This window comes from Eimeria maxima, genomic scaffold, assembly GCF_000499605.1.
Source record: "Eimeria maxima Weybridge genomic scaffold, Emw_scaff137, whole genome shotgun sequence".
Taxonomy (NCBI): domain Eukaryota; phylum Apicomplexa; class Conoidasida; order Eucoccidiorida; family Eimeriidae; genus Eimeria; species Eimeria maxima.
In genome coordinates, this window is record NW_013564348.1 from 1 (window position 1) to 55,396 (window position 55,396).

At 52.2% G+C, this 55,396-nt stretch overlaps 6 protein-coding genes across 6 annotated transcripts; 3 read left to right on the top strand and 3 right to left on the bottom strand.

Annotated features, from left to right (window-relative positions):
• Positions 1 to 1,788: 1,788 nt before the first annotated feature.
• Positions 1,789 to 3,231, top strand: EMWEY_00016710 (hypothetical protein, conserved; the record flags this gene model as incomplete). The annotated part of the gene is made up of 3 exons (XM_013479779.1): positions 1,789 to 2,481; positions 2,698 to 2,814; positions 3,184 to 3,231. The coding sequence occupies 3 exons, from the start codon at positions 1,789 to 1,791 to the stop codon at positions 3,229 to 3,231; spliced, it is 858 nt and encodes a 285-aa protein (XP_013335233.1).
• Positions 3,232 to 6,554: 3,323 nt separating this feature from the next.
• EMWEY_00016720 (rhoptry protein, putative) lies at positions 6,555 to 12,805 on the top strand (the record flags this gene model as incomplete). Its single annotated transcript, XM_013479780.1, has 11 exons — positions 6,555 to 6,914; positions 7,450 to 7,618; positions 8,073 to 8,216; positions 8,595 to 8,852; positions 9,061 to 9,464; positions 10,418 to 10,486; positions 10,668 to 10,712; positions 11,007 to 11,114; positions 11,273 to 11,353; positions 11,800 to 11,812; positions 11,982 to 12,805. 11 exons carry the CDS (start codon positions 6,555 to 6,557, stop codon positions 12,803 to 12,805), a joined length of 2,475 nt encoding a protein of 824 aa, XP_013335234.1.
• A 960-nt stretch (positions 12,806 to 13,765) lies between these two features.
• Positions 13,766 to 16,825, bottom strand: EMWEY_00016730 (hypothetical protein; the record flags this gene model as incomplete). The annotated part of the gene is made up of 5 exons (XM_013479781.1): positions 13,766 to 14,974; positions 15,536 to 15,643; positions 15,913 to 16,019; positions 16,371 to 16,484; positions 16,804 to 16,825. The coding sequence occupies 5 exons, from the start codon at positions 16,823 to 16,825 to the stop codon at positions 13,766 to 13,768; spliced, it is 1,560 nt and encodes a 519-aa protein (XP_013335235.1).
• Positions 16,826 to 16,880: 55 nt separating this feature from the next.
• EMWEY_00016740 (exonuclease, putative) lies at positions 16,881 to 19,646 on the bottom strand (the record flags this gene model as incomplete). The annotated part of the gene is made up of 8 exons (XM_013479782.1): positions 16,881 to 16,911; positions 17,142 to 17,191; positions 17,516 to 17,689; positions 18,149 to 18,253; positions 18,472 to 18,519; positions 18,876 to 18,951; positions 19,131 to 19,172; positions 19,630 to 19,646. The coding sequence occupies 8 exons, from the start codon at positions 19,644 to 19,646 to the stop codon at positions 16,881 to 16,883; spliced, it is 543 nt and encodes a 180-aa protein (XP_013335236.1).
• Positions 19,647 to 24,392: 4,746 nt separating this feature from the next.
• On the top strand, positions 24,393 to 40,400 carry EMWEY_00016750 (thrombospondin type 1 domain-containing protein, putative; the record flags this gene model as incomplete). Its single annotated transcript, XM_013479783.1, has 17 exons — positions 24,393 to 25,883; positions 26,558 to 26,801; positions 26,918 to 27,295; positions 27,597 to 27,985; positions 28,358 to 28,844; positions 29,086 to 29,250; positions 29,409 to 30,196; positions 30,503 to 32,396; positions 32,625 to 32,864; positions 33,190 to 33,426; positions 33,684 to 33,776; positions 33,905 to 35,037; positions 35,235 to 35,517; positions 35,751 to 36,334; positions 36,580 to 37,728; positions 37,818 to 38,465; positions 38,598 to 40,400. 17 exons carry the CDS (start codon positions 24,393 to 24,395, stop codon positions 40,398 to 40,400), a joined length of 12,006 nt encoding a protein of 4,001 aa, XP_013335237.1.
• Positions 40,401 to 51,382: 10,982 nt separating this feature from the next.
• EMWEY_00016760 (hypothetical protein) lies at positions 51,383 to 52,389 on the bottom strand (the record flags this gene model as incomplete). The annotated part of the gene is made up of 4 exons (XM_013479784.1): positions 51,383 to 51,397; positions 51,734 to 51,841; positions 52,016 to 52,106; positions 52,361 to 52,389. 4 exons carry the CDS (start codon positions 52,387 to 52,389, stop codon positions 51,383 to 51,385), a joined length of 243 nt encoding a protein of 80 aa, XP_013335238.1.
• Positions 52,390 to 55,396: the final 3,007 nt, after the last annotated feature.

Below are 55,396 nucleotides of genomic sequence, written 5' to 3' on the forward strand. Positions count from 1 at the left end.
ATATATATATATATATATATATATATATATACGTCATAAAGGACACATTATATATGTAGTAATATACAAAACATATTCTGCGTATATGTAGTGGCACAAGCCATATTGTCATCGGTACGCATAGCATATGGTCACAGTATCGGACAGATAGACGAGTAAGCGTGTGTGTTCGCACTGTGAAGCGTGTCTCTTCGCACTGGGGCATTCGAAAGGCACATGTATTATATACGAATAGCTTTGCATACATATGGATATGCAGGTATGTCTACTTACAGAAATATATATACATGTGAGGATACCTAGCTAGCTACCAGATGCGGTTTATGTTGGGATTGCAATATATAGCTGCCCTGGGATGCCATAAAATGTGCCCCTTGCTGGGGGGGGCGGAGAGGCTACGGGGAAGGTGAAGGCAGTCGCAGCTGGAAGCAGAAGTAACAGCAACATCAGCAACAGCCAGTCAGGACGGCAGAGGAGAACATTTAACCGCTCTGACCGGCAATTAGTGGCGAGTTTAGCTGCCGCAGAACAACAACAGGCGTCTTCGGAGTTGCTGCTGCAGCTAGATGCGAGTAACATAGCAGGGCAACCCCGCATGCAAGTACAGCCAAAGGAACCCGCTAGAAGCACACACACGGACTGCAAATAACCTGTAAACAGCAGCTAGTTTTTAAGGCGGCGGCCTGAGCGCCAGTATACACGACAGTATAAACGTCGGTTCTTACTTGTTCGGGCCAAACAACAATGCAGGAGAGCGTGCTACAATGCTTTAGAGCCAACACCCCATGCAGGGATAGCACGTCATGTCGTTTGACTGCATGCAAGAACCTAACTTCCAGTTGTTTTTAAAGTCTTTGGTGGCTCTCAGTAGCTAACATGCACGCCAGTCCCAGTATATGGACTCGTCAAAGAGGCTGTCACTCCAGCACGAGTACCCGAGAGCAGGAATCCTGCAGATTTTAGGACACATAACCGGTTGTCTCTATATGTACTGGTACGAGTAGGAGAAATATTCTGCGTGGCCGGAAGCCTGTAGCAATCGACGGAGACCCACACCACTTGCGGTGGGAGGTTCCGCAATACAAGGGCTACCTATGCACTGCAGTAACTACATCAATTAACCCTAAAGAATGTTATGAGACAGCACCACGCACGAACGGAATGTCCCAATGTGCATGCCAGCAGTAGCAGCCGCAGCAGCAGCAGCAGCAGCAGCCGCACAGGCAGCAGCAAGGGTGAGTGGCGACACAAAAACGTTTGAGATCCGTGCTTATTTAAAAACCCTTTATTAACGCATATCAACAGCACACACAGGAAAAGGAGGGGAAAGGAAACGGCACAGGCCCCACTTGAGTCCCCTTTGCTGAGTGCCCTCGTCAGGAAGCTGCTGCTGCTGCTGCTCCTGCTGCCGCTGCTGCTGGGGCGCAGCAAAGGAGATACCCTCCTGATTTTTGCTGAAAAGGAACAGAAGAAGATTCATAACTCAATTTGCTGATTTCCGCCCGACCTGCAGCAGCAGCAGCGGCAACTGCAGCAGGAATTGCAGCAGCAACCACACCAGGAAGAACCGCGCCTGTCGCACAGGGGCAGCTGGATCGCGACAAGCGGCAAGGGAAGCAGCAGCAAGCGCACCGGGTACTATTCCGCTTGTAACGCCATAAAACCATAATACAGAAACAGCGGCAGTTATAGCAGAGGAAGCAACGCCAAAGGCAGGGGCAGCGGCCGCGGCAGCAACAGCAGCAGCGACGACGCTCAGGGCTGCAATTTTAACCCCAGCACTTAAAAATGGATGAGAGCTACCGCAACCGGCACAGGCTGGCTTGGGAACAGCGGCGTGCAGCGGAGGCAGCGGAAAGGGAAGCAGCAGCCACAGCAGCAGCTGATACTTCTGCAGCAGCAGACCCAAGTGGGACTGTTGAACCCACGGCTGCACCCTCCCCAGTGGGCGGCAACTCTTCTTCGGCGGCTTTGAGTGCATCTCCTGCTGCTCGGCCTGTGCATGACGCCTCGCCTGAGCAGCAGCAGCAGCCGCACCAGCAACCGGGCACTTCATCAGCAGCAGATGTACCCCGCAGCAAAAGTGAGGAGGACGCCTTGAATGAAGCAGCAGCACGCCGCCTGCAGGAGGAGTTGAATTCAATCGACGATGTGAGGAGGCCAGATGAAGCCTACAGCGAGTGCTTGCTGGGAGAGGCAGACACAGCTTGGGTGCACCCGGGGGTGGGACCTGCTGCTGCAGTTGGGGGGCTGTCAGAAGGTTTCCGTGGGGTGGCTGCAGCAGCACGTGGTTTGCTGCATGGACACGGCGGAGGAGCAGCAGCCATGGAGTTCAGCGGAAGCCACACGCTGCTGCAGCAGCAGCAGCTGCGGCAGCAGCAGCTGCAGCAGCAGCAGCAGCAGCTGAGCCGCCGCACAGACCGAAGCCAAAGCCCAAATCCACCTTATGAAGTCATTCCAGTCGACACAGACCCTCTTGGCGTAAGCAGAAAGTGCTCCTGTGCCACTACTATTACCACTGTTGCTGCTGCTCGATTGTGCGGTGACTGCTGCTGTCGCGCATATGGTAACCGTGCTTTAGTTGTAACTGTGGCTGGGTTTGCTCTTCTGGCAGCCGCTTGTGCTGCTGAGCTGCTGTTCTGGCTTCTGTTGCTGCCTCATCTACAGATGCTGTCGTTGCCGGTCTTGCTGTTGCAGGTGGGGGATCATTCTCCACCTGCGGGTGCGGGTTCATCGGACGCTGCGGCAGCGGCAGCAGCAGCAGCGGCAGCGGCAGCAGCAGCAGCAGCAGCAGGAATTCAAGTCGACTCCGACGTAAGATGAGTAGTGTCCGGTTATATCTTGGGGCTGCGTTGCCTTCTTTGTGCTTGTTATATTCTCTTTTGTCACATGCTCTTTGCTCTCGTTTCCCTTGTTTTTTCTGTCTCTATCTGTTTGTGCTGCTGCACTTCCCTTTGCCGATGCTGCTCTCCCCGTTGCTTTTGCTGCAATCCGTGCATATCATGTGGCTGTCCGCCTGTCTCTTTCTAACGATCTCCTTTTGTATTCCGTCTGTGAGCTCAGATTTCTCACGCTCACCCGCCTCTCTGTATCTGTCTATTCCAGCCCACCCCTGTCTTTCTTCTCCATTTGCGCCGTTGCATTACTTTGTTTATGTGCTTATGCTTGTTTCCGGGACTTCAGGAGGCAGTGCTGCAGGCAGCCATAGCCCAGAGTCTCATAGACATGTAGGCGAGGGTTGCAGCAGCAGCAGCGGGAACAAGCAGCACTGCTGCAGTAGCTGCAGCAGCATCGACAGCAGCGATTTTGTGGAAACAAGACAAGGGCACGAAAAAGGCGAGAGTCGTGTCGTTTTCTCTGTGTCTCGATTGTTGAGGCGAACACGTCGAGCTGCGTCTGTAACTGTCTCTTTCGTCTGTGTGTCTCCCCGTCCTTCGTCCCGTTGCTAGCTTCTGTTGCCTGTATTAACTTGTGGGGCTTGTTTAATGCCTGTTTAGGTCCTTGTACGTCTGTATATTATTGGTCGTTCGAGATTTCAGGCGGCTCTCTGCCACACTTTGCTTTTTGCTGCTGCCTCTTGGCCCCTAGTGCTGTTGTCTCCGTTATCTGCTGGCGGTTTTCGCTGCTTGCTCCCCCCCCCATCCCCGTGCTGCTGACCATCTGTCTCCTCTAATGCTCAAGAGGCTTTCTTTCTGCTGTCTCCTCCCGGGGCAGCCCCATGGGGATGTGTCGGTACGCAGGGGAGCAGAGGCAGACTTTCTGTGCCAAGTGTATGTCTATATCTCGTCTCTTTTATATTCCTTTTAAGCATCCATCGTCATATCCCCTCATACGTTTGTCTTTCCCGGCATCTTGGCGTTTATTATATTGCTCCTTTTGCACCAGATCACCGAACTTGAACGCGTTCGCGATTAGCATATCAGCAGCCGTCTGTTCACCCCACTGTTTCTTCAGTATTGTGGATGGCGCAGCCCCCGCTGGTGTAGAGAGCGGCGCGTGCCCCTTGCAGCAGATCACTATCAGAAAAGAAGGCTTTACTAGAGCATATGCTGCTGCATTCTAGTCCCATTGAGTGTCTCGGCGCGTCACAGATAAAGATATAAAGATAAGTCTGTAGATCCATCTGCCTACATGAGTTCTTATGCTGTAACGATGGTCGGTGTTTCAAAGATGTGCGTGAATTCAAATTGCGATTTAAGTCATTGATTAATAACAATTCGAAATATGAAACTAATTAATGTGTGATTGTGCAATTTGAGCAGCTGCATCTTCAGACACCCCTAAAACCAATTTTCTGTAGAGAACTGTCATATCAGACGGCTATAGGCTACTTTTTCTTAGGTCTTGAGAAGTTAAAGAGATAACTTCTGGCTCTATTATCCTGGGTGTTTACAGCGCGTACAAGGGAATGCAACAGCCGCGTGACAGGAGTAGATTTGCTGCCGCTCGGTCGTAGCTCAGTCATTGCCGATAGTAGGGCCCATAGTGGGGTTATGGGGATCCTCGGCAGTCGCGGGCAGCTCGAGGGGCAGCTTGATGCGGGTGCAGTGGCTGGGGGCACTTTGGCCAGGGGAGCAAGGGGCTGCGGTAGTGTGTCTTTATTCACTGGCTGATGCCTCCCCATTTTGACTCGGGGTGGCGGGAGCAACAGGCGAAGGTAGACAGATAGAGGAAGGTACGAAGAGCGGATATGGAGACCAGGGGAGGCTACAGACATCAACGGGGGGAAAGGAAGGAAACGCTGGCAGGCAGTACTAGTGTACTCCATTGGCAGCATCTGCTGTTCAATTTTGTGTGCTTGAAAATAATAAGTTGATCGTATACGCCTTCTTTGACAAGAAGAATCAGGTCTAATTTTATTGGATTACTTGTCTTCCATAAGAGTAGTCATAAGGTCGATGTTATAAGAATGATGTGCGCCTTGGTGCTGTTGTTGTATTCTCTCTTACTGAAACCTCCAACGACAGTATATACACTGCAGCAGGGAAGAGTGGGGAGACAGCGTGGCAGACAAAGGCAAAGAAACAGCGACGGCTTGTAGCTTCTCCTATTCTTAGCGACGGAGCACCCCGGTGGAGAGCCCACACTGAAGCGTCGATCTAAATATAGTATAATTATAAATATTAATATAGGCAGAAATATAAATCATATTTTAAAACGTTTATTTTCAGGGTATATTCGCTTCTACAAGATATATATGTTGGAGTTGCAGGCTAGTGCAGGTATGGACATTTTCCGGACGGCTTTATGAGGACAAACTGCCATTTGAGGCAAATGTAACATGACTTGTATAATATGCAGCAAATATTATTTAAATGTGCAGCTAAAAATATGTCACGTAGATACACCTGAAGTATTATTTATAGATGTAACCTTGTGCGCAGTTTTCTCATCTGCCGTTTTCTAGAAATAATTTCTCTACAATACGGCATGTGGCTGCCAGGGTTTGAGGACAGCAGCAACTGCAGATGGAGAGACAGCTTGGTCGCAATCCCTACCTGTCCTTACATCTAGAATTTAGGTCCGGCGTCGAATGTTTAGGGTTTGTGTTTTTCTGCAGTTGTTAGGGGTTGAGCGGCAGCTTGGACCTTGTGTTTGCAGCAGGGCGGTTCACGGAATTGTGGTTTTCTGTCGGTGAGGCATATTTAGAACACCGCATAGTTCAATTAGTTGATTGGGACTTTCTAGCTGCATCTGTAACATGATGGAATTGACAATTTGTTTCTCCTCTGTTCATATGAACAGAGCACGCTGGTACTGAAAAGGCGCAACTGTGTGCATCCGCTGAGTTTGCAGTTGAGACAGATGCCACTTGGAGGATATGTAGTTCATTAAGACCTTTTAAGTGTGCTAAGCAGAATGAAGAAAACACAAAATGAAGCGGAAGGTGTTGTGAAACACAGTCGGCGGCGCCGGGCCGCTCCAGAGTGGAAGAGAGGTGAAATAGCCCATCAACGAACAAACGAATTTAAAACATTCAATTTACAAAAGTTTTTAATTGTGATTTTATATTTTGTTCGAATAAAAAGCCACAGACAAGCATCGATTGCTTCTCAAGGATGTGCCGCTGAGAGGTGCGGCTGCAGCGGTTCAGGGTGGCTTACAGTGAATGAGCATGCTGGGTTTGAAGGCTGCTGACGGGATGAACAGGCAAAAAATCGGGAACATATATCTAAAATTCAGTATTTCAGTTTAATGGGGATTAGGAATAATTTCGAGGTAAAGCTTCAGAGCCGTGCTGGACCCCGGACTCGGACCGCTCGGCACAGCAGCGACCGGTGGTCTGGCTGGGCCTAGAAAAGTCTCTTCACTGCAAGATGACTCTCGTGGCCTTCCTCCGTCGTTAAACATGCATATCTTTTCTTTTTATTTAATTCAATTGGTTGTTTCTCTTGAAAAAAGTCCACCGGCATTAGCTCGACTTGCGGATGAGCACAGGAAATCGGTAGTGCCTGCCTAGACACCGCAGCCAGAGCCCTCCCTGTGCGCAAAACGCGCTGCCTTCAAGGCTTGCGGGGGCTGTCACAGAGAGTAAAGAAGGCGAGCGTGGGGGTATGGAGTCTGTGGATTCCGGAGAAGCCCCTTCGAGGGGTGCGGCTACGCCGGGGTCGCCGCAGGGGACTGGGAGGCTCTCCAGCCCTCCGGTTCAGGAGGAAGTCCCCCTGCGGCAAGTAGTGACTACGGCTGCAGGAGAGACGGAGAGAAAGACAGTGAAGAGGGACAGAGAGAGTTGTTATGCGCTTCAGCTTCTCCAAGGGCTCGGCCGCCTCCTAGGGAGAGGCGGCCCAGGGCATGGATTGAGGGAATATATACGGCGCCTAGACCCATCGTGGACGTGCACGGAAGACAGAAAGATCCCTCTAGACGATAAAATCCTCGAGACAATGAAAAACACCTTCTGGCTAACGCGCATCGTCAGTAGACTGACCACTCCTCACACTCGATTTCTGGCATGCTGCTCTTTGGCGGCTTGCCAATGCTACTACTAGATGAACTCGCCGAATGAGAAGGAAATTCCCTCAACGTCCACACGTAGCTAGCAATAGCTCATACAGAGCATCCACAAACACATTCATAGCCAGTGCTTGTCTGCATATACGGGTTTGCTTTTGCGGGGAGGAGGTGAACCCCTGGACTTGTTGGTTGCAATGTTTATGTCGCATTTATTCAGGTATTTCTTCGTGTCCTCTCTCTGATCTATTTCTTCGCTTTCCTCATCGCATTTAACCAGGCAAGGACGGTCTAGGGGAGAGGGTTTATGTTATATGTTCTTGCGCATACGGCTTAGGGTGTGTGAACAAATGCAATACTCGTGCTCACATGTGGCTTAGTAGCTGTCGTGGCCAAACCATGACTCCTCGGCTCACTAACCGCAGCAGCTGGGGCGATCACGATAGCAGCAGAAACACAAGTCGCCTGGTATGCGTTTTGGGTTGTTGGTGTATGCAGAATGCTGGCCTCATTGGTTCTGAAGGCCTGACGCCTGCACAGGATTTGGTGGAGGAGACAAAGGCCTCCTTTGGAGATATGCGGGGCTGGGACCGTGTGAAAGCGTTCCCCTCTCTCTTTCTCTTTGTACCCCCGACAGACTTCTGGCTGAACGCGTTGGCACTGCTTGGTGAGGCATTTACCCCCAAGATGGGCAGACAATGCAGTAGCAAGCTTTGGAACTGTCGTGCGAGTTGCGTCCAGTAGACAGACACGATTCATAATCTACTATGCTAGAAGCAAACATATAAGTGAAGAGCTTAGACAAGCACGACCCTAACAGCTTTCTGAAGGGTTGGGCACAAGGGGCCTCTTCACAGCAGCCAATGCATGCGCTGCCTCTGTTGCTGTTGGCAGCTGTCGTTGCTACTGCACTTGCTGCTGCTGTTGGTGGTGGTAATGCATTTGCTGTTGCGTCTGTCTTCATGCCCCGTCTGCTGCTGCTGTTTGTGTGTTACATTTGGTGCTGTTGTTTGCTTGTGCGTCTTCTATTGCCCCACGTCTGCCCTGAATGTTGCATGTTTTTGATATTTATTTGTTACCCTACGTGTTGCTTGTACTTTTTTTGAACTTCGACTGTGTAGGAATGGTGCTTTCTGGCGGCGTATTCTTAGCCGGTGCCGCTAGCGGAAGTGTCTTGCTACTGCAGTGGATGCTGTACCTGACGCTTGTGAGTGTTGGGCAGGAGTGGTGTGGCTTCGGCTGGGATTCGCAGCTTTTAGAGACAGGTTTCTTGGGGGTTTGGATTTCTCCCTTTTGGAGCAGTTCACGTTTTCCGCGCAGCTGGCCTGTGCCCTTTGTATGCATTTGGGGCTGCCGCTGGCTGCTGCTACGTCTCTACCTGGGGACGGGGCTCAGTTTGCTGCGAGGAGACAGCGCTTGGAGGGATCTTTCTGCCTTGTCTTACTATTACCAAACGCAACCTCTACCATCGCCGCTAGCCTGGGTGTTGCACCACCAGCCCCACTCACTGCTTGTGGCTGAGGCTGTTTGCTGCCTTCTCGTATTCTGTGTTGCCGCCTTTCTAACGGTTCTGCCGAGCAGGCGCTGCCGCCTCATTGGTGGGCTGTCTTTGATGGCCTTTGGGGTCTGCAGCGCGCTGGCAGGCAACGCCGCCTTTGCTCCCTTGCTGGCCCTCGCTCCTGCTCTCCTCTGCCTTGACGATTGCTGCTTGTCCTGTCTCTTCTCTGTCAAAACCCTCGGGCGGCTGGAGAGTCTCACCTGCGGAGTAGGAGGGGACTGGGCGTGTCCCCTTTACCAGGGCTGGCCGCTGGACTTCCATGCTGGAGAGCAGCAGCAACAGCAGCAACAGTCGTTAGACGAAGAGGCTCAAGCCCTCCTGGATAAGCCTAACAACGTTGCCAGTAAGAAACCATAAACCCAAATCCCGGCCGGGTCCTAGCTGACACCGGCAATAAATGCCAACGCGCAGACTAACAGCACGCGCAGGTTAAATGACCCAGAGGATGTTTCCTTGAATGGCCTAGATTTCTTTTACTGCGACGTTGGTAAGTTGTTCAAGTTTTGGGTTTTGTGAGTGTTTGCATTGGTGCTGATTACCTGCGTCGTCAGGCGAGAACCGCTTCGACATGGTAGGAGGAGCAGGCAACAGTCCTTCTGGAGAGGGGAGGAGGTCTTGCTGCTGCTATTACTGGCCAGACTTTGTGGGGTATCTGAAGCGCTGCCGACTGCCTCGAGGTTCTGTGGACTTGGTCATCAGACACCTGAGAGACCGCTGGTGGCAAACAGCAGTGGAGGCCACTCTTGCTGCTGCAGTCCTATGCTGTGCGTGGATGCTGTCACGTGCTGAGGCATGTGCAGTGTGGGTGGTGCTGAGTCAGTTCTTTTTGGTGCTGTTGCAGTCCGCTTTCTCAGCCTTTGTCTCCTGCACCAAGGCCTCCTTCGTCTTCACAGAAATTGTCCTATCTGCAGCTACACTGTCCAGTTTCAGCAGCATCTTCGCTAACGGCCCCGAGGTCTGGAGCATCTGGCTGGCCTCCTGTCTAGCAACCGTCCTAATAATATTCTCCTACTCAACTCTCAGAAATGCAGCTCTCGTCATTAAATTGCACGTCGAGTTTCTGCTCCTCACCCTCTTCATCGTCCTGTCCATCCCCGTCGTCCAAAACCTCCTTTCCCCCCAACAAGTAGGCAGCAGCCACAGGTACAGCAAAGATAGCCAGTGGCCCTAACCAGCAAATCCGGTGTTGAGGGAGGCTTAGTGAGGAGACAGGGTGCTGATGTATATAATAGCACACACAAAAGAGGGTTTTATGAGCGAGTCATGAGCACAAATGACAGGGAGGTATGAGCGCGAATCAGCAATGGGAAATGGAGACAAAACTTAAGCACAGCAGAGGCAATGCTAACTGAGCATCTCACGGACAGGAACATCTGCAGTACCGCCTCCCGAGGCCATCTTTATGCCCGCCCTTCACAAAATCAGGCAGGCAAACAGACAGAGAGACAAACGGAGGAAAAACGACAGATAGTTGGAGGGGGAGATAGGCACTAATGTGGGTAGGAGGAGTTCGTGAAGAGGTGGTATTTTCCTTTTAAGCAACGGTGCATAAGGGCAGCGGGACAGAGATATCCCAGCAAGTAGACGCTCCCCCAGAGAAGCAGTGAACACGAAAAACATGAGAGATACACAGGCTGCACAAAGTCTCTTCCTCAGCTGATTGTGGATTTGGCCATACACCCGTTTAAATGATAAAACATCCCAAGCAAGGACATAAGAGCGACATGCCGACAAATCAAGAGAGGGTAGCGGCTGTCTCCCTGCCTAAAGTAGAGACGGAGGGATGAAAGACGAAGTAGTTGCGTGCATCACATTTTCCGTATATCGATGTACCATCAGCTCAACATTGTAACGTTAGCATGCCATTATGCGACCGGGCTGCCAGCTTGTGTGGCTCTGTCCCTGCAGATTCCTGTAGCCCACTTCGAGCCATTCCAAGTTCTGAACACGTATGGCGTTCCAGGCCAAGTCCAAAGGGTGAGGATGAGCAGAATAAAGAAAAAGAGCATGAGACCAAGCAGACAGAAGACATACAGTAGACGCACCCAGCTTCAAACACGTTCTCAACCGCAGAAGCATGCAGGTTCTGTCCTCAATGCTGCTGCATCTGCAGCTGCTGTTGCGTTTATGCTGTTCCGTTCGTTGCTGCTCGCTGCAGGCGCGGTATGAGTTGATTGTTCAGGGCACTGACGCTGCAGAAGTGGTGAGTTAGTGAAAGGTTCAAACATAAGTCCTCTCTCAAAGTCCTCTTCCTCGAATTGCTTATTACTTCGGGATCAACAAACAAAAACCTGCTGGCTTTGTTTGGTCAACAGCAAGCATTGTTATGTATTGGATGATGGTGCCAGAGGGCTCCCGTGAATGTATTCCCTGCCTCTCTTGCGCTAGAGAGCGAGGGTCTGCCCGCTATGCTTGCTGAGATGTTCGTGCTTCTCATTCTGCATGCATGCGCTGCATGCATGGCGCTATCTCTGTTTATTATGGGTGGGGGGTTCAGAATGCCGACACAGAGTGGAAAAATTATGAATTCAAGTGCAAGCCGACTTCACTCGATCGCGCGCCGTGCTTCTTAGGCCCATATCACCACCGTCTCGACTGGCAAATGGTCAGCAGCCGCCAGCACAGCACAAGGCAGCGCAGTGGCGCTCATGTCGAGGCACGAAACAGGAAGATCTATTAGTGCTCTTGCCTGCGGAGACGGCATGCTGCGTGTGTTGTAGCTATTGCGTGCTCACGACGGGTCTGCTGTCTCCTTGTTTGCAGCATCTCGCCGCATTTGAAGATCCAAAAGCTGTCGCGTCGCGACACAGATGGTTTCCCCAGTTCCTCGCGGCTCTGCTAAAAGTAAGAAGCTCACCGTAACGCTTGCCTATGTTTTCTCCGCCAACAGCAGCAGAACCAGTGGCAGCTGCAGGGGTAACAGAGGCACAGCAGCAACCGCTACCTGCTGCTGAGTCTTGCAGCAGAGCAACGCCGTGCAACAGCCTTGGGGCTAGTCTTGTTGATGCGTTTGTTTCGGTCGGTCTAATATGTGGTGTCGCCAGAAGAATCCATTCGATGTATGGTTGAGATGTGTGTACACTGTGCGCTGCAAAAGAACAATTCGGCGGTCACTGGCCTGCTTAGCCGCAACCCTTTCCACGGGGTCGAGCCACCGACGCACATCCGCGTCTTGCGAGCTGAGTATAGATTCACCCAACTTTTGGATGGAATATTCTCAAGAGGTGTGTGAGATATCTTGCTGCTGCAGCCTTAGTTAAGTCGGTTCTTCGTTGCCGCTGCTACTTCAGGCAGCAGGGAACGGTAATGGTTTTCTCTAGAGCTGTGTTGTGGTATGCGTTGTTGGGTTTTGTATTTTTGTGGTGTTCTATGTTGCTGCTGCGTCCTCGTGCACTGGTACATTGTTTGTGTGTTGTTGTAAATCTGTATGCGTGGCTGCTGCCTTCCCTGTGTTGTTGAATGATGCTCGAAGGCCCGTGGTGGGAGATAAAACGTGGATCGACAGAAGTGTTTGTACACCCTGAGGCGGTTCCAGGGGCTACGGAGCACTTGCAGCAGCTACTGGCTGCTCGCGAGCAACGACAGCGAGCAGAAGAGGCGCAGAGGCGTGCTGCAGAGGAGGCACGGCTGAGGCGGGAGGAGGCGGAGGAGCTGCAGCGGCGGCTGGAGGCTGCCCGCCGCGCTGCTGCAGAACTGAAAAAACAGCAGGAAGAGAAGGAACAGCGGGAGCGAGAGGCAGAGGCGCGGCGGCAAGAAGAAGCAGCAGCGCGCAAGAAGGCTGCCGAAGAAGAAGAACAGAAAGCAAGAGAAAAGGCAGAAAAAGAAGCAGCAGAAGCAGCCAAAGAGGCGGCCCGCAAGGCGCAAGCAGAGGCTCGAGCGCAAGCGCAAGCCCAGGCAGAGGCGCAGCGACGGGAGATGGAACGAAGACGGCATGAGGAACTCGAGAAGGAAAAAGCAGCAAACGAGGCTCGCAAAAGAGAGGAGAAGAGAAAGAAACTAATAGCCGAGCAGCAGAAGAGAGAGGAAGAAGAGGCCAAAGCACGAGAGGCACAGAGAGAGAAAGCACAAAGGAGACAACAAGAGGAGCAGGAACGACTAAAGGCAGAAGCCCAAAGACAGGCGCTCCAAGAAGCAGAAAAGAAGAAAAAGCAACAACAACTGCAACAACTCCTTGTCTCACTGACAAAACATGAACTCGGTGGCGTCCCCCTTCGGAATGCCGTCCAACTTTCAAAGACGGCCCACCACCGGAGGAGTTCTGCAAGAGCAGCGATAGTAGCCACACCTACACAATAGCGTCTCTAGCTTGTTGCAAATAGCTCCATATTAGTTTTATGTCCGCCACCCTGAATTGCAGCAGCAGCAAAATCAGCAACAAGCACACCTGAAAGAGAACGGCAATAACGATACAGTAGTTGCAACTGCAGAAAAAGCAGCAAAAGCGACAGCTGCACTTGTAGAAGCAGCGAGCATCTGCTTTTGTGGCGAGTTATCCTGCGATAACTCTTGTGACCTCCAAGGTTGCATGGTGCACCAAAGGAGTCAGTTGAGTTGCTATCCCTGCTGGTGCCGCTGATGCTGATGCTACAGTATACAATTGTGAGAAGCGAAGTGTGCTACAGCTGCGTTTGGTCCTACGTACTGCTAGCCGCCTGAGACCCTCGAGGCAGAAAGGGTCTTGAAATGGCACCTGAAAAATATTTAGTTGATTTTGTCTTTTTTTTTTGAGACGCTAACCGAATATATTCGGTTTTCATGACTCGTGTTAAAATGCCAAAAGATGATAAGTCGTTTTCATGGTTACAGCAACTTCCGGGGCAGCAACTTCAAATACTGCTTCCACTACTAACATCCCAGCCCCATGGAGCACCAGAGTTACCCGGCCAGCAGCAGCAAGCCAGGGCTATCATATCTGGAGGTCTACCAAGAGAAGAGCTTTAGATGGGTCATCATCGGAAGGGCGAGGCCTTTGCCAACACAGAGAGGTTCGAGACAGACTAGCCGAGATACAGACACAGGAAGGGTAGCGGCACAGTGCAAGCATCCCCCCAACAGATACCTCACATAAGAGCTAATGCTGCAGCTCTTATGGGTCGCGCTGCATATGGGGGAGTGTAGAGAACGCCTTAGAAACGCCTGGAGGTCTATAGGGGGCACTAGGGACTACTGCTGTAGGCAAAGCGCCTCAAGAATCAAACACGTTCAGCAAAACCCTAACACAATACCCTAAACCTTAAAGTCTCGCTGAACAGGAGCTCATGGTTTCGCAATTGTAGGTCTCAGCAGCTTGTCTCCAGGAACGAAGACAAAGCTTGAAAAGGCTGTTATCGCTTCTGTGTCGTCGGCCTTAACAAAGGCGGCAGACGACCGCCGCTTCAGCGGAGGCCCTTCAGCTGTACATACACCCCAAGATCCTGTTTCTCTGCTCACGGCAGGCAAATCACTAACAGCATTATTCAAGCAAACGCTATCGACTGGGGCTTCTACCGCTGCTTCTGCTGCTGCTGTTTCACTGGTTCCCCCTTTCTCTGCAGCAGCAGCCCCTGCCGCTGGCTGTGCAGTTGCTGTGGTGGCGGCGGCTTCTGTGGTATCTGGTATGGCTGCTGTTGATGCTGTTGCTGCAGCGGAGTTGAGGGAGGTGAACGGAGGAGAGGATCTTTCGGCAGCAGAAATGAGTTTCGTGCGATGAGCAAAGCGGGTCTTGATGACGACTTCTCTGCGTCCAACTACTGCTGGGGGGCCCTTGAGGAGCACCTTTGCCTGCAGGTCTTTGATTGTTGACGCAAACTGCAACAGGCTGCTGCTGCTTTGACGCTGCTGAGTGCTGCCCCCAGCTTCGTTTGCCGAGCCTGTGATGTCTCCACAGCGTGGCTCTCGTGCCTGTGGTGTTGCTGCTGCTTCTGGCGCTGCTTCTGATGTTGCTGCTGCTGGCGCTGCAGCCATTGTTGCTGCACTAAACGCGCCTGCAACCCCACTAAGCTTAAAGCCCTGGTCCTTCATGCTGTGCAGCAATCGTTTGGCCGTCTTGAGGTTTTCATGAGATGCTACAACTGCTGCTGTTTCTTGCTCTTTCCTGCTCCTGGAAACTGTACCAGGAGCAACGAAGGCGTCAAACGCATTAACAACATCAGCAGGAGGACCTACTGCTTGGTAGTTAGCCTCATCCCGCTGCGTGGGAGCAGCAGCAGCAGGACTAGCCGCTGCGACTGCAGCAGGAGCACGCGTAGCTATGCGGACGGTGACTCCTGTGGCTTTTGGGGTGTGCCGCTCTGTCTTGTGAGTCTCTGTCCCCTTGGCGTTTGAGGAGATAGTCTCTTGCATCTCCTTTGATGCCACTTCCCCTACCATCTTCTTTCGTGTCTCTTCAATTTTAGACGCAGCTTCAGCCCTCAGCTGCTTTGCCTCCAACCCCCAAAAGGCCTTTTCTTGGAAGTCCCGAATCAACGCACATTCCGCAGGAGAAAGCTGCACCGCAAACATGAACATACATGTGGATATATAATATGTATATTTGAACATTTGTATATGTATATACGCATATGTACAAATACTTTTGCTGTATATATTAGACGTCATGTAGAATATATATTTGGGTATATCTACGTGTATAGGTTTTGCGGTGAATTTCTTGCTTCAAATATCTTATATCTAGTATGCACCTATGCAATTCATACTTAATATGAATTGCATAAGCGTATACTAGATGTAAGATTTTATACTTGAAGCAAGAAATTCACCGCAAAACCTATACACGTAGATAACCCCAAAGATATATTGGCGTGAAGCTGGAACAGCAACTGTGCAAGCACTCAGCAATGCGTGCAACTATGAATCAATGCATGCGCAAGCGCACGCATGCATGCATCTATGGCTGAGTGGTTGATTCAGGCGGTTTTTGCTTTTCAGTGGCAACTAGCAGACTACGCGACAACTGTTGCAACGGCAACCCCCCGTTTACTTGTCGCACACGTGCCCCTGCTGCCTGATGCTGTTGCAACGGCAGCAGGTTCTGGTGTTGCTGCTCACAGCTGTGTTGCGGGGGGCGCCAGTCCTGGGGTCGAGGACGCCGTTGGCAATGGCGATGGCCCTCTCGTCTGCCTCTTCACAGGAGGCGTCAATGTCACTGCTTTGCCCCTGCAAAACCACTCACAGTGTATGCATCCACCTGTTTGCATGCATGAAGTGATGCACTCGCATATATGCACGTGTGAGCGTATACTGAACATTAGGTTGTGCACATACAGCAGATGTGTGCATACGCGCAAATGGATGTGTGCATGTGTGCACGTATGCGCGTGCACACATGCACTTGTGTGTACAGGCCTGCACGTGCTCCCGGACCGGCGAGTTCCTGGGCACGCCTAAAAACCCAAAAGAGCGGCGTTCTCCAGCCCACAGGTTACCGTGAGAAATGAAGTGTAAGACGTGGCATAACGGATGCTCGGTTTGGCAAAGACTACTCTGTGGACTTTCGCGTTCCCTTTTCTTTGAGCGCGTGCCTCAAATCGTTCTTGGAAAGTTAATCAGGCAAGCAGTAAGATGCATTAATAGTGTTCGTTTCACTTATTTAGGAGTCTTTATATCCACATCATTCCTATGTCGCCATACATATAGTCTAGCTAGCCCATGAAACCATTTCTTTAGGTGCAACACGCAGCTGGTGACCTCAGCTGTAGACGATTATACGATTCATGTATACGCATCAGGGTGAACTGGCCTATTTAACGCATTCAATACGAACAACAGTATACAAAATATATAGATGTAAATGCATGCATACTTGCGTTAGTGTTCATCGGCAGGTAGGTTGGTGGTATGCGAGAGCGGAGTGTAGTGGTGTATGGACTGCTCAATTCGTTACCTGAGTGGCATGCGAGCGGATGAGAACGACGCGCTGGGTTTGAGGGTCGAAGACCTTGTGGTTCATGAACGTACTCTCTGCCGCAAGGTGGCCCGCAACCACTTCTTCCTTGTCCTGCAGCGCAGCAGCAGCAGCAGCAGCGGGCAGATGCAGAGCGCTGTCCTTAAATTATTGTTAATATTATTTGTGGCGGAGGGTGTGGGCAAGTACGATTCCTCTCCTGCAATGCCGTGTGCCGCCAGACGCATTCAGTGGAGGCGAGCGCTGAAAGCTTTGTTGAGAAAGCGGTTCGTTTCTTCGTCCTTTCGCTTTCTACGGACTGGAATTGGGCTGCTGCAGCTGCTGCAGCGAGAGTAGTCGACAGAGAAGACGCAACACTCTATGCATGCACCATCAGACGACCAGGTTGGGGAGACGACTACAAATGGCGTACCACTGGAAACCTCGAAGACCATTTCTTGTCTCGGCATAAAAAATCTAAAACGCGCGGCAACGTTCGGAGTTGCGTTATCAAACGGCACGCTGTTCCGATTCCCATTCCCTAAAAACACCGGAGAGCAGACAGCAAGTAGCAACTCACACCAAACCACCAAGTCCAGCACTAGACATGTTGCTTCAGCCTACACCGTTGCATGCACAAGCCAGGCCGATGCACCACGATGGAGGGAGGACACCGGCGGAGGAGCAAGAAGAGATAGACAAATATAAGAAAGAGACGGACTAACGTTTATGTGCACTTTGTTGGTGTAATCGCAGCCCCCTAGGACGCACATAGCCACAAATCTCTCGTGATTAAGTCCCTTAAGGATGCGTAAAAGTTCCTGATGGCAACAAACCACAAACTCCTAACCCCACATATGAGATGCCTTGAGTGAGCAAACTAAAATGCATGAAAGAATATATATAAAAAATAAAAATCCAAACAGGGCGACTCTACACCTATGTAACACAGAAATAGTAGAAATGTGCTGTCAGTCGACAGCCCATACTTCACCTGTAAAACCTTGGCAAATTCATGTGTGTGCACTCATGCATATGTGGCAAACGCATGCGTGCATGGGCATGCATGTAGGAAGGGAAGTGGGTGCATGATTTTGAGGAGGGGGAAGGAGAGCGAGAAGTTGCTTGCTGCGTGTTCCACGTGCCATTTGTTTGGCGGTCTTGTTGAGGTGTGCCTGCAGCTCGGAGATGCAGTTGTCGTTCTCGTCTTGGAGAAAAGGAAGGCGCAACACCTCACACTTTCCCTCTTTATCCATCTTCAGCATCACTCTCTTACAGCCGTAAGCCAACAGGTCGCTGTCTTCGGATATGGCGCTGTGCTGCGAGGGAGGCAAGCCAAGAACGATCACCCGTGTGCTGGTGATACTTTTCGCGCTAATCTTGCTTTTTCTGCTGCCTGTGATCCTTCCTGTGCTGCTGTCGCTGTACAAGTGCCGCTACTGCTCTGAAGGCGGGACCCCGAATGCAACTTTTCCACGTGAATGCAACCGAATGCAACTTTTCCACGTGAATATAGGTACGAGGGTGGAGACGAGGAAACCGGCTGAGTTGGGAGAGTAGATGTAAGCACATGAAAAAAGACACATAAAGACGACGAGACAGAAACAAGCAGAGAAAAGCAATACAAAAAAGCAGAAGCGGGTAAAATGAAGAGACCGGAAAAACAGGTTACGATACGAAGAGACACGAACAAATCGAGAAAGTGGGAACACATCGAAACAGGGTATAGATAAAACGTCAAAAGAAGGAAACATAATAAAGGCAAGGGAGAGACGGACAATTTGATTCGTGCGAGACAAGTAGGCCAGCTGAGCGTCCGCCTCAAAAGGGGCAACAATGCACCGAATTCCGAGTTCTCTACAGGCAGCGATGACTTTGTCGACCTGCGGGTGTACCCGAAGAAACCCCAAAACCCTAAACCCTAGGCAGTATGCCCTGCAGGCCGGCACCCTTTCCTCCCTCTGGCTCACTGTAAGTACGCTGCATAACATGGCATCCCTTGCTTGAAGAAGCTAAGGTTTTTTCATGCTTTCGATAGTTGTTTCCGTTTACAAAACAAATATGGGTTGCTACTTCCAGCTGCAAACACCGCGCTGCTCACCATTGCAGGAGTGATTGAAATGCTTTGGGAGCATTTGGACATGAGTTCCTATAGAGCGACGAGACAGTGCACAGAGGGCGAGGACGAGAGGTGAGCACATGAAGACAAAGAGAGACACAGTTAAAGCCGGTGCATGGGGAGTACATCTGCAACCGCCCTCGTTGTCTACGGCTTATGCACGGAGAGACAGCAGAAGGGAGGTTAAGGCCTAAAGATTAGAGCGGTTGTGCCTAGACGATGGATGCTTAGTTGCAAAACACTTCAACTGGGGTTTGGAGAGAAAATGGTTTAGCTTCTAGGTGTAGTGGTGAGGAGAGGGCCATTGGGCGCCAGGGTTTAGGTCCTGCCAATATGCCAATATGGGTTTAGGGTCTCCGGCCTCGGGTTCAGGGCTTAGGGTTTACCTTGTAGTCGACAGGGAGGTTTTGTTGCTTGCGCTTCAGCAGCTCCAGAGCCTCTTGCCTGGCGGTCTCCCTGCGCCTGAGTCAGAAGCCCGCAGTAAACTCGTGACAGCACGATTGCCATGGTAATTGCTTATTGTGCTGCGCTGCAGCAAAGGAAGTGCCGCAACGTTATGCCGCAGACAAGCAACAGCAAAGGGTCTACAAGAATGGAGACAATGCAGAAAAAAATCGAGTTGCAAACAAGAGAAAACCCACTTCTGGCGCTTCTCGTCTTCCCCCGACTTCACCTCAATTCGACTGCCATCAAAAACTTGAAGAAACCGCAAAATGCGCCAAGCGGACCAGGCAAAAACACGGAAAAGCATACAAAGACAAAAGAGGTGGGGAAGCATGACCCACAAGAAAAAACAGCACAACGCCAGAAGAAACTGCATATCTATTGGCGTTCACAGAGGAAAACAGAGAGCTACAGATACCAACAGGAGTGGAAAGGATGAAAACTGAAGGTTAACAAACACCACAACCGGTCAACAGTTGGACGCATTCTAGAGGGGAAAACGTAGACCGCGAGCACTGCAACACTCCACACTGACATGGGACACAGCACTGAATCGAGGCCAAGTGCAAGACACCATAAACAGAGAGAAATGGGAGCGAACAGGAGCAGCAAGAAAAGGACGAATTCATCAACAGCCAACGAAAAAATTCCAACAAAAACAGGAGTGCAGAGACGACTCAGCCGCGAACGCCAAACCACATGGGTGAAAACATCATTGCTTGATATGCTGGCTGTCCTATGTTTATTTCGTGTCTAGGGTATAAATCTCCTTCGGGGATGAAGGAGTTTAATGCATACACGCAAACAAACGGAAAGGGAGGGGAAAGGCAAAATGAGATACTGAGACGAAGAGACGGCAGCAGATAGAGTCAACACGTAACAAGCAAGCGGAGACGGAGGGAGAAACGGAGAGAAAGTGGTAGAAATAGAAACGAGGGAAGAGAACAGAGGGAGAGGCCGGTAAATTAAAATAAAGAATGCAAAGCAAAGGAGGAGACGAAGAGAAACAAAAGAAGGCAAAACGGCAACGTTCAACTGCAAGTGTCACCACTCCTCTTACCAATCAGCGGAGTGACCCCATAAAAGCGGAGAAGCGAAACCATTGAAATAAAAAAGCGAAGAAACCTGCCGGTGACACAAAAGAAGGACAGAATAAGGGCAAGAACAACGGTGAATAGCCAAAAGAAAACGAACACACATAGTATCACGCGTTGAGGAGCCAAGCAAACTAGAAACATCCCAGGCAAACTAGAAACATCCGCAGCAAACAAAGAGTTTAGGAAGAGATGTGGAGGTATTTCCTACGTGTGTTTGCTTTATATATATAGTTGTATATATGTGCTGGAGAGCACGGGGCTAAGGGAACAAACAGGAGAGGGAAGATAACGCAGACAGAAAACGAGGCAATTCAAAGCCAAAAGCAGACAAAATGTACACCGACGAACAACCTTACTGTCTCTTACATGTCTGTGTCTCTCCCCTCTACGAGCTGCACAGCGCAAGCAGCCGCTCCTCTGTGCATCCAACACATCGCGTCCACCCCGACCACCTGTCCCCTGCAACTGCATGAAGACATCCCCAGCATCAGAAACAATGATTAATTTGTGTCGTGTTTTAATGAAGAGCTACACCGTAGGGGATGGAGGCTGATCTGGCCTAAACACTACTGGCTGAGATCTACATGCTGCTCGGGTTTAGTGTTCAAGCATAAGGGAGACTGTACTCCTCCACATGGCCAGGAAATGTTATGGGCTTGAGGAATTGCTGCGAACAGACAAAACAAAGGACACAGCGAGACAGGCAGGTAGCACCAAAGGGTACAGAGAGTGGGAGGAAACGGCAAAAGCGGAACACTGAAGGGCAAAACCAAGGGAATCAAAGACAGGTAAACAGGGAGGGTGACGTGAGGGCTAAGAAGTGAAGAAGAAGGCAAGGAGAGTGAGATAAGGGCAACCGGCCCAAATGGAATGAGATACAGGCAGAAGGGACAGTGAAAGGTTTGGGGAGCAACACTACAGCCACTGCATGCAGCAACCAAACGCACACCACCTGCGCATACAGCTTATTTGAGCAACAGGAGGTGCTAAACCAGTAAAAGGCAGGGCTCGTTGCCATTTGCAGGGGGCCACGGAGGAAGTAGCGCCTACAGTGTGTGTCTGTGTGTGTGTGTGTGTGGTGAGGAACGCAGTTGGTTTGCATGTCGCTTGAAAAATTAAGTTGCTTAAACTACTTAATCTAAGGACAGGCGTTACCAGTAAATTTGTTATGCCCATCGGCGCGTTTGGGGCAGAGAGGGGCCTCAGGATAAACGCAGCAAACTCCAGCAGCTGGCGCGTGAGGACGAAGAAATAGCTCCCATGAAAACCCCATAAAAAATTAAATAAAAGACAAATAACGCAAATAAATACACAAAACAGATACATTATTATACGCCCATCCAGCCCAATGGGGCCAAACAACAAGCGTCGTGTTCGGGTCGGTGGGGCGGAACCGTCGGCTGCCGCGGCGTGCAACCTGCTGAGAGTAAAACCATTAACACATGGGCAAAGTACATATTACTTCCTTCCGCTTGAACTATATTTAAGGTGATATGCCTGCTAACTGTCGGTCACTGCGATTGGCTCAAGTAGAGCCACTTCCAAATGGCAGGTGGTTCTCCGACGTAGCCAAGCCTTCCTAGCGTTTGAGCTCGACCCTTTGAGCGCAGTTAGGCCACATTCTTAAGCGATAACAAGATTTCAACAACGGTCCTCAAAAGTATTCAACAACTGTCTGCAGAAGACTTCTGCAGCGGTCTACAGTGTTAGTGCCTGCAGCAAAGGCAGCACGGTTGTGCTTGCATGTAGGGCTGTCAAGCCCGTTGAGTTGAAGCAAGGTGCGGTGCAGCACATGGGAGACCGTCTCCTCTTGGGCCGTCTTCCCCAGGAAGCCCGGAGACTGGGGAGGGAGTCTTCAACTGTTTTGACTTCAGGGGAGCTCGCGACAGTCCTTGGGTTAATTCGAAGACTGCCGTTACAGTCACGGCCATGGTTGGGATTGTTGTAAGGCAACTTTTCTCGAGATCGCCGTCTTCAGCAGCAGACAACCATAGTTTGAACCAGAAAGCGGAGGTGGGGATAAACCCTATTGACAATGGACTTCATCGTAGGTAGACGGGGTAGGTATTCTGACTTCCCTTGCTGAAAAAGTCCATAATGCCTGGAGTCTGTTGCATAAGGCTTATTGAGCAGCCCACAGCGGCCCGGGCTAAGACTCGCCTACCTCTGGCTTATGACGAGCTGCAAACTGGCATGCTTTTTCATATCTGGGGCGGCTAAGGCTTACAACGTGAGTGGATTTGAGTGCAACTCCTGCCAACTAGATGAAGCTAGCTGTATTCTCTTCCCCATCGTGGATGCCGTTGCCTGAAGCAACTTTGTGGACAATTTTGACCCTTCAAGGCCGCACTCTCTGCAACAACCTGTAGAACCCTAAAGCTATCCCTTAAGCTTAGACTCGCCAGCTAGCTACAGGATGTTTAAGAGGGAGAAAGACGCAGAACACTTAGCGCGACAGAAAGACGACAAGTGGCCAGCGCACGGGGCAAAACGACACCCGTCATATAGTGGCAATTTTGGCCCTATGTTGCTTGCTTCCAACATTCACGGTTGTGTAAGAAGCAGTTTATGTGCATTAAGATGCAGCCTGATTGTTGCTCAGGGTGTGCTAGAAATGTCATACCGAAGTCCAATGCCACAGCGAAGTCCACCTCGTAGCTTCACCCAGTTTGGTACAGGCGAAAGTGCAGTAACACTGGGGGACGGGGAGCGTTTAGTCCTGCTTAGCTCGGGTAACAGTTTCAGACCTCTTTCGATATTGCTCAGTATCCAAATGGCAGGATCACGGCGTAGGGCTTCCTCGGCTCAAGGTCGACGACAGTCTTGAACTCCGGCCAGAAAGACGCGGTGCATGCATGTAGGAGCAAACAAACTAAACAGGCAGAAGCTCACCAACAAGAAACTAGAGTGAGGCTTGCCTCTGCAGCTGTTAGGTGAAGAGGCGGCTGCAAGATGGAAGGGACCGGAGAGCGAGCCAGGAGGCAAGGCTGCGTTGAGTGGCTGAGGATGCACGAGGCGGTGCCCAAAATGGGCAACATAGCCGTTTGAGTATGCAAAACAGGGTGCAGAACGCATGAATGCTTTGAGATGGAGAAGAAGTGGAGTCAACCGCTCTCGCCAAAGTCAGGGAGACGGCCGAGTGCTCAGACCCGATTTGCTAGTAGTGCAAGACACCGCGGTGGATGAGGGAAGGGCCTCGGAGGTTTGGGCTTTTCTGGATTGCCTTGAAACGGCGTTTGAGTTATTTATTTTGTCTTTTACTCGCATATTTCATTTGTGTGGGTGGCCTATGCGCCCCTGCCCTACGTTCAGTTCCTCTCCTCGTGGCTGCTCGCCTGCCCGCAGCCGTCTCAGCCGCCTGCTTAAGGGTCTTGTACTTCCCTAAGGTACATATTTCCTCTTTGTTTCCTTGCCTTTCAACGTTTAAACTCTCTTCCAAACCAACACATCCGGAGAGTGCAGACATGGAAGGGGCGACTGGACGCGGGGGCCAGCACACCGCCACCGCCTGAGTCGGGTTGTGTGCCTTGGAGATTTTTCATCGTGAGAAGGCGTTTCCACTTGGTGTCTTAGACCAACAAAAGGTTTTAATTATTTTAATAACCTACGGTTTTAATTAATACTTTTTTTCCTGGGGTCTCCCTTGCAGGGCCGCCCGACTGAGTGTTGCCCCGTGTTGCTGCGGTGCTCACCTTCCAGGCGACAGCGGGCCAAGAAGGGCCAAGGAACCCTATTTTGCTTTCGTGGGTTTTCCTCTTGACAGCTGGTGGCTCTACAGCTTCCGTATTTGTTTGAACGTTGATTTGACTCCCGTGTCCTGGCTGGCGCTTCGGGCAAGCAGTTGCACGACTCAAGGTGACCCGGTCCTTCTGCGTGCTGCTCTGGTGTCACTCGCCCCAAGTAGAGTCCCCTTGTTGTTGAGTACTCAAGCAACAGCCCAACTCATCAACAATACTTTCCCCTAGTTTTCAGAGAAAAGGAGGCAAATACCAGCTGCAAGCATCATTCCTGAACCAACCCATCCGCAACCCGACGGCACCCAACCAGCTTGGTCAGTTTCAAGGCGGCCAAGGACGTCAGCTTTTCCATACAACATCGTCAGGGCTTTCAATACTCTGTAGATGGTTTTTCATGCGGTTTTTTGGGGGGCTCAGCCTCTTTAGAGCCCCCAACCAGGCCATGGCAGCCACCATCCGAGGGGCTGCTGCGCTAACGGGCCGTCTCTAAACACTGGGCAAGATCGCTCCCTCGTTTTAGCTCTTGTCAGGGGCGTTGGATACAGGGAAGCCCACACGCTCGGCTCCCTTTTTCCGCTTTTGTTTCTGCTATCTGTAGAGTATTTGGGTTATCACGTCCGATGCCATGAGGCAGAGTCGCAGAGACTGGGCGGCTGAGTCATCACGGTTGCCCGGCTGCAGCAGCTCCTATACCTTGCTCTCTGCATCTACAGGTGCATGCTCTCAAGACCTTCCTGTTGACGTACCTGGCAGCAGCGGGGGTGCGGGGGCTTGCGGAAACTGTGAAGCCAGCAATGGGGTTGCATGCCACCGCCGCGCACGCCGCAGGGCTGCTTGTCTACAGGTAGATTCAACCTGTGCAGGCTGGAGTGGCGCATGTGCGGAGTCTAGGATAGCGCATGTTGACGAATCCTCTGGGGCTTGTAACGGTTCTGCCGCTTTGGTTCGTGCTGCTGAGGCCCAGCCCAGCAGTTTTGGGGCGGCAGCACGTCGGATTTGCAGAAGCACACTTCCACCCGTTTCCTTCACGATGCCCTGCCGGAAGTGCATTTGGTTACATGCCCGTCGAGTGCTCCCTAGAGGTGCCTGGGTGCTTTCTCTGCTTGTTGGAATATGGCTAACCGTCTGCTGCTCCCGAGGATGTTTGGCATTTCGAGAGGTGGCAGCAGCAACTGATTCTGGTTCCCCCGACTGCCCTCTCATGCACTCCAGCTGCCTAATCAACTACACTGTCCCAGCCCCAGACTACTTCTACCGCAGGCGAAATCAGGCTCCAGCCTTCCCCATTTCAATTCAGGGTCCACTAGATGGACAGCAGCATCGCCCGCAGCAGGCGGCCGAGCAAGAGCAGCAGGAGGAGCAGCAGCAACAGCGAGTGAGGTTTTCTGGTGATTCAACTTCGAAGGCGCCACTAGTGGTAGCCGGTGACCAGCAAGTTGAGGATGCGAAGGTGTTGAGTCAGTCGGAGGTGTTTGATTTCGCCGTGAGGCGGTTGCAAGGCATAGGGGGTTTATTTGGGTCGCAGCGCTCCGGGTCTGGGAGCGGCAATTCGTCTGGCGGAGCTGACGTGGGAGGTGGAGGGGGGCGGCGTCGGTCTACGCAGCCCCCAGCTTTGTCTCTGGAGTTGGGGGACCCTTTGGAGGGTGGCGGAGGGCGCGGCTCGCGGCCTCTCCTGGAGAGCAATGGCTTGATCTGCGAAGACGACGAGCGCGTTGAGGACTTTGGTGTGAAATGCCGGCTAATAGCGCGATCTCTTGGGGGTCGTTTGGGTTGTGAAAAGCGGCTTATTGACATATCTCCAGACGGGAGACTGCCTGCAAACATTCCGGCCTTCAGTCGCGTCGCAGACGCCTGCCCCATGACCTGCGGTCTCTGCGAGGAATGCGCTCCCGGATGCGCCCTTTGGTTCCTCGGAAACACTCTTTGTGATGAGGTCTGCAACAACGCTGCCTGCCAATTCGACGGAGGAGACTGCTGGAGCGCGGACTGCGTTGTAGGGCCCTGGGCAGAGTGGTCGCCTTGCAGTGTCACTTGCGGGGGCCCCGGTACAGAGCGCAGACGCAGAGAGGTCAAAAGCAGAGCTAAACAAGGAGGGGCCCCTTGCCCCAAACTCGAGGTAACTCTGCCGTATCTATGGCACTCTAAATAGTTGCACACGCAAGCACACAAAGGTGATGCCCCGATAATCACCAGAATGAGGTCCAACTAACAACAGCGTGCCCACAGCATAATAACCCATGGAGACACACGGGGCTTCCTTTGAGGATATACCTGCAGCGGTACGCTGCTGTGTCCTCTACTAAAGGCGACAGCAGCGGACCTCCGCAAGCTGCTGCCGTCTCTCTAGCCAGTGCAGCTGGAGCCGCTTGTGGCATCTGCGGTGAAGCGGGTGCATGTGTAATATACGTTTGGAGTACTTCATGCAGTCCGCTACTGAAAAAAGGCTGCTGTTGCTGCTGCCCCGGGTGCATAGTGTGGCAGCCGCGGTGCTTCTGCAGCTTCCAGTCCCAACGTTGCTGGAGGGGTTCAATAGTAAACAAACGGCCCCTGAGCAGATTTTCCTTAGCGCTCCTTTGGCCATATGTCGATATAAGGAGTTGCCGCATGCTCTCCTGAGTTTTGGTTTATGCGTACTTGGTGTGTTGACGGGCTGAGCCGTTCCACCGAGTTGATCTGAAGTGTTGGGCTGATGGGCAATAGTAGATGCGTCGAGGACCTGAGTTGTGGGAGACTCGGGGCGTACGCTAAACAGGGGCATTGATGCGCACCTTGTCACTCCTGTCTGTGCAGGAGACACGTGAAGGTTGCAATGCAGAGGTGCCCTGCCCCAGCCACTGTCAGGTGGGCCCGTGGACTGATTGGTCCGCATGCTCCGAATCTTGTGGACCCGGACTCAGCGTACGGGAGAGGCCGGTGCTGAAAGAGCCAGACGTAAAAGGCAAGCTGCTGCTGTTGTCTGCCTTCACCGCAGCGTTGCAGAAATCAGGGCTGCCGCTTTTTTCTCTGTTGCTTGAGGCTGTCCCTCGGGTGTTTAGTATACAAAATGTCCACAAGCACTCCGCTAATGCGAAGAAAAGAAACCCCAGCTTCGCATCTTGAGTGCTGGTTGTCTGTGCCTGGGTTTGCCTCCCTCGTGCGATGTATGCACAGGCCAAGCTTGTCCCGAACTCCAACAAGAGCGCCGATGCTACCTGACTTCTTGCGCTTCAGACTGCCGCGTGAGCGAGTGGACGGAATGGTCTGCATGTGGGGCCTCCTGCGGCGGGGGCCAGCAGACGCGCCAGCGCAGCGTGCTGTCTCCCCCCGTAGAAGACGGGGAGCCATGCCCTGAATTGCTGGAGACGAGAGAGTGCAACACTTTCTCTTGCGACGGCGGCTGCCACCTGGGGGACTGGAGCGAATGGACAGAATGCAGCAAACCTTGTGAGGGCGGCAGCAAAACAAGAACAAGGACTGTTCTCGCGCTCGAGCCAGACGCGGACTGTCCCCCCAGTTCGCAAACAGCTCCCTGCAACCTACATGATTGCGGTAAGCAACCCCCACCTCCGTTGGAGATGTACAAGCTTAAGTTTCCACCGAACTTACCATATTCTTGCGGTGCCTCTTTGCCATCCTTCCCTACCTTGCCATCCAACACCCCCCTACTTTGGGTCTCTATTGTCTTTTCTTATAAATGGCATCCAACTGCGCTGGTCTGTCTCTTCTTTTATCCCCATCTTCCGGGTGCAGCTTGGAGTTGTCTTTCGTTTCCCGGCTGCTGCACTTGTATGTGCTGTGCCCTCTTGTCCCCAGTGGTAGGTCGCCTTTTCCTGTGGTCTCCCGTCTGCAGCCATTGACTGCCTTGCCTCTGAGTGGAGCCCGTGGACTCCGTGCAACGTGCCCTGCGGTGTGGGGACGCAGCGCCGCATGCGGGAAGTGCTAGAAGCTCCAAAGGGGGCAGGCGAGCAGTGTCCCCTTCTCGACCAGCTACGGCCGTGCGACCGCGGCCCTTGCAAGGTGGACTGCCTCCTTAGCGAGTGGTCTGCATGGAGTGAGTGCTCCCACCCCTGCGGTCTGGGCGAGCAACACAGAAGCAGGCAGGTGCTAGAGGCCCCAACAAACACGGGAAGCCCTTGCGGCACCTTGGAGGAGACGAGGCCGTGCGGGAGCCACTGCCCCCCTAAGTGTATCCTCAGCGACTGGACGGAATGGGCGTCATGCAGCGCCCTGTGCCAGCAGGTGAGCAGAGCTGTTCGTCTGTACAGCCAGCAAACTGGCGCGTCCAGGCAGTGCCTGACCGCCTCGCGGCTTGCTTATGCAGGCCTACGGCACCGCTGCTATCTGCACCTTAGATCGCGCGTTGCACCGCACCATAGCACAGTCGTCCAGTCAGGAAACCATAAATATATCTCGGTCCACTCCACCTGCTGCAAGCAAAAAGGGTGGTGGCCGAATGCAACTTCAGGAAAGCACGGAGCCACTCGAAACAAAAGGGAAATAGAAAGAGGCAAAATACCTCATAGGGTATTTGCTGATATCCTGTTGAGAAATCAGTAGCAGCGAAAGACTGCAGTAACCCTTAATAAATGTATTTCTGCTCTCTCCTTGCAGGTTGGGGTGACAAACCCCACAACTACGCGGAGCCGCGTTGTGCTTCTAGAGGCTGTGGACTGCCCAAACCCTTCGAGTCTGTCGGAGTCTTTACTTTGTTCCACTCTGGGTTTCCGTTGCGACGTGGACTGCCAGGTGGGGCCTTGGTCTCAGTGGTCTGCATGCAGCAGGCCCTGCGGGGGAGGAAGCCGTCGGCGCACTCGCGAGATTACGCGGGTTCCCCAGGGGAACGGAAAGGCTTGCAGAGACCTTGTTGAGGAAGCGCCCTGCGCCACAACACCCTGCGAGGCCATGGTAGGGCAGGCGGTGCCGGACTGTGTCTGGGGAGAGTGGTCTGAGTACGGGCCTTGCGATGCCACCTGCGGGCCCGGCCGCAGGCTTTCCTCTCGCGTCGTCCTCGCCTTCCCTAAAGACGCCAGTGGCAGAGTCTTGCAGCACCTCTGTCCAGAATCCGAGCGGTTTGAAGCATGTCAGGGACCTCCATGCCGTAGGCTCCGACACGCGAGCTCTCACGAACATTTATATCCCAAAACAAAAACCCTGATTAGGCGGCAGCAAGTGGTGTTCCCTTAGTGTCCAAAATTTTTGACCCCAAAAGGGGGAAGCAAGACAACCTTGGCTTAGCGTGCTGTCCCCTCGCTGCCTTTCACTGTTTTTCGTCTCTAGCTGTCGACCGTTCCCGATGCAAACGGCCTCTATTGTCCTTTTTGTGCCTCATGCGGCTTCAGCTGTAGATTGCCAGGTGACTGCCTGGGGGGCCTGGAGCAGCTGCACTACCACCTGCGGGGGCGGTCAGCAGCAGCGCCAGAGGTCAGTGGTGCGACAGCCGGCCAACGGCGGCCGCGAGTGTCCCGTGCTCACGGAAACCCAAGTATGCGGGTCGTATCCGTGTCGTAAGCTGCCTGGCCCTTGAGTCCCTGCAGGCAGTCTCTCGCGGCAGCCCGCAATCGTGAAGCAGTAGTAACAGTAGCGAGAGAAAGAGGGCTTAGCTCAGGACTAGAAATGCTACCCGCCGCGTGTTTGTGAAGTTTTGGGTTCGTGTGGGATGCAGCGAAGGACTGTGAGATGTCCCCTTGGAGTGAATGGTCAACATGCTCCGCTATCTGTGGGGAGGGGAAGACCTTCCGCTCACGGCGCATCACCTCAGCCGCCTCTGTGGATCCTCCAGGACTGGTCTGCGGTGCAACTCGAGAGGACGCCGCCTGCTTTTCCCCTGCAGGTCCCTGTCCCTCGGACTGCGAGCTGGGGGAGTGGAGCGAATGGAGCGACTGCTCTGCTCTCTGTGGTGGTGGCACCCGACAGCGCTTTCGCCGAGTGGAGGCCTTTGAGGTGGGAGGGGGCAGACCTTGCACTGGCAGTAAGGAAGACACAGAGGCCTGCAACCTGCAGCCCTGCGAGCCCTCCTGCCCCGTGAGCGAATGGAGTGAATGGACAGAGTGTTCTTCCCCTTGTCTCCCTCCGGATGGCAGCGAGACGACCCGGCGCCGCTATAGAGAGATCTTGAGGGAGCCACCGCCCCATGCAAGGGGCATATGTCCCCCAGTTGAAGAAGTCCAACGCGGCTGCAACGCAGATATCCCCTGCCCTGTAAACTGCGCGTACACACCGTGGAGTAGTTGGGGAGATTGCGAGGGAGAGTGCGACGTGGGCAAGCAGCGGAGAATCCGACGCATCCTATCGGAAGCGAAGTTTGGGGGCGAACCTTGCATGGAGACAGAACAAACAGCAGACTGCTCTGTGGATAAACCGTGCATCAGAGACTGTCTCCTCAGCAGCTGGTCCGAATGGGGTACCTGTAGCGCCACTTGTGGAGGCGGCTACAAGCAGAGACACAGAGAGGTACGGCCTCCGGGGCGATTCCACCGGTGCTTTCTCTAAATGCGAGGGATACCGCGGGAGTCTAACAACTCAGAGAAGACGACGGCGTGCCGAAGTTGTCACTGCTGAAACCGCCACTGTGCCTGTGCTGTGTGCATGGGAGACCCCCTTTGGTCTTTGCACCCACATCCCCTATCTCTGCTATCTATGCATGTGTTACCAAGCTGCTTCCTGTCCTGAATGTCTCGACTCCATATATATATATATAGGTACGTATGTGTGAATGTTTTGCTCTGCTGTGTTACGTTGTGTTATGCTGTGGTGGAGGTTGTGGAGGCGCCAATAAACGGCGGCGATCCTTGCGATTCGCTTGAGGAATTTGAGCCCTGCGCCGAGTTCAGCTGCTTTGGCTCGGACTGCAAGGTATCTGAGTGGGGCGAATGGGGAGCCTGTACCAAGGAGTGCGGCGGAGGCGTCCACACTCGGGAGAGACAGGTGCTGCTGCCGCGAACGGGGAATGGAGCTGACTGCCCAGAGCTGCAGCAGCGCAGGGGCTGTGGCCTCCACCGCTGTCCTGGCGTTCCGTGTGAAGACAGCCCAGACGTGCCTTTGTTGACCGGGGTGGAGTGCAAGGTGCTGCTGGCGATGGGCTGCCACCGACGGCTGCAGGAACTGGCGGAGGAGAACAATCAACCGTTTCCCGACGACCTGCCGCCCGAAGTCCGCGTCAGCGACGCCTGCCCCAAGACATGCGGGGTCTGCGCTGAGTGCGCCCCTGGCTGCCAGTTGAGAGACCTTGGAAACAGGCACTGCGACGAACCCTGTAACAATGAGGCCTGCCAGATGGACTTGGGTGACTGCGGCGGGGATTGCGCCCTCGGGCGGCTGCCCCCAGGAATACGACTGGAGCCCGCAACCTCTATGATGACCGAAGGCCAAACCCTCATAGCGAGCTGTGCAGACCCAGACATGCGCCTGTCTCCTTTCTCTTCCATGAGGCAGCTAGCCATCACATGCGTGGGCAAAGGCGAGTTCACTCTCGAACCTCCTGACCTCCCTCTGAAAAAGGACGAGGAAGAAGCCTTGGTGCTTCCCTCGTGCGCTCCAGACCCCTGTCCCTTCATTGTTGTCAGTGGATTTACTGGAGACGCTGCTGTTTTCAATGGCATCTTCCTAAGAGGGGACCCCCACGGCAGTCTGCCCCGTTTCCTACAAGACACTCTTGGCCCATCTGCTCACTTTCTGTGGGCACAGGAAACTCCCCCGACAGTAAACAAACCAATCAAACGCCTTATTTGGCGCATCACTCAGGCGGACCCCAACGCCGCTGCCCCAAACTCAGGACTAACAGCAGCAGCAACCGGGGGGGACTGTGTTGCAGAGGCGGCTGGAGGTGATGCGGCTGTTGGGTGCACAGACAGCTGGGAGGTGGGCGTCGCTGGGACACAAAACGGCAGCAAACCCCTTCAAGCCACCTTTAAATGCATTGATGAGGAGACGCGCTCACAGCTGGAAGCGCAGCAGCTGGGACCAGATGAATCTGAAGAAGAGGAGGCAGTGCCGCAGGGTCCCCCTGTGACTGTAGTTGCCGGAGTGGAGATGGTGTGCGAAGACCAACAGGAGGTGCAGGAAAAGTCCGGCAAATCCTGTGAGGCCCTGAAGAAGATGCTCAAGTGCGACTTCTTACTGGCAGATGCGGGAGTGGACCTCCCCTCCTTTTTACCACCAGACGCCACCCTTGCACTCGCCTGCCCTCAGACGTGTGGGCTCTGCAAGCAGTGCTCTAGAGGCTGTCCCTTATGGTTCCTCGGGAATAGGTACTGCGACCAAGCCTGTAACGTTGCCGCCTGTCAGTTCGACAAAGGCGACTGTGGAAGCGCTGGCAAGGTTGGCGCAGCTCCGCAGCAAGAAGCAGAGGATACCTACGAAGACGACGAAGAAGAATTCGTTGCTATGAGCCCTCACGAATTAGACAAGCAGCAACAGCATAAGCAATACGAGGAAGAAGAGGAGGACGATCCCGCAACAGCCTGCGAAGACGACCCTCAGGTCAAGGCTATGGGATTCACCTGCAAGGTTCTTTACGCGGTCGCGGAAGGGACACCTGAGGGCTGCAACAGTCGCCTGCAGGATTTGCGCCCAGACGAAGCCCTTCCACCTGGAGTGCCACCTATCACAAGGGTTAAAGATGCCTGTCCCAAGACCTGTAGAGCTTGCAACGGTATGGGCGGGGGGAGCAGTAGCGAACAGTACTGGATAAGTAGTCCATATGAACCTAGAGTGGATACAGCGCAACGCACTCATAGGCACTAGAAGGGGACATCTTGGCTTGGGAAGGCCGACAAAACGTAACAATACAATGTGAGTACACTGAGTGGGACAGTTAGGCAAAGTCCACCTTCTTATTGGTTCCTGAGCTGCGCGTTGCAACTGTGGGGTGCCTGCATAGATCCTGACAGACTCCGCCGCCCTGGTTCGCGGACAACCGATTCGGCGTCGTGCCAAGACGATCCTCTGGTGGCTGAGATGGGCTATAGCTGTAAGCTTCTGCTGGCTGTTGCTGAAGAGGACGGGGAAGGGTGCGAAGCAAGGCTAGTAGACCTCAAGCCAGACCAAACACTGCCGCCTGGGATCCCCCACCAAACGAGGGTTAAGGATGCTTGCCCCAAGACGTGCAATGCATGCGACGGTACGTTGGCATCGGAAAACGTGAGGTAAACCGATACCTCCATCCTCGACACATGGACACAATGCTTTTTGAACTTTTCACGCGGCTCTCTGGCTGCTCTGCGGGTGCTCCTTCCATTCCTGGTGAATGCTGGGGCGGGTGGGGGGTTGGTCTGTCGCTGCGTTGACGCGGCATCCCAGTTTGAGGCTTGGGTTGCACACCCTATGCAGTGCACAGGAAACTGAGTGTCTCAAAGCCGAGTCCTTGGCAGTTTTAGGGGAAGACACTCCCTACCCTTCAAGGCGGCTTACTGCGGTCGGCATTCCGTGCATGCCGCTGTCCGCAGACCCCACGAGGCTACAGCGGCCTTCAACCCCCCCTGGAGCTGCGTGTACGGACTTTGAGTTTGTGGGGGAGGCAGGCTCCTCATGCAAGTTGCTGTTGACACTTGCTCAGTCCCAGGGACTTGGGGGATGTTCAGCTCCCCTTTCGGCTTTGCTAGAGGAGAAGCATTGGCCCCAGGGAACCCCATCTGACATTACACTTGGTGATGCGTGCCCTCACACATGTGACTACTGTGAAGGTGAGTAGGTCGATGCATAATAAGAAAGCTCCACGGCAGCTACAGCCACACAGTAAGTATGACGCCTGCAGAAGCTGCAGTCGTCAGGTACACAGGACATCCTTAGAAAAGGGCAATGTGCTGCCTAATGGGAAAATCCCAAGAGGGTGAAGGCAAAGCCCTGGAATATACAGGTGTGCTGGGAATTGCGCCACTTCAAGGTCATGGATTATCTACCCTTCGAGTCCTCTTGCCATTTGCGTGTGCTTGCCCTGCAGAGTCAGTGCTGACGCGACTTCGCCCGCCACTAGAGGAGGAACCTAGCTGCCTCGGAGGCTGCTGTGACAACAAAATGGTGGAGCAAGAAACAGGTGGGCCAGTTCGCTCCAGCACAGGGGGACCCAACTCCGGAAATATAGCATCCTAGCACCAATCCCCTTTTCAGCTGTATCGGGCCACTTGAATCTTAAGCCGCTTCGCTCCTCCACTTTTCCTTCAGGCTACACCTGTCGGCAAATTAAGGACTTTTTAAACGGCGACTGCTCGGTGGAGCTGGAGTCTCTCTCTAGCACACCTCTGCCTCCCGACGTTCCCAAAGGCGCTACGCTCCGAGACGCCTGTCCGTACACCTGCGGAGCTTGTCCAGCTCAGAAGTGCGTAGATAATCCAATGGTCGAACAAATGGGATATTCATGCGAGATGCTGATTGCGGCTGCAGAAGGCAGAGGAGGCTGTGAGGCCCTGCTATCCTCCCTCAGCGGAGAACCGCTGCCAGCAGGAGTCCCTCCCACCACGCGAGTCCGTGACGCATGCCTCAAGTCCTGTAATGCGTGTCCTCCTCTCGTTGCTGGCGCCGAAGGGCCGGAAGCAGCAACCGCTACAGGCGGTGTAGCAACACCATCAGACTGCTTCGACGACGGGCGCCTCCCCCAACTGGGGTATTCCTGCGCAATGCTGCTTGACTTCGCAAGCAAGGGCTGTGAAACGACTCTGGGAGAGCTGCTGCCCCAGTCTCTCTCTCTTCCCCGCCATCTGCATCGCCACGACATGATCAAAGACTTCTGCCCCAAGACCTGCGGGCTCTGCGGAAGCTCACTTGGGGGAGGAGGGACGGTAGACGCAGCCGGACGGCGCCGAAGCTGCCGCAACAACCCCATGGTAGAGAGGGCGGGCCTCAGCTGCGCCCTTCTGGTGAAGGCGTCCCCTCTTGGCTGCAACGCTAAGCTGTCAGATCTCAGCGATGATCCACTGCCCCCAGGGGTTCCCCCAAGCGCCACCGTGCGGGACGCGTGCATGCTTGACTGCGGAGGCTGCATAGATGTCCCCACCTGTTTCGATGGCTTCCAGAATGGAGACGAGGAAGGCATTGATTGCGGAGGCCGCTGCAGGCCTTGCGCCCCCTGTGATCCATCTCCACTTAAAGCCCTTGGAGAAGGCGTCATTCAGGAGGGCAGAGGTACTGCCCACGGGGCCACTCGCCGACTTTCGTGCCGCGCTGAATTCGTGCGTGTAGCAGGCAGAAACGGAGAAGAGGTCATCTGCCAAGATGGAACGTTCAGCAAGCCGAAACTCCGCTGCGAACCCAGAACAGTCACCGTTCAGTATATCAAGGCTTACATACGAAACGCAGGGGTAACACGACTGCGTCTGGCCCTGGGCTGACCAGTATAGCGTGCCCAAACTGCAGGCAGGACACTAGGAGGCGCAGCACAACTCTGCACCACACCAGATATCTTCTAGTAGCAAGCTTGTGTCTTGCTTGCTTCCTCATAAGCACTGCCCCACGCTGCTGCTGCTGTTGTCTACTCCGGCTGTTGAATGTGGTTCAGGATCTGCAGTACCGGGCGGTTCCTGCTCTGTTTGCTGCACTTTCCGCTGCCCTGAGGGTGCAACCGCCAGATGAGTTGAGGCTATTGGCGGTAGGGCTCGACCGAAGAAATGACGGCTTGAGGGCCTCGGGAGTTTGCGAGGACGACCCCCGTGTAGCCGAAATGGGGTATAGCTGCGCCATGATGGAAGCGTTCTGTGACTCCAAGCTTCACGATCTGGCAGCTGCTCAAAAAAAGCAGCTGCCTGACTGGCTTCCGAAGGAAGCCAGGGTTAAGGACGCATGTAGGAAAACTTGTGGGGTTTGTGGTAGGTCTACTATTCACCCTAAACTCTTTAGCCATGCTAAATACTTGTTTTCTGCTGGACGCCAGCAGGGACTGCCACCATCGGGATTATTTTTTGACAGATCCTTGTTGTGTGTTTGCGACTGTTGTCGTCTGCCGTTCCTGGAGCTTTTCTCAGACTGGTTTAAAGTGAAGCGATCTTCTTACGGTTGTCTGTGCGTGCCTCCGCAGATAACCGTCGGCGGCTCCAGGCTGTCTTAGGGTCTCCGTTGTCGTCCTGTCCATTGCTCATCGACGCCGGGGTCCTCTGGACTAGAACAGCGGTGCCATTTTCAAGCTTGCTTACAGATGATCTCCCGGAAAGATTTTTATCGGCCTTGAAGCAGCAGTTCATAGAGAGAGGAGTGACATTGATAGATCCTACCGACAAATCCCTCGTCTCAGCTGCCATGGCCCTCACCTCACGCCCCTTCACCTTCGCAGTAGAAGGCACTGAACAACGACGGTTACCGATAGCCCTCTGGGAAAGCGGCTTTGGGTCGTATTCGCCAGCTTCTCACTCTAAAGCTATCTTCGCCGCTGCTGGACTGCCAATACCGTCGTCTCAGGCAGTTGATTTGCCCCGCATCCTCGACCGGGATGGAAGAAGACCAGGGCCTCCTTCTTATGCCTCAGTGGACTATTCATTTGGGGAAGCTCCACCCGTGCATATGCCTCTTCCACCCGGAGTAAGCACTTTGCGCGGAGCTTGTTTTGACCCTCTGAGCTACCGATCCGACGCCAACAGCTGCTGCAGCCTCCAAGAAGAGCTGCAGGTACGGTACGAAAGAAATTTTGCCCCCATATAGGCAACGCATGGTCCACCCTCACCCCAACATTCGTCTGCAAAAGCTCCTTAACCCTGTATTCGAGCGGCAGTAAAGCTTGCAAGGCGTCCGCCTCAGTAATGCTTGGCCTTCAGTGTTCTAGCGGCAAGTCGGTACTCTGCAGCGCCGGATGCGTCTGCGAATACAATACGTTGCAATGTTGAATGCTTCCCTTCATTTGGAAATGCTTGCAGGTCTTTGTCGATGGACCTTGTGGAGCTCTGCTGTACGGTCGCCGGCTGACACAGGAGACAGTTGCGGCATTCTGTGAGAAGCCCGTGGAGGGTCGGTACTGCTGGGCGTCCTTCCTCTCTCGTGTGGACAGTCACAAAGGTCGGAATGGGGCTGCATGCGACCTCGTGCAAGCTGTTGAAGCCGTGGTAGAAGCATGGTGTTACAAGGACAACACGAGCAACGCCTCCAGGTACTGCTTTGCTCAAGTGGAAGAGGCACTGGAGGCTGCTGACCTTCGTTCCCTTGGCTCAAAGACGTCAAGCCAACTAGATGATATCTGCGGGGAAACAAGCTGTTTCAGGAGCAATCTGAGGTATCTTGACAACATGACCTTCCTTCAAACTTCGTGGCAGCTCCTACACGCACCGACAGATGAAGGGAGGCAAGTGGACGTCTCTGCATCTCCGGCAGAACCCTCCAGGTCTTTCGATAGAGTTACGGAAGCTGCGGCTGCTGCGGCTCGAAGGCTTGAAGGAAGGCCAAACGTGGGTACCACCTCTAGTAAGGGATTCTATCAACACACTCGCCGGGTTCTTGACGCCCGCGAGAGGGCGCAGTACCACATGCAAGCGGCGGTCTCCGCGGCAGCCGTTTTCAGTGGCTTGCAAGCACAAACCGACACAAGCATCAGGACTCCGCCTGAGAGACGGCAGTACAGTCTAGGGACGGCGCCTAGAAGGCGCCTAGGCACCTTATCCCGATTCCAAGGCCCTCTGACGGAAACTCTTGAAGAAGGCCTGAATCTCGTGTGCACAAAGGTTGAGAACGACTACTGCCAGCAGACCCTCGTCCTGCTCGCCCAAGAAAGCCCAATAAGAACTCCATCTCTTCTTTTGGAACCATGCGCTAGCCGCTGTTTTGTTCCGTTAACTGGGGCTGTTGGGGCAATAGTGGAAGCCTACGGGGAGAGATACAGAGATCCTTGGCATTCTTTGCTGGGCTCCGTGATGAGAGCCTACGGGCGGTTCTATTGCGTCACTAACGAAAGGGGAGACTTCTGTGGGAGGCACTTCTTTGACAGGTACCGAGCAGCAAACCCACACAAAGTGGCTGCGCAAGGACTGGAGGTGCCTCTCCCAGATTGTCAGTGCCCCCACTCTTTCCTCCAAGTAAGACTCAACCAGACGCATGTACAGACTGCATACCTCCACTTTGCTGCTGAGGCCAGCTTCAAAGCGTTTCCTTCATGTGTACACAGGATGGGCAGTGCGACCCCGAATGCTTTAACGAAGCCTGCGGATGGGACGGCCGGGATTGCCTGCCTTCATCAATGTTTCCTCAACTACACGCTGCTGTTTCCTCCCTCGTAGACCCTACATGTAGCCTTTACCACCCGGACTTTGAGTGTGGTGGCAAGTGCTTCAAGCAGTACGAGACAGCTAGGGGTGTTGGGGGAAGCGGCTGTTGCTTGGGGATGGGCCTGGATATCTTAGGGGCCGTAGCAGCGGCTGAGGCAGCCCATCCACTTGGCGAGGTCCCTTGGAAGGTCAGGCGCACGGTGGCATTTGCAGAGCAAATATGCGGAGCTGCAGCAGACAGGACTTGCAGTCTCGGTGAGCCGAGGCCGCAGTTGCATTTAGAGCTGCGCGTGGTTGGGCTCAACTCCCAGGTCACCCTTACAGACGCCGGGAAAGTAGATGAGATCTTCAAGGCCCTTGGCACAGCCCTCACCAGGAAGGTGGGGCTAGTAGAAAGGGATATTGCACGTCATTTTGCCAGGGCAGACCCGCGAGGCGTCACTATAGAGTTTATCCTTGACGCAGGGAGGGATCACGCAGCCCGAGTTGCTCAGCTCCTGCGACAACCAGTAAGCGCAGCACTCTCTGCAGCTGTCTCCCTTGAGAACGTGAGCTCTCCAGACTCTACAAACCACTGAAAGCCTCTCTCTCTCTCTCTCTCTCTCACACACACACACACACACACACACACACACACACACACACACTGAACGCTGTTTGCTTGTGTGCCAACGCCCTAGAGTTTAGTGAAGGAAGTAGAGTCGGCTGCGCTTCGCCAATTGGGCCGTATATCCCTCGCTCCTTACCTAGATCTCGAAAATGGCATACTAGGAGTGGAATTCGTGCCGGACTCACTGGAAGAGGAGCAAATAACTTCGCCTGCCGCAGGGCTCGGCCCCCAGCCTCCAAGAAGAGGTGATGAAGGCCTTCACGAGCTCCCATTGCAGCTCCCCCCCGAGCCCTGCACTGAGGCATCCTTTGCATCACTGGGCCCGCGATATACGGAAATAAAGAGAACGGGGTTGTCAGGTAAAGGCGACCCAGAAGTGGTGGTGGTTGCTTGTGGTTTGGGGTACTTACCAACTCGAGGTCGAGGGGCAGATTTGGGTCGGGCTGTTTGCGACAATGGAAAGTGGGTGCTTGAGGACGGTCTTGACTGCCGCCGGACATGTATGGACCGCCCTGTCTCCTACTTATACCCACAAGGAGCTTATATTGTTTCCGGACCAGGCTGGAGTCTCCATGGCCGAGCAGCACCGCGTACTTTGCAGGCGGAAGCAGAACAAATTCCCTCTATGGTATACCACGGAACAACGACAGCCAGCACTGCCACTCATGGCGCTTCCCACGGCTCTGCTGTATTCGTCCGTTGCGCTGAGGGGTTTGCCGCTGGTAGGGGTCAAGAGGGCTCGTGGTTAAAGTGTATTGACGGTGAATGGAAGATGCAAAGACCGACGTTCACATGCCATCGGCTCTGTCCTGAGTTTGAACAACTGGGAAACGCCTACGTGGTTACAGGAGAGGGACAACACCAGGGAGACGAACGCGAAGTGTCGTGCAGCCGAGGCTACTACCCGCAGAGGCGTGTTCACCGCCTTGTTTGCTCTGAGGGTAGCTGGTCGGCCCTCCCCTTCAGATGCTCACGAGCGATGACCCCAGATCTCCGGGAAGGGGTAGGCGGATTCCAGAAAATTTTGCAGCAAATGTTCAGTCGCGAAGGCATTCTTGGCTTTATTGCTTTCTCTATTCTCGTCCTTGCAGCTACTCTTATTGTAATCCTTTGCTGGCTCTTCTGCTGCCGCGGCCGTGCCCACCGTCGGCAGCGCGAGAGGGCAGAGGCTTTGCAGGCTTTGAAGCTGGCGGGCGTGCCCATGAGCGAGTTGGCTGCAGTCGCAAAGGCCAGACTGTGCATGCCAACCGGATCTTCCTGTGCTTCTTCTGTGAATGCAAGCAACTTCAGCTCGCCCCTTCGTTCCAATAAAAGACGCAGGAGCGGCAAAACCAGTAGAAGTGACTGCAGTGCAACTAACTGCCAAGAAATGGTTGACCTGAGCCGTCGAATACCTGCCCGGCCTCCAGGAGATGCTGTCGTGCCACCCCCGAGTGAGGCGCCCCCAACAGGGCGCAGCAGCCAGAGAGACCCAGATGAATCGACTCCTGTCCCCGAGTGGCTCGCAGAGGAATGTGTCTTGCCTGCACAAGCCGTCCGCAGGGCAACAGATCCCAGATGCTATTCAGCTGCCCCAGCCACCACGAGCAGCCTAAGCAGTACCCCTGGCTCAACCATACCATGCACCAACCCTTGCAGCCATAGAGTAGCCCATGCGACTCATCGTGGGGCTCGTTTGTCAGAAAATGCACATGAGGCATCTTCAGAAGACACCGACGCTGAGGTCGAGCTGATGCACAGTTGTGAAGAGGAAGCAGCAGTCGCATCGCTTCGAGGAGGTGCTGCGGAGAAAGAATCCCATGGGAATGGTGCGACAAGCATCCAGGGCCCAGCTGCCACTCCAAGTTTGCCCTGTAGCACAGGAGCCAAGTGAGCCTTCGAGGTAAATTGAAGTGGTAATACGGGCGCAGCAAGGCCTTCAGCATTTTGTTTCGGAAGTAATCAGGCATTATGTCTACTAGCACTGCTATAGAGGCGCTCATAGATACTTGCACCAATTGCTAATGTTTGGCAGGAGCAAATTAGGGAATGCCACAGGAAGGGTGGAAACAGGTGGGCTTTCCAGTGCAAGCTTGTGCCGAGCTACGCGTGTCAATGCATCAAAGAAATAGAGAGCTGAGTCCGCTTGGTGCACGTAATCTAACTTTACAGCTGTAAAAGAACTGCCGTGAATACAAATGGCAAAAAAAAACATTTGAGCTGTCCAATATATGCATCTCTTGATGCAGCGCACGGGTCCTATAGGAGCACTGATCGTAAGCGGAGTGCCACCATTATCACAATCAGGCAGCGTGTTTAAATCCCCCATTTATGCCTCCAAAGTGGAAGAGCCAAGCTGAAATGTGCACACAGTAGTAGCCCGAGCACACACCAGTGGAGGGCGCAAGTGGCGCGACAGTGTCAAACCCGAACCACCTTTTGGGAGAACCATCCTAAAGTCTAAAACATTCCAAGTTGAATGCAGGTCTAAGCAAGAAAATGCACAGCTTGTTTGGTTCAAAATCAACTAAATTCTGTGCTGTAGTAAATGGTGCTGGGCACCGATTTTCAACGAACATGCCAATGCTGTTAGGCGGATGTATATTGGGCTCAGCCTGGGCTTCACTGTATAAAACCACTTAGAGCCAACCGCAATGCGATCCGGAATAGCGGCAGTCTGTTCAAACGGAGCTGACCTCAAGATGACTGCTTCTCCGCACCTCAAAGGACGAGGTACAGAATCAGCTTGCAGTTGATCAGTTCTCCTTCATGTGAAACTACAACCCAGCGTTCGTCTAGGCTTTTGAATCGGCAGTCAACTTGAGAACAGAGGGTTTGAAGTTAAACATGATCTGGTACCATCGACCACCCTCTTGTGGCTTCTCCTCAGGCAATGCAGTCACGCGGAGCAGGCGAGGGGGCTGGTTTGTCCTTAGGGTATACCAGGGAATCACTGAACTTGCAGAACCCGTGGTGGGAGGGGCCTGCCCAGCCATCACAAATGCGGGAATCTGCGTTGCAGTTTCTTGGCCTTGTTCGGGAGTTGCGTCTTCATTGGATCTCACCGATAAAGAGACACACGAAGCAAATTCGCAAAAATTGCATACCACAAGCATGGAGAGGAGTAGCATCGCACATAAGAGAGATCTAGTGACCTGCAAGCTTCCCCGAAATCCTGACCTGCCACTGGGTGGCCAGAGCAAGACAGTTGTTTTGCATGCTTCGCTGCCACGCGCTCGTGAAACGGGGAGGGCCATGATGGCCAGCCAAAGATGCCGGCCTGGGATGTATGAGTCCAAATTGAGTCCTTTTGACAAAATGAGCAGACAAAAATCCAACAATGGTGTGAAGCGTGTGTTTGTTTTTCCTGTATCACCTGTAATAGCCACTGTATGGGTGGTCTTGCAGCACGACTGGTGGACCTCAACAGGAAGCATGGTAGGTACGAACTGGCATCTCTTGCCTTTTAGGATCCCAATAAAAGAAAAGCTCCAAACTAGTGATATGGCTTCTGTTAAGTTTTCCTACCCATAGGCAGCACAGTCTCAGAGAATCTAGACAGCTACACGCGGAAGCGCCCGCACAACACGCCAAGGGTACGAAGTCGAAGGTCCACGGTCGGCTGCAGTTCACAGACGTACAAGCATACGCTATAGGGAAGTTGCCATCGAATTAAGTCCCTACATATTACTGGATATTACCAAGAATTTATGGAACTACAATACTGAATGGAGGCATCAATGTACATTTCATAGCTCCTGTACCTGTCGTGCAAGTGTTGCAATCTCTGGGTTACAGACAAGAAGTTGTCCCACATTTTTATACTCGTTTCAACATACGTTTTTCTGCAGAGACACATTAAGGCTTCGACTTTCTAAAGAGTATGTATCCAAAGCGCAGACAGTTTGCTGTCCGGTCCACCCAGCCAGTCCTGCCACAGGCACTGCCGTCATCATCTCTAGGCATCACTGATGAATAACGGAATTTGCCCGAAGAGGAATCTTGCTACCATTAGTACAGTGTAGCAATTTTGACTGCAAAAGAGATTACTAATTAAAACCAAAACTCCAACGGAAGGTCAAATTGCCTAAGGGGGTTGTACCCTTCTGCAGGTGCTCCCGGGACATGCTAAGAAATCACACCCTCGTTCGTTATGATGTTCCCCTACAAAAGGATCTTGTTTGGATGAGCTTATCACCGTGTTTCATGATGCAATGAAATATATCCATGTCACGGACATTTCGTACATACACCGATGGAGAGCCTACTGCTCACCAAACAGGCACACCTTGTGCACGGTGGGTATGTGTATCTCAGCTTCCATGCATGTTGAGTGCCGACACCTAGGGAAGTTTCTATCAGTAACTTACGGTTTGTGCTTGCTTCGAAGAGATGCTCCATGTGGCTCTCATATGAGCTTGCCTTGCAGCAGCGTTTGCAGCAAAGATTGCCGAAAACCAAAACCAGTAAAGGCCACGGCTCTCCATCTGAGCCAGGCTTTTGGGCTGTTATGGCCAGGCCCTTTGGATACTGGATAGGCTAGTTCTGGGTTACTCGTTTTTGGGTTTTTACATGCCTTTTAACTAGTGCAGCTGCTGCCAATCACCGCAACCAACTATATTCGTTTTTTTGACACTTTTGTTATGTCAGTGCCAGGCGGCCATTAGGCCCGTCTTCTAATCTCCGGCATGCTGAGAGAGCGTCTTTCTAAATTCTGTGTCGTTTGCCTAGGCTCATACGAAGAAACGCTTGTCGAATGCACGGTGCTTGAGTGTATGCAATTATTTATGATAGCTAGGGGACGCTTGGCTGCGTTCTCTTCAGCCGTTGTCTGAACGCAAAAATCTTCCCTCGTAAGTTAACTTTTCTTGAGGGACAGAGATAAGGGTGATTCGCAGGGTGAAGTTCCAGTCGTGCGAGGCTTGACCTTTTAACTTCCAAACGTCAGCGCGAGCTTACAGGATAGGGACCAAGTCCGAATATGCCCACTGTAGCCTGCTGCGGTGATGCAGAGTCTCAGGAGCAGTTGTTTTACAAAAAAAACGGACATATATGTGCTTTTATGAGCCAATTCTACTTACGTAACGGTTGGAGGGCGCTATGAGAAAACCACCAAAAATGTAAATTAAAGAGGGCTTTGGGGCACCGCGGTTCCCCGGAACCTCAGGGGCCTTTCTCTCACAAGCGGCTGTCAACGAATCCCTAGACAGTACCACTGAAACTGCCAACACATTTCTCTACGCACCTCATTCATATGATAACAACCAAATGCGAAATAAATACCAATGATGAGTTCAAAAAAGCGTAGTAGCGTAGTTCTGAGCCCCAGCATATGATGCGGTGGGACGAAATAGAAATAGTGGAAGAAACTGTGAGCAGCAGTATGTCCTGTTGATGATCAAAAAACATTGGCTACTCCTGCCCCTGCTCCTCATGAACTCAAATACATCTGGAAGTGGATTGCGAAGCAAAATTCTCCCTTTAATCGTATGTTTGTCTCCTTAGCTCCTCAGGGGAAGATCTATCCGGCACAGCCGTTGTTGCCCCTTGCAGACTATCTTTACAGTGCCTGGCAATTCACGTGCGCACAAACGGTTCGAAAGAATAGGCTTCAACCTTAGAAAGACCACTCTTACATTTTAAGTAGAGCGCATCCTTTCTTTTAAATCAGCTTCGAACCATTGTTGGAAGGCAAGGCCCAGGTACGCAGAGCCACAAGTTTTTTGCTGCTTGACACCACCAAAGCCATGAAACCGGTGAGAGTTCGTGTGTGCACCGTGAGTTATAGTTGAAATATTTGATTGCAGATAGATTCCAACAGTTTCATGTGGAATATACATACTGTGAAAAAATACTGAAACCTAAGGCCTACGAACTAGACCGTTCGCACTATGCCCAATACTGTCTACACTAAATACTTAACCGTAAAGCCCAATCCGTAAATCCTACACCCTAAATATAGTGGACCCTGGATCCTAAGCCGGAGCGCTCTAATTCCTTTGCCTTGTGCCTTATTTGTGTAAAGTTAACCCCAGAGGGAAATACGTTGCGAGGTCATTTTAGGCCGCTTGGGCTATATTAGCTAAAACAAGCGGTATGCATTTGCAAGGTCTTTGTTCTCCTCCGCTTGTGCAATGTGCAAGCAGAGTGGATATGTGCCTGAAGAAACTGCTACAAGACCAAATGACGCACATACTATAAATTGAACGGATGCGCGATGAGCTGAAAACCTCCAAAAGTGTCACGAAGATGTGTCCGCTCTGCTTGTCAATGGTTGCCAGTTGTTATGAAAGCACAACTGTTTGGAGAAAAGTAGGGAGCAGCTCATTGAAAACCACCAACACATAACAGGAAGGCCTGAAAAGGCTTTGATAGATTAAGCTTTCACGGTCGTGTCAAGCTTGTACCGGTGTTTGAAAAAACTGAATGTACATTGATGAGCTTGATGCGGTCCCATTCTCTCCAGCGTCTTGCTTGACTGTATTGGGGAGTTTACAACGTTAGCCCGTAGGTTGTATTCGTTGTTGTTAACATACGTGGAAGCCAAGTAGGTAAAAGCCTTTACAAACGAAGTAAAGCTTTCAATGGTTGAACCAGAATCTGGTCCGCAGAACGGTCTCACAGAACAGAATGAATCACTGAGACACAGACGGAAACGTGTGATATTTCCAAGGAAACTACTTTTTTCAACGAGCACCAGGTTGAAGGTAAACCAAATGCACTATGCAACTAGAGGGCGCTTGCAATGAAACGTTCTTTTCAAAAACAGTCTAATATCGGAGTGCATGCAAATACAAACCATCCTCGCCAGAAAAGCAAGAAGTCACCTTTTCTGCATAGCGGGGAACCCTGCTCGCAGCCCCAAAGCAACGACTCAGTTTCTGCAGGCGCTGATCTGTAACGGGTTTGCCAGGGTTTTAAAAACCCACTATAGCGCTTGTTTATTCTATATAAGTGCGTCTTCCTGATTTGTCCAGCAGGACAGGGCCTATCTCGTTTATAAGGTATATTGGTAACCTAATTTCTAAAACATAGCAGAGCTCTGCGCGATAAGTACCTCGACGTATCAAGACAGATATATTTTGCAGCGGTAGAGTGGCATGCAGCCGGACAAAGCAATTGAATCGATCACCCCGTGGTCCTATTCTATCAATGGGGATACCATCAACATTAGACGTTTAGCGTAGGTTTCTCACTACTCCTCCATTACCTATTCGTTTTACATGAAAAACGATAAGAATCCCAACACACCGACAGAACACCATCAGAGCACAAAATGAGCATTCTCCAGAAAGGCTCCAAAAATCCAGAATCCAGTTGTCCCGGGACCAGATAAAGCTGTTGGCTCGTTTCACTATGAGCGTTTTCAGTGTTACCCACTACCAACATACCAGCCTTAGGCACCCTAACAACCGACAGAGAATGCCTGCAAAACTACGTAAGCACTTGGCAATTTGTTGGGGATACAATTCGAACAGCAGGGATGCTATAAGGCCGGGAACCGTTGGCCGACAAAATCTTGATCGAACTGGCTTGATCCAAATTTTGCTGGCCAACGGTTGGGTCAAACTACAATAGGAGTACTTCTGAACACCGCATTATAATAATTATGAGGATATCCCTCAAATTACCCATCGTCCACTTAATGAATACGTGCTGACAATCGCTTTCAATAATCCGCAAGCGTGTGCTCGAGTTCAGACGCTCAACTAGCGTATACGTTACATACATGCTACTCCTGTTCAGTAGAATGAAGTTTGGTGGGTTATCCTTCCACTTGCAATTTGCACCGCTGCTGCATAGTCAGAACTGCAATTTCAGTTAACCAATACCTCCAGAGCTTGATAGATCATACGGAGTGATCACGCTACCGGCCCTGCACTTCTGCATTGAAGACAAACGAACTAAATTCGACCGTTACTGCAACACCTGTGGTATTCGCCGAGTCAAAACCCAAAATATGTTCTAGAAAACTCGCGTATTCCTCGGCGCACAAACAAAGCCGCAAAACAGCTGCAAACGTATTCGTGTACTGCACACAAGCTACCGCCTACCTCTCTCTCAACTGCGAAACCATCCGAATGCAGCCAAGAACCACAAATGCTCCAATGCAAAGGGTGAAACCAATGCTCTCCAATTACGCGGAGAAGCGGTAGAGCAACACACGCAAACTATCGCCAATCAAGCCACATCGGCAGCTTGCCGCTTCACGCACTTCACAATACTGTTCCATTGCTCACCGCCTGCACGGATCCACGCGGTCGCCCCAACGCATACCCATGCCCAATCAACTCCTCCCCTCAAATACACATCACCGACCGCCTATGGGTTTTACGCCCTCCACATATGTAGCCACTCCCACATTACCTAACACATGCCAAAGCGAGCTAAAGATGCGCACTTCCTGGTACGAAGTAATGGAATGGATTGCTGTGGGGGACGCGTGCTGGCTATGCACAGCCGCGTCTTTCTGCTAGTCCACAGAACCTAGAGCCTACTCCTTCATCAACTGCAGAATCATCGGACAGCAGCCAACACCGACAAATGCTCCAATGCCAAACGCTACACAAATGTCGTCCCATTGTGCTGAGGTGTGAAGCGCCACACGCAAACTATCTCCAATCCACCCAAACCGACTGCCTGCCGCGCCTGCAATTTACACTAATGTTCCCAATGCTCACTGCCTGCGCGGATTCACGCGTTCTCTCCAACTGATACCATGCCCAAACGCCTCCTCCCCTCAAATACACATCAACGACCGCCTATGGGTATTACGCTCTCCACATATGTAGCCATCCCCACATTACCTAACACATGCCAAAGCGAACCAAAGATGCGCACTTCCTGGTACGAAGTAATGGAATGGATTCCTGTGCCGGATGCGTGCTGGCTAAGCAATGAGTCCGTGTCTTTCACCTAGTCCACAGAACCTACAGTCTACTCCTTTCTCAACTGCGAAACCATCCGAAAGGAACCAAGAACCACAAATGCTCCAATGCAAAGCGTGAAGCCAATGCTCTCCAATTACGCTGAGATGCCGTGAAGCACCACACGGAAACTGTCTCCAATGAAGCCACATCGGCAGCTTGCCGCTTCACGCACTTCACAATAATGTTCCCAATGCTCACCGCCTGCACAGATCCACGCGGTCGCTCCAACGCATACCCATGCCCAATCAACTCCTCCCCTCAAATACACATCAACGACCGCCTATGGGTTTTACGCTCTCCAGATATGTAGCCACTCCCACATTACCTAACACATGCCAAAGCGAGCTAAAGATGCGCACTGCCTGGTACTAAGGAACCAATGGGTTGCGTTTGTGCATGAGTTAGCTACGCACAGCCTCCTTGTCTTTCATCTAGTCCACATAACCTACCGCCTACTCCTCAACTGCGAAAACATTCGAAAGGAAACAAGAACCACAAATGCTCCAAAGCAAAGCGTGAAACCAATGCTCTCCAATTACGCTGAGATGCGGTGAAGCGCGACACGCAAACTATCTCCAATCCACCCAAACCGACTGCCTGCCGCGCCTGCAATTTACACTAATGTCCCCAATGCTCACCGCCTGCATGGATGCATGCATTGATTGCAACCCATACCCATGCCCAATCAACTCCTCCCCTCAAATACCCATCAACGGCCGCATATATTTTATACGCTCTCCACATATCCAACAACTTCCACATCACCTAAGGCATGCCAAAGCGAACTAAAGATGCGCACTGCCTGAAAACCATTGGTTGCGTTTGTGCATGCGTTGGCTACACACAGCCTCCTTGTCTTTCATCTAGTCCACATAACCTACCGCCTACTCCATTCTCAACTGAGAAACCATCCAAAGGGAACCAAAGCGTGAAACCAATACTCTCCAAATGTGCTGAGACGCGATGAAGCAACACACGCAGACTATCTATAATCCACAGAAACCGACTGCCTGCTGCGCCTGCAATTCACAATAATGTTTCCAATGCTCACCGCCTGCATGGAGCCATGTATTGGCTCTCACTCATACCCATGCCAACCGGCCTCCTTCCCTTCAATGCCCAACAGCGCCCGCCTGTACTGTCTGGGTTCTCTGCATATCTACCCGCTCCCATGTCGCCTAACATACAAGGACGGAAAATGCAGGTGCGTACGTGCTTGTACAACGTACGAGATTGCGTTTGGGAACGTGTTGACTATACACAGCCTCCTTGTCTTTCATCAAGTTCACAAACCCTACGGCCTAGTCCTTGCGTAACTACTCATCCATCCGATAGGAATAAATGCCCAGAAATGCTCCAATGCAAAGCGTGAAGCCAATGCCGTACCTTCACGCCGGGTTTCACTGAAGCACCACCCAAAACTTTGCCTCCCATCCAGCAAATGAATTTCTTTCCTCTTTTGGGTTTCACACGAATTTTCCCAACGCTCACAGCCTGCACTCAGATGCATTTGCTCTATCCCATAAGCACGCCAATTCGCCTCCTCCCCTCCAATACCCATCAGCACCCGAGTATAGTGTTTACGCTCGCCAGATTTCCCGCCACTCTGTAATCACGTAACATATGTCAACGCGAACCAAGGATGCGCACTTCCTGATACTAAGAAAGTAATGAGCTGCGTTTTTCCAAGTGTTGGCTATGCACTGCCTCTTTGATTTTCATCTGGTCAACAGAATCTAGTTCCGACGCCTTGCAAAAATGCGCACCAATTGGACAGCAACCAACATCCACAAATACTACTAGAGTGCGAAGATGCAATGTGTTCTCATCACTCCGAGACTTGGTGAAGCATCACACGCAATCTATGTCAACCGTAGATATATCAATTGCTTCCCCCATTTGTATTTCACATTGACATTCCCAATGCTCACTGCCTGCGGGGGCAGGCGTTGGCTCCATCTCACACCAACGCCGATTCGCTCCCTTCCCTCCCATACCCGTCAAGGATCGCTTAGAGTGTCTGAGCTCACCACATACCCAGTCACCCCTACATCACCTACCACATGCCAGCGCAAACCAAATATGCGCACTCTCTGATACTGAGAAAATAATGAGTTGCGTGCTTGCGCAAAGTGTTGGCCATGGGCGGCCTCCTTGACTTTCACATAGTCCACAGATCCTACTGCCTAGTCCTGCCAAAACTGTGGAACCTCCGGTAGCAACCAGCACCCAGAAATGGTCCAACGGAAAGCAATAAACCAATGCTGTCCCTTTATGCTGAGACGCCGTGAAGCACCACACGCAAATGATCTCCAATCCGGTCAAACTGATTTCTTCCCGCCCCTTCAATCCACACTAATTGTCTCAGTGCTCACATCCTGCGCGGAGGTGCGTTTGCTCCACCTCATAAAAATGGCAATTCACCTCCGCCGTTCCAATACACTCAACGACCGCTTAGCGACTCCGCGCTCAGCGCATACCCATCCACACCCACATCACCTAACACTTGCCAACGCGACCCAAAGATGCGGCATACCTGATATTAAGAAAGTGATGATTTGCGTTTGGGCACGTGTCGACTATGCACGGTCTCAATGCCTCTCATCTTATGCATAAACCATACTGCCTAGACTTCTCATAACTGCTCATCCATCCGACAGCAGCCAACGCCCACAAGTGTTCCAGAGCAAAGCGCCGTACCAATGCCGTCTGTTCACGGTGAGACGCAGTGGAGCACAACACCTAAACTATCTCCAATCCAGCCACATCGGCTACTTTCCACTTTTTCACTTCACACTGTTCCCAATGCTCACATCCTGCAAATCGTCGCGTTTGCTCCAACTTGTGCACACGCCAGTTCACCCCCTCCCCTCCAATGCCCACCAACGGGTGCATGCAGTGTCTACACCCTCCACATATACAGCCACTCCCACATCACCTAGCACATGCCAAGGCGAATCAAAGATGCGCACTTCCTGATAAAAAAGAATGGACTTCATTGGGAGGCAAGTGCTGGGTATGCACAGTCTCCGCGTCTTCCCGAGTGTCCACAGAACCTACCGCCTACTTCTTTCTCAACTGCGAAAACATCCGAAAGGAACCAAGAACCACAAATGCTCCAATGCAAAGCGTGAAACCAATGCTCTCCAATTACGCTGAGATGCGGTGAAGCAACACACGCAAACTATCTCCAATCCACCCAAATCGACTACCTGCCGCGCCTGCAATTCATATTAATGTTCCCAATGCTCACCGCCTGCACGGATTCACCCTTTCGCTCCAACTCATACCCATGCCCAATCAACTCCTCCCCCCAAATACCCATCAACGGCCGCCTGTGTGTTTTGCGCTCTCTACATATCTTGCCACTCCCACATTACCTAACACATGCCAAAGCGAACCAAAGATGCGCACTCGCTGATATAAAGTGATGGAATTGCTGGGGGGGTCGTGTCCTGGCTATGCAGAGCCTCGGTTTCTTTCATCTACTCCACAAACGCTACTGCCTAATCATCTCATTAGTGCGCATCCATCCGCTAGCAGCCAACACCCATTAATGCTCCAATGCAGAGTGCGAAACCAATGCTGTCCTTCCACGCTGGGTGGCGGTGAAGCACCACGCGCAAACTATCTCAAATCCAGCCAAGTCAGTTGCTCTCTCCGTTGGTGTTCACTCGAATTCAATGTTTACCGCCTGAGCAGAGGTGCGTTGTCTCCACTTCACAGCCACGACCATTCGTCTCCTCCCCTCCAATACCCATCAATGCCCGCTTATAGTGTCGACGCCCACAACATGTCCCGTCGCTCCCACGTCACCTGACACATGCCGACGCGAACCAAAGATGCGCACTTCCTGATACTAAGAAAGTAATGAATTGCGTTTTTTTTCGAATGATCGACTGCGCACTGCCTCCGTGACTTTCATCGAGTTAACAGAACCTGGATACTATGCCTTGCGCACCTGCGCACCCATCAGACAGCAACCAACAATCACAAATACTCCAATGCAAAGCGTGAAACCAATGCTATCACTTCATGGTGCTACGCGCTGAAGCATCACACGAAATCTACCTCAACTCCAGATAAATAAATTGCTTCCCCCACTTGTACTTCACACTAATGTCTCCAATGCTCACCGCCTGCACGGATTCACGCGTTTGCTCCAACTCACACCCACGCCAATTCGCCTCCTCCCCTACAATACCGATCAACGCCGGTATATAGCGTCTACGCTGACCGCATACCCCGCCACTCAAGCATCGCCTAACACATGCCAATGCGAACCAAAGATGCGCACTTGCTGATACTGAGGATGTAGTGAGTAGCGCGTGGGGAAGAGCTGGCTATGCACGGCCTCCTTTTCTCTCGTCCAGTCCACAAACGCTACTGCGTAGTCCTCGCATAACTGCGCATCCACCCGACAGCAACCAAAATCCACAAATGCTCCAATGCAAAGTGAGACGCCAACGCCGTCCCTTCGTGCTGAAATGCGGTGTAATGTCACAAGCAAACTGTCACATATCCAACCTGGTCGATTGCTTCCCGCCTTGTATGTTACACTGATGCTCCCAATGCTCACCGCCTGCACGGGGTCACGCGTTTGCTCCAACTCGTACACACTCCAATTCGCCTCTTCTCCTCCAATAGCCATCAACGACCTTCTCAAGTGTCTGCGCTCACAAAATATCCAGCCATTCCCGCATCACCTCACACGTGAGTACGTAAACCAACGATGCAGCTTACCTGATACTAACACACTAGTGGGTTGAGCGCCTGCAAGAGTCAGCCACGCATGTTCTCCTTGACTTTCATACAGCCCACAAACCATACCGCCAACGCCTAGCGCAAGTGGCCGAACAGCCGATAGCAACCAACAACCACAAATGCTCCAGTGCAAAGAGTGAAACCGACGCTGTCCCTTTACGCTAAGATGCGATGCAGTATCACAAGCATTATGTCTCAACTCCCGCTAAGTCAATTGATTCCCGCTATTGTATTTCACATTAACATTCCCAATGCTCACCGCCTACGCGGACATGCGTTTGCTGCACTGAGTACCCACATCGATTTGCCCCCTCCCATCCAATATCATCACATGCCGCCTACTGTTTCTATGCTCACCACCTATCCCGCCACTACCACACCAGCCAACACATTCCAGTGCGAACAAAAGATGCGCACTTGCTGGTACTAAGAAAGAAGTGAGTTGCGGGTGGGACGGTGGTGGCTATGCACGGCCTCCTCATCTTTCATCTAGTCCACAGACCCTACCGCCTACTTCCTTCACAACTGCGCTTCCACCTGGCAGCAGCCAACACAAACAAATGCTCCAGTGCAAAGGTCGAAACCAATGCCGTCCTTTCATCGCGAGCGGAGGCGACAATTTACACACAAACAAATTCAACTCCATCCAAATCGATTGCTTCTGCCTTTCGCAGTCCTCACTAATGTTCCCAGTGCTCACCTCCTGCACGGATTCACGCGTTTGCTCAAACGCATACCCACTCCAGTTCGCCTACTTCCTTCGTGTACCCATCAACGGCAATCTATAGTATCAATGCTAACCACATATATAGCCACACCCATATCACCGAGCACATTCCACTGCGAACCAAAGATGTGCCTTAACGGATACTAAGAAGGTAATGAGTTGTCTTTGGGCAGGTGCTGGCTATGCAAGCCACCCTTGTCTTTAATGTCCACAAACCCTTCTGCCTCGCCCTCTCATAACGACTCATCCATCCGATACCAACCAACACCCATAAATGCTACAATGCAAAGTGTGAAACCAATGCCATTCCTTTCACGGCTAGCCCCACTGAAGAACCGCACACAAACTATTTTAGATCCAACGACATCAACTGCCCCCCTTTTGTCTGTCACATTAACGGTCCCAATGCTCACCGCCTGCACAAATATGCGTTTGCTCCAACTCCAACTACGCATGTTAATTCGCTCCCTCCCCTCCAATACCCATCAACGCTGGTTTATAGCGCCTAGCCTCACCACATATCCAGCCACTCTCACATCATCTAACACATGACAACCCGAACCAAGGGTGCGCACTTCCTGATACTAAGAAAGTAATGGGGTATGTTTGTGCAGGCGCTGCACAGCTGTTTTGTCGTTTATCTACTCCATGAGCATTACGGCCTACTCCCTCAACAAGTGCTCATTTATTATCCGATACCAGCCAACACCCACAAATGCTACAATCCAAAGTGCGAAACCAATGCCGTCTCTTACGCTGAGCCCCATTGAAGCGTCGCACGCAAACTATGACCAATCCAACTATATCAATTGCTACCGCCTTCGTACATCACACGATTTTTTCCAGTGCTCACTGCCTGCGCGGACGTACGTTTGTTCCAACCCATAACAACGCCAATTCACATCCTCACCTCCACTACCTGTCAACGCCGGCCTATAATGTCTACGCGCACCATATATCCTTTCACTCACACATCATCCAACACATGCCAGCTTGTAGCAAAGGTGCAGCGTCGCCCATACTAAGAAAGTACTGAGTGAGCTTTGGGCAAGTGTTGGCTATGCAAGCTACCCTTGTCTTTTATTCTAGTCAAAAAACCCTACCGCCTACTCCATACGCAACTACTCATCCATCCGGTAGGACCCCATAACCACAAATGTTCCAATGCAAATTGCAAACTCATGCAGCCCCCAGCCGGAGATATGGTGAAGCACCAGACGCAAGCAAGGCCCAATCCCGCAAAATCAATTGCTTTCCTTTTTTGCAATTCACGCTGATCCTCCCAATACTCACCGCCTGCGCGCATACGCGTTTGCTCCAACTCATACACACCCTAATTCACCTCATCCCCCCCTATGCCAATCAACGGCCGTCTATAGTGCCTACAATCGCCATGTATCCCGCCACTCCTATATCGTCTAAAACGTGCCAATGCGAATTAAAGGTGCGCACCTCCTGGTACGAAGTAATGAGTTGCGTCTTTGCAAGTGTTGGCTATACACGGCCTCCTTCTCTTTCGTCTAGTCCACAAACCCTACTGCGTAGGCTTCTTATAGAGCTCATCTACCCGATAGCAGCCAAAACCCACAAATGCTCCCCTGCAAAATGCGACACAAATACCGTTCCTTCGCTCTGAGGGGCAACAAAGCACCACACGCAAACGATCGCAACTCCATCCAATTCAGTTGCTTCTCCATTTCACACTTCATACTAGTGTTCCCAATACCCACCGCCTGGGCGGACGTGCATTTCCTTCAACTCATACCCATGGCAATTCGTCTCCTCCCCTCCAATACCCATCACACGACGCCTAGCGGCTCTACGCTCAGCAAGCATGCAGCCAATCCCCTGTCACCTAACACATATCAAGGTGTACCAAAGACGTTTCAAAATATGTCGGCTATGCTCGGCCCCCCTGCCTTTCGTCTATTCCACAAACCCTACCGCATACTCCTTCAACAACTGCGCATCCGTCCGACAGCAACACCTACAAGTTCTATAATGCAAACGCAAAACCAATGCTGTCCCTTTGGGCTGAAACACTACGCGGAAACTCTCTTCAGTGCAGCCAAACCTCCTGCCTTACTTTTTTCTGTTTAACGCTAATGCTCCCAATGCTCACCTCCTGCAAGGCGTACCCTCTCCTAAAGAGCACACCCATGCCAAGTTCCACTTTTCCCCGACAACACCCGTCACTGCCATCCCCTAGTATCTACGCGCACCCTAAAGATCACACCCATGGCAACTTCCACTTTTCCCCGACAACACCCGTCACTGCCATCCCCTAGTATCTACGCGCACCACATATCCAGCCACGATGATATCACTTGACACATGACAATACGAAGCAAAGATGCGCACTTCCTGATACTATGAAAGTGATGCGTTTCAGTCCGCCAGGTATTGGCTATGCACGGTCTGCCAGTCTTTCATCTAGTCCACGAACCCTACCGCATACTTTCGCCACAA